The 72089-nt window shown below is 37.9% G+C and overlaps 1 protein-coding gene across 3 annotated transcripts; it reads left to right on the top strand.

The window, feature by feature from the left end:
• The first annotated feature begins 37271 nt into the window (after positions 1-37271).
• AGTR1 (angiotensin II receptor type 1) lies at positions 37272-56762 on the top strand. 3 transcript variants are annotated; one of them, XR_009819526.1, is made up of 3 exons: positions 37272-37379; positions 41491-41606; positions 44730-46444. XR_009819526.1 is itself a non-coding variant. In XM_062005813.1 (3 exons), exon 3 carries the CDS (start codon positions 55152-55154, stop codon positions 56229-56231), a length of 1080 nt encoding a protein of 359 aa, XP_061861797.1. In that variant the 5' UTR covers positions 37272-37379; positions 41491-41606; positions 55099-55151; the 3' UTR covers positions 56232-56762. The 3 variants fall into 3 exon arrangements, 2 of the variants coding, with proteins under 2 accessions (XP_061861797.1, XP_061861798.1); XM_062005813.1 differs by lacking the exon at positions 44730-46444 and adding an exon at positions 55099-56762; XM_062005814.1 differs by lacking the exons at positions 41491-41606; positions 44730-46444 and adding an exon at positions 55099-56762.
• The last annotated feature ends 15327 nt before the right edge of the window (positions 56763-72089 follow it).

Here is a 72089-nt window from a genome sequence, read left to right as displayed (position 1 = left end):
GCCATTATTTCCTCCAGTCCCTATTTCTTTCCCAGTGTTAGACTTGAAATTGCAGAGACCCCAGAGAAAAATATAAAGTATTTAAAAGTTCTCTGTAAATTCTTGTATTGAAACTATTAACTCTCTTGTTCGACCCATGGGAGATAAAGTTTCTCTTTTCCCTCCTGCACAAATAGATGTAGATCCCACTGCAGTGAGAGTTTGAGGGAAAAGAGCAGACATAACTATGGAAACAGAACTTTCAAGAATGTTTAAAATATTCATTAAGTTGAGTAGAAATGCAAAGAGCTCCAGCAGGAAAATTCTACAAGACTGAGTTAATGCAATCCTCCTTGACAAATCTTTATCTAAAACAAAATCAGGTTGTTTTTCAAATTCACCTCTCCTTAAAAATATCTCCTTTAGATGTCAGCATAAGTTCAATTTATAAATTGTTGGTTATATATTGAAACTCTTATCAATATGAAAACCAGAGAGTAATTTTGTATTTCTGTTATTCATTTAACAATTATATTTTTAAAAGCCCAAACATTTCTACAAACATTTACCTTCCATAAAGTAGCAGGCTGCATATTTTTAACGCCAGCTTCCTTCAAAGAATACCACCCCCATCCCCTCAAAAAAAACCCCAATCCAAACTACCCACCAGCTCTCCCTTCAGGTTTACAGTTCCCTCAATAAACTTTATTTCTTAGCTATTTCCTAGCTAATTTTTATTTCTTAGATATTCTAACTCAACCAATTTTTAATTATTATTTTTGAGACTAGTACTTTTTTCCATGAGTTCACCGCTCATTTAGTCATTCATCATGCTTTTGGCAACTTCTCTAATAACCACACTCGACAAGTTTAGAACGCAGTAAGGCTCATCCCAGTCTCCATCTGTATACATGAAAATATTTGCAGTGAGCTTGCAGCATAAAACTAACATGTGGTGGGGTGATAACATTTCCGACGTGCATATGACCATATCAGCCATGTGGAGTGGGAATTCTGGAATGTAGCCCTTAGCCTCTCTCTCCTTTGTTTACAAATATCTCTAGAGCAAATGCTGTATGTATTTGGGAGGCCCCTCTGCAAATCCTGAAATAGATTGTGTGAGGTCTTTCATGTACTTACAGCCTTAAAGACCAAAAGACTGACAAATAAAGGAAGGTTTTGGTAATATATTTTAAATATCTTGTTTTAGCAGTACTAGAAGAAAACCACAGGCTATTCACACAAGTGACCCAGAAAAATCTCAACTCTTCCAGCTATTTCTAAACTTGATGATCAGGAATAATAGCACTTTTGCTGTAATAGTTCCTGATAGAACAGCCTTATTTTCATACACATAGACTGATTTTCAGAAATCCAACCACGAAAAAACCCCTAACATTTGTAAGCACTAGTAGCCTGGTCAGATCTTAGGCTCAATCCATGAGTCTTTGGATCTCTAGGAACAGTTTTCTGAATCAAGCTTAGTCTGTTAACATCCTTATCAGCCATCTGTAACCCAAAATGATGTCTATTGCCAGTCTCCATCAGAGCTACCCCTTCACAAATTCTCACTACAGATGTATCTTCCTTGCTAAAGACTAGTTCTTCATAAGTTACAGTGTAAGTATATCCAAGCAGGTTTACATACAGAAAAAAAAGCTTTGCACAGAATTTCTCAAAGCAATATTGTGAACAAAGACACTAGAGATTACAAACCACTAAAAAGTTCTGGACTGCTGCTCCTACATAACCTTTCCTTGGGAATCCATTCCTGAGAAACAGGTTCATTGTTTGCTCTCTCACATCTTCCTTCGAAAACTACCTTTGCTTTCCCACACTAGGAAATATGATCTCTTCCTACACTAATCAAAGTTGTGATCCCCATCTTCTCTTTCAAAGACTTTCTAAAATATATTTTGTAATATAATTTCTCTTGCTGTTAACAAGTTTCTGTAACTCCTAACATCACTGTTTTGCCATTTTAAAAAATCCTGGCAAGCTGTTACTGAATATCTGTAATCTAACTTTCTAGAATACTGTACACCACAGTAGACTTCCACTAAAAAATTCATTAAAATTTAATGTATGCCTTAAACAATCAAATCCTACCGATTCATGATGAAAATACAGAACAGAGATTCTTAGTCCTTTTGTGTATTTTTACACATGCCACTTATTCTTTATATGTTTCATTTCCTCACCTATAATACTGGAGCAATACTTTACTGCTGCTGTTCTTTGACTGGTCTCTGTAGGCTCAAATCTTCCAGTGTGGTGTATTTGAGGAGTCCCAGAATACATTTTTCCTATTATATGTTTACAGCACCTTGCAGAAATATTTTCAATCTTGGAGAAATTATTTCAGTACTATTTAAATATAAATACTGGTGCAAAAATGTAACACAAAAAGTTCAAGCATTTAATAAATAAGAAACCATTGTAACTCAAAGGATTTCTTGTATAATCTCTAGGATACCAGCCACAAATATCAGAAAAGCAGTTCAAGAAGTGATCCACAGAAATAGAAAGTTGGGAATTAGAGATTAAAAATAACACAGGACAGATGAATACCAACCCATTTAAATTTATGTTTTAAAATAATATGTGTTTATGCTGCAGTATTAACCAAGCCAAATGGCCATTAAAATAAAAATAAGCATCATCAACATGAAAGAGAACATAAACAACAGTGAATTAATTTTCTGTGAAAACTGAAAAAGAAAATTAAAGGTGCAAAAGAACAAAATTCTGTAGGAAAAGGAACTCATGATAGGGTATTACAACAATGTTAAGTGTGATCACTGGTCATCATAATATTTCCATCAATGATCAGCTGGTTAATGGGACCATTAGCTATATTGAAAGTTAAAATTTGGATAAAATAAAAAAAATATTAAAGTGTAACAGAAGAAAAGAAATCAATTACTAATAAATTTTAGCTACAGAGTTACTGTGAAGTAACTCAAATCATAGACTGGCAAGGTTTAGAGATAGATACGGAAAAAGGTAACATTATTGTATAAAATTGGATCTATCATATTAGACTGCAGCTGTAATTCAACACCACAAACATACTGCTTCTGACAGTGATCTCAAACATTTCTCCAGGGGCAGCCACAATCCCCTAAACTGATGATTTCAGATTACTCTGCCCACAGACATTTTTATTTGATGGCTATGTTTTCACCCCCAAGAACATTTTAATCATGCGTCCCAATAATATTTTCAGCACTGGACTCATTTTCCAGCCATATTGATAATACAGAAGGTAAGATAATCATGAGAGGAGGTTTTAGCCCCCTGCTTCATTGTGTGATGTAGGCAGGGGCTGAGGGGTCTTGGGCCACATATGCGTCATTTGTGTATCATCACTGCAGCAACCAAGAAAACAGTTTCCAAGTATCTCAGAAGATCTACTGAGCAAGATAGCACCTTCTCAAGATGGAAGATGTTCAATGACATCTTCCTACTTATGTCTGGATCACACAAGCATTACTACTACTTCCTAGTCACCACCTCACCCTTTAATACAATGATGAAGAGTTCAGTCCATCAAATGTCCTGTCCCCGGAAGTGTTCCAGGCCAGGTTGGATGGGGCTTTGAGCAACCTGGTCAAATGGAAGGTGTTCCTGTCCCTAGCAGGAAGGTTGAACTAGATAACTTTTAAAGGTCCCTTCTTTCCCAAAGCAATCTGACCCTATATATGAATGTCTACAATTTTCATCAGGGACAAAGTAACACTACCTAGAAAGTGATCTAGGTAAATAATATTCAACATCCAATTGCCATGGGCAGGTTCAGATTCAACTTTTTATTCCTCTTCCTCATGGACAGACTGCTTTCCAGGCACCAGAAATTGATCTGATTAAGACCAATCCCAGCAAAAACGGAACACCAGAATACTCCCGCCCATTCAAAGCCTGCACACATCTCTAATGTCTTTCCTTGTAACCAGAAGTGTGGATATTTTGTGGAAAAGAGCTTAATCTCATTTTAAAGAAAGCAGGTAACCAACAGCAAAGTGAGAAAAATTAAGCTGTTAATGCATGTCCAAAGTCAGCACACAATCAGTCAGATTTTCAGCTAATACAAAACAGCATTAACCTCATTAACTTTGGCCCAAAATCATCTTCTAGACTTACGGAACAAACACCACACGTGACTTCCCCCATCAAATTTTTCACAAACTAAACCTCAGCCTCACCCGGCTCCTTGTTACTGACACAGCTGGGCTTCATTATTGCACACTTCCCAACCCTTCAAAAGCACGTCCTGCACAAAGCTAAGTGTTCTGTTTGCCTGTCTCTTCATGCTAGAAAAGCTTGAAAGCACCACCTAATGGCACAAGTAGCATCCTGGATATTAACTTTAACTGTTTCTATAGTACCTAAAAGATATATGGGTTTATATAAATAATTTTAGTGTCTGTTTTCCCTAAAATATAAGGTACAAAAACGGAAACTATCAAGGCCAAGGCATTGCACTTTACAAAGCCATATTTATACAAAAGCATTTCTTTCTATATTGTATGCCAGAGTTCACAGATATTCTCAACTTCCAAAGTGGCTTAAATATGGAGTTCATTAGTGCAGTGACCACAATTCTGCATCTGTATTTAGAAGCAGAGTGAACTGTACTGGAGATAAGTAAACAAGAACATTTCTACTGTTAACTGCATCTGAAACAAACAACCAAAAAAATGTGCTGTACAAGATATTTCTCGAGCTTGGCTGTGGGCTGTCTGATATCATTCTTACTAAAGAGAAATTGGAACAACCGGAAGCTCCCTGGCTTCTTTCTCCATCCAGCGATTACCACTTGGCTGCTATGATGTTCCCAGCTACTTTCAAGAGTACAAATGAAATGAAGAGCTGTGACTTCATACACAACAGTTCAGAGTAGATGTTGGCAGGACACTACAAATCGCTATGGTCAGCTTCTGACTCTGAAGTAAACTGCCTGTTATTTTATTCAATCCTGAGCAGAATGAATAAACACCCTTCTTGCTTCCATTCTCTCCATGGGAAGCTGGAACAGGAGCCAGTGGTCTGTGTATGCCTATTTGCATAGTTTATACTTTAGTATCCAAACATGCAGACAAGTGGCATATCATGACTAACAGAACTTACATTTGTCCAGCACCATTTAATATTTTCATCCTTCTATAAAGAAGTATGCAAGATGAATTGATAATACTCTATCCCTAATAAGAATTCTCGTCCTTTGAAATAAGCTGGTACTGACGCGATTTCCATCTAGTCAAAAACTGCCCCTAGAAATCCTCACTACTAATTACCTACTTTACACTGTCTCTGTACATCTTTACTTGACTTGAAACATTTTTTTTTTTACTAGACAAGCCATGGTTTTCCCATCTGAATATCTGTTTTATGGAAGATTCACTACTCTTTACAGTATCTCAAGGTTTTCACAAAGACCAGATCCAAAGCAGTTTGAAGCTTAACAAGGGCTTTGGAGTTTTTGACTCAGCCAAATTAACTATACGTTGCTATCACATTTGCTCTGTATTTTTTAATTTTCCTGACTGCACAGAGGAAATACTAGCCAAATGAATGGAGAATCAATTTGAGGCACGAATTATCCACAAAGAATCAACATTAATTTGTTAGAGGTTATAACATATTTTTACAATGTCTTTTGACTTTTCTATACAATTGTCCCTTATGATGGGTATATACACTAAACTACAACACTTAGCATCCTAGGAAATGCTTATATATCCTGTATTTACAAGTGCTTGCTGTGTTTATGTTTAAACCAGATAACTCAGATGTTTTCCTCCTCCAGAACTATATAATAAATCTAAATTTGTTTTTACTGTCTGACAAGACTCCTTTGAAATTATCATATATTTCATTTAAAGGATTTTTTTGATTTTTCCCATGTTAAAGGGAATCTCCTGGGAAGGAAAAACACTCAAAATAGCAATTTCAAAACAAAGACATTCCATTAATAGAAAAATATTTTTAAATAGTAATAATAGAGTAGATTCAGAGATTACTATTTTTTGTCTACAAACTGAGCATAAGGGTTTGGGGGGGTGAGTGTTCATGTCTCAAGAGTTTTTTTCTGGATTTTTTTTTTTTAATTAATGCAAGTTGGAGTAGTGGGAGAATTTTTTTTGTTTTGGTTTTATAGTTTCCATTGTAACTGAAGAATGGAGTGCCATGGAATATTATAGCCTGTTCTCACCAGCTCTAACAATTCAACTGATGGTATGACTATCAAGTGGCTTAGCAGTTAGAGACCTGGAAACTGAAAAATCCATGCTCTACTTTTGTTTCTGTCATTGTCTGTTCCTCCACCTCAGTTTCTCTAAAATTCACTGGCATTACACAAGGAACAACATACTACATTTTGTCTGTTCAAATTTCATAATAAAACATAAATATACAAAGCGGAACAAGTTATTCAAAGCATAAGTCAAATTACTAAGACAAAGTCCTCAGCTCCAGTCATATGACGTTTGCCAGTAGGTGTGCTAAAAAAAATACAGCATAATTCTATGCAGATCAGGATTGTTATTTAAATAGAACTAGGATAAACAATCCAAACATAGAAATGTGTAAAAATAAAGAGATATATGGTTGAAACATCACAGAATCATGGAATCATTTTGGTTGGAAAAGACTTTTAAGATTATGGAGTCCAACCATTAACACAGCACTGCCAAGTTCACCACTAAAGCACATCCCTCAGCACCTCATCTATGCATCCTTTAAGTATCCCCAGGGATAGTGACTCCACCACCTCTTTGGGCAACGTGTGTCAGTGTCTAACAGCCCTCTCAGTGCAAAAAGTTCTTCATCTCCAATTAAAATCTCCCCTGGTACAATTTGAGGCCATTTCCTCTTGTCCTGTCACTCATTACTTGAGAGAAGAGATGGATACCTACACCTCACTACAACCTTCTCTCGGGTAGTTGTACATGGTGATCATGTCTCCCCTCAGTCTCCTTTTCTCCAGACTAAACAACCCCAGTTCCCTCAGCCACTCCTCAGACTTATGCTCCAAATCCTTCGCAGCTTTGTTGCCTATCTCTGGACATGCTCTAGCAGCTCAATGTTCCTCTTGGAGTGAGGGGCCCAGAACTGAACACAGTATTCAAGATGCAGTCTCACCAGCACTAAGTACAGGGGGACAATCACTTCCCTGGTCCTGCAGGCTTGTATTTCTGATACAAGCTAGTATGCCATTGGCCTTCTTAAACACCTGGACACACTTCTGGCTTATGTTCAGAGAGCTGTCAGTCAACACTCCCAGGTTCTTTTGCATGCCTGTAGTGTTGCCTGGGGTTGTTGTGACCCAAGAGCAAGACCCAGCACTTGGTCTTGTTAAACCTCATACAATTGCCCCCAGCCTCCTAAAGCTATGCCAGATTCACCATAAGCATGTTTCTGTCACTCTGAAGTTTCTCCCACTTGGAGAGTGAACAGACACCCTGTAATAACTTCACATCTATGTCTTGTTTTTAGAGCTCAAAGAACTCTTCAAAATTTGGAAAATTAAAACCAGGTTCTGTTTACAGATGGGTCAACCAAAGGGTAAAAAAAAAAAAATCATGTTAGTGTAACAAACCAACAGAAGAACTAGATGTTGGGCTTTAGCTATCAGACTACTGAAATTCTCAGTTAAACTGATCCTTTTGCTTGCCCTTCCATGCTCCTTACCTCACTTACACTGTAAATATATTTCTACACAGCAGTTTAACTTAAACATGAACCAATAACCAGAAAGTGAGAAGGCTGCTATAATGAAGACAAGCAGACCAGAAAGTATGTCAAGGCTGCCATGAACACAATCTTGGCAGCTAAAATAAAAAAACACAGCCCTTTGAGCAGTCTTCCAAGGAAGCAATTCTTAGATGGTCACGTCAGTACATGGCAGAACATACTGCCCAACTTCAAATAAATTTTACAGGGGATTGTTGGGCTCAGAAAAGAGGGTCCTACAGCAAATGCTCTGAGGCATCATGCACAGCCCCGTGCTTCCCCTAAAGTCACTTATTTCATGTACAGCAGGTGAGTCATGGCTTTTCACAGACTTTCCAAGCAGTCCAGAGAAGCATTCACATGTGCAGTTCTGGTGCATCCTCCCATCTGCAGGCAGAGGAAAGGTGGTACCATATGTGATAACACAGGGAAAACAAGCTTCAACGGTTTTACTACTCAGAAACTACTCATATACAGAAGGGAATTCACAATAGAAAAAATAACAGACATTGTATACTTTTTTTATTGTTCCCATTGATAAAGGCCAGGATAACTGGTGGTAAACACTTTTTTTTCCTTTAAAGTATTTACTCAATTCATCTGAGCCTTTTAAAACCTTCAAAATAGGTATTACGTTACAAAATGTCCCAAGAATAACTTCATGAAATCTACAATAGAAAAATTAACCACATATACATATATATATATATATGAGGTCAATGTCTACATAAGCATACCTGCCTGCCACTCTTCACATTTCCACGTTGCCAGGAACCCGCAAAACTGCTGGCAATGCTAATATTTTTTTTCAGTATCTCATTTTTCCCCTCATGAATTGATGCTTATCATTTCATTCTAACTAAACTCTAAGGTTGGGGGGAAAGAACCTGGTCTATTAAGTCTATATTACTCTAAACATTTATATAGGAACAAAATATCACTTTTTCCTTTCATGGACTAAAAGTTTTTAATATTCAAAGTGGTATACTTTACTACTAGTCCAGCTACCCTCTCACATCACTGCATCTGATGAAATACATCCCAATCTAAACAAACATGAGTAGTGGAACAGACTAAGATTGGCAAAACATACTCAGAGCTCTGTGGAGCTGAATGAGAGACTGTATATCTTCTGAAAAGAAACAGAAATTACAACTTCTAAAAAAAAAACCCCAAAAACCAGAATTACTCTCCATAATTAGTTTCAAAGAAATTTTCATGTTTGTTAAATGACAAAAGTTGAGAGCACCAGCAAAGACATAATTTTTTTACTCCTAAGTTTACCAAGTAGCCAGCATACACTTTCCTTTACTAGTAAAGATAGTTATGGTTTTCAGCAGAAGAGTCAAAGTTCCATTAAATTTCACTAAAAATTGTTCAAAAAACCCAGCAGCTCTGGAACACTAGAGCATTCTGACTGCATTCAAGTCGGGAACTAAGTGATTAACTCTTTAGATTCCTCCAGTTTCTGAAGTAAAAAAAGGCCTTTGCATTACTTCAAAAGAAGCCAAATTTAACTGTCACAACAGAGTTCAGGTGAAGGCTGGGCACTAAAATCCCCTAATACATACAGAAGAGAGTATTCTTTTGTGTTTATACCAAACCCACTCCACAGAAACCACTTGTGACAGCAAATTACAACACCAAGTAAAACTTCATGGTTTGTGCAAAAAACAACTCAAAAAAACAAACCCACATTTTCATAGGAAGTCAAACCATGAATCTGGTTATAGTTTCACAAATTTTGCCCAATAATAATTTTTTAAAAATATATGACAAAAGAGTTGATTAGCTCATTACCCAACTTTTCACTTCATTAACAAATGGATTTTGATTTGGATATGATGTCTTAGAAGAGAACAATGTCTTTGTAAGTACTCAATCGGTTGATACCACGCAGGTGACAGAGGATTTGCACATCACTCTTATTTTGAGCTCAAGCTTCAAGTTGGGTGTCTCATCGTGCAGTTCAAGATTACTGCCCTGGGATATTCCTGGGTAGGCATGCCTTTTCCATCAAAACAGATCACCTAAATGACAAACTTTTTTTCCCCCTCAAGGAAAAAAATATCTGAAAAAAATACCACTGATCACACAAAGCCACCATTAACTTATTATAAAAAACAAATACTGCCTATATTTATTCAGAGAATAGTTTCCCAAGAATGCCTTTTTCAGACCTCGTTCAAAAGGGAAAACATCTCATTTCAAAGTTGCCCAGCTCAATGGAATATAGGTTTGGAAAGATGTCAACAGTGTAGAAAGAATTATTCTCCAACCAGTTTTCTATTGGTTGTCTTTATGTTTTCATGGGGTTTTTTTTTAATATTTAGGTCACTTTCTTCCTTTCTAAGTGTCTCAACTACATTATAAAAAATAGATGTTGTTTCACAGACAGAGGATCATAGCCAAAATAACTTCAAAAACATCTGGAAGAAGACTTGAAGAGGCTTAAACAATTCAGTGCCAAATCTCCTCCAACTTCCATACTTGGAGGTGCTGTCTGGATACATCAGGATTACAACCCTGCAAGACTACTCAAAGATTCCATCTTGAAGGCTCTTGTAGGATTCAGGTTGTTCTTAAATGGAAGACTGGGGGAACGGGGGTGGAAATCATAAAATTGCCATGTGCCAAATAATTGCTTTTTTGTTAGCTGATGAACTCCTATGACACTTCCATGGATATCTCTTAGATTTTATAGATCTGTCGCTAAAAGCAAAACCTCCACAAACAGGTTTAGGTTGGTAACACAAGACAGTAAAGCACAAAGCCTGAGAGAACCAGATGCCATTTCATCTTTAAAACGTTTTAGCTGGCTTTATGGATTTTAGAATTTACTACTTGATTTTATTGCACAGCAACAAGGACTACATGTGAGAGAAGAACCGTTTTATAAAAGGCTGAATATATACTTTGATACTATTTTCTCCATCGTATTTTGTTTAGAAGAGTTTAGTAAAAAGGCAGATCACTACACAGAGATGTGTATCATAAGTAGTTTTAACGATTCAGTACTGAGAAAATCAGGTATATATGTTCAAGGGCTTTTCCACACATGGTCCATTTAGAGCTTTTCCAGAAACTACCTTAGTACATGCTAACATCTCCTGAAGGGTCACCTAGCCAGGAAATTATGTTATGTTGAGTACAGATACTGTAGGACTGAAGGACAGAGTGCACCCTCTTACACTCTGCATACCAGTCTCATCTTTGCAGGGCTCGTATATAACTTTCACATAACCACTTTGCCTTCCAAGTAAGAGTACAGCTAGGGTTTTCTTTTGGTAACATGGATTTTGGCCAATGTAATGTTTACAGAACCAAGCATTTGAGAGTTTTATTACTGAGTATATTCCCAGAAAGAGGGGAAACTTTAAACTATGTCTTATGCTAGAGCAGAAATGACGCTAAAACACCTAACTGCCTCTCTACTTTCTGACATTTATTAGGCTGGCTTTATAAGACCAGGTCGAAGAACAGATGAAAGTGGTTGGATCCATATTTCAACAACATATTTGTTAGCGACAGCTTTTCAAAAGGATTTTTTTTTTCAGACATTCCATCAACTAAGAAATTTTTTTATCACCAGCTTGCAGAACTATGCATAAGTAGTAGGAAATAATTTCACAGATCACAAAACAGAGAACACAAAATTCACAGAGGTAAGACTTTGAATTTGCAGATCTACACAGAAAACCCTACCACTTGCACTGCCAACTGATACCTGGGATACCCATGGCTTCCCTGCTCTCCTCACTAAGCAACAGACCACACATTCCCTGCCTTTAGACCCAGTACACAAAAGCAAGGTGTCAGACATGAGAAATTAGAAAATGAGAAAGTGCTTTTTCTTTTTTCCGCAAAACAGCATGTGCAAAAAGTGACTGAAGCATTTTTTTCAGGTAGAAAGTTCATGCTCCTGTTCCAAAGCAGAGAGCCTCATATATAAAAATATAAAGTATAACTTAATTTTTAAAAAAATACTATAAAAAAACCAATCTCTCAAAATTCAATACACATTTCTGAAGAATCTTGCAGACTTTTAGTCAATTTCAGATAAATGTTACAAACAAACATCCAGCTCTTGGTCTCTACTGCAAAATAATCAAGAGCAACCTATAGCTCCAGCTCTGCAATAATTCATTTGGTACTCAGTGTCAAGTGGACCGAATTCTTGATCCTATTGAAGTCAGTTCCATAACTCTCAAGTCCCTGCTCTTCAGGTAGCTATCTGGCTCCAGTTTAGCTTGACGATGTTTACTTAAAAAAGCTTTGAATGTTTAGAATATGCCTATTATTATCAGTAGGACATATTTATAGTTCTCTTAAACGCAACATCTGGTATTAATCACATAAACAAGAATCATTTACCCCATATATCCATTCAGGAGCTAAATTGTTTTCCCTGGAAACACCAGCTTTATTGTGTTGTGGGGTAGAGAAGAAAGCCTTAAAATATTAGCTTCTGAATTCAATTTGGACACTTTCTGAAATAAATCTGACCTGCCTTACTGAATTTAGTAATCAAACCAGATTCTTTTCTTGAAAGCTATTTCTCTCCTGCCCCAGACAGAGATAACAAGTTCTGAATCATCCATTCATTTATTCATTTTTCACACAGTAAACTTAAATCTCATAACAGTTTAGCTCTGACGCCAAGGGGAAATGACTGCACAAGTCTGATTGATTATCAATGAAAACACATCACTTTAACTTTACAGCATTTTCTGAGACCAAAGTCTTTCCTTCAAAGGCTTTAATAAAGGTCATAGGTTTCATTTAGAAATAGAAATAGTTTTTAATTTAAGCTGTTAATTAAACAATGACATTGTTTCCACTAAGAAGAAAAGATTCCTATCAGGCTACCATCAGTGTGCAAATTATCATCTCCCTTTCAATGAATCAAAGTTAGATATTGTTTTAGGACCTTTATAGCAAACACAAAAAAAATATCAGAAGAGGTACTCTTTGGAGGGAAAATATTTTTCTTTACTATACAAGCACAATAAATGAGTTCCTCATGTCCAGCCACATTGCAGTTCAGATAAATAGTATTACTGGAAACAAGATTGTAGAATTTGGAGATGACTAACTATTCTGTGATGCTATTAACACATTATATCCAGAAGGGTCCTTCATGCATACACACCAGCTGCATGGCATTGCCAACTGCAGCGTGGATTTCATCACGTTAGATGGGAAGGACTGAAGTATCCCCATTATTATGGACCATTCATAAGGTCTGCAAATTGACTAAACTTCTGCACCTTTCAAAAAAGAAGAGAGATGGCATGCCTAAAGGTTTTCTTTCATCCTTAACATCTTGTGTCTGAATTTTCACTGTTCTGCATGATTACACAGCACAAAGACAGAATTTCACTAAGTGGTTTCCCATACATGGGTAGAAGCTGTACTGTGCTTAGGGTACTGTAGGTACAAGCAATTCAAAGAATTTTAATTTCTTGTCCCGTTCCTAATAATAAATATGCTCCATACTTCTTCAAAGCAGTCTCAGCAGAGAGCTTACATGCCACTGGCCTCATGGCTCTAAATCTTTATCTGCACCACTACTCTCAAACATGTTACTGACATTTAGTACTTATTGGAGAGGGAAAAGCCATGACCTCTTCCATCAGGAAGTTGTTCATCAATGGATTTGATCCAAGGGGAATATTAATGATGATACAGAAACATGGTTTACCATTTTTCATAAATATAAAAGGCATCTCCTGCTAAGGATATGTTTCCGGCCTGCTGTGGGAAATGCACTAGGAGGTGACATATTAACCTTGGTCTGTTTGTATGAACTCTTATCTTCAAATACAGACAAAGCAGCTCAAAAAGTTTCTACCTGACAGCTGAGGGACTGTTCCAATTTATTCACCCAAGACAAAAGTAAGATTTAAACTGGTTACATGGGGAATTGGACCAGGCCCCTGTGCATACGTACTCCACAGAGCAGCACTAAGAAACTATCAGGAAGAACACATAAGCACATTCTCTGCAGTCCCTCTCCCTTGCCCAGTGTCTACAGCTTGCCTTGATTAAGAATGCCAGAGGAGACATCTCTGCCTATTCCCTTCAACATCCTAACAGATACAGGGAGCATCCTCTGCCCCCCTTCAATAATCTTCCTGAGGACGCCCAGCGTTTTGTTGTCTTGACTACCACATACTGATACCATGATTCTGGGGAACTGTAAATTATAGCTCAAAGACCTCTTTCCTTAGTTTTAATTGTCAGCTCTCAGTCCAAGATCATGCAGGCATGACCCCCCGTGATGCATTATCTGCACTGCTTACACTGAAGCTTGCCTTTTGTCCCCTCAGGCAGTTTTGTAGAGTGCCTCTCTATCTGCTCTCAAAGTCAACGAACTCAAGACACTACTGTTATAACATTAAGAAATATCTGATAACTGAATGGTAAAAATGGATAAAGTAAGAGGTTGCTCTGGTTAAGAGTGAGAATTTTGAGTGAGAAAAGGTAATTAAAGTGTTTTTTAATTCAGATTGGTAAACTAGGAATTAAGATAGTCATTCCTTTCATGTAGTAAATGACTAAGACTTGCAGTTGAAGGAAGAAGTTAGGTTTATTATGCTTAGAAGAAACCAGCTTAAAAAAAATCAGTTATTTCTTCCTTTCTATGAAATTTCAGGAGTGACATAGTGGTATTAGTCTGGACAGAGTGAGACAAGTCATCTGTTACATCTATTGTTATTATGATACTCTTTATATGGCTAGCAGGGGGAGAACTGCAGATCCCTTTTGTAAACCTCATGGAGTTGTGTTAAAAATAGAATGCTAGCACTGGCTCCACTGCTGCTTACAGGGTGAATATCTACAGGTAGTGTAATTGCCAAGTCTTGACTTTGGCCACACTTCTGCTGCACCACTTGGACAGCAGCTCATACACAGCACAACTAAGACTAAGCATAGTCAAATAGAAGTCCCAGAAGCAACAAATAAAGCGTGAAGAATGTGACCTATGATGTATTAGATTTGGAAGCATTTTTAGCTCTTTTTTTTTTTAGCTGTGGCACTTAAGCAGTTGGAAAGCTGTTCTGCTAGTGAACGGAATCAGCAGAGCTGCAGAAGGTTTCTTGCTCCCTAAAGAAAGATTCTCGTCATCTGCTGTTCTCTTGAGACAGTAAGTCTACTTTCTCACATCTACTGCACTGAAGCACAACGAAGAGCAAGAAAATACACTCAATATAAACGTTTTTCAAATAATTTTAAAAAGAGAGGCATTTTGATCAATTTTTGAGATCTCTTGATCTCTCTCCAGCACTTTATTTTTGCTACCCAACTCTGATTAATAGGAAGCCACTCTTTGAATTGCTTGTAATAAAATAAACTTTAAAAAATTGACCAAAACACAATCTCTTCCTTTAGCATATTGGAAATGAATTAATATTGCATAACTGCAAAGCAATCAGCAATTTTATGGATGTGAAATGAAGTTAAGTTCTTATTTACCAATGGATCTGTTCACACAGATAAAAACTGATTACAGAATAAAAATGTCCAGAATTATATCCCTAAATAATGTCCAATTATGATTAGGTTTTGCTGTTTGAGATCTATTTTGCAGATATACTTAAAATCTTTCACTTTCTGAAATGTTGCTGGTACAATGTCTCCTGTATTTCAGAATTTAATTATTTAGCAATTCATTAAATAAACCAGACAAATCAGATTGCAGCACAGCATGCAGTAGAATGGACTCCAGTCACTGGTATTTATGATGCTTTGCAATTGAAAGCAAAAAGTCTCTTTAAAATAAAATAAAAAGCTCACAAATATGTTTAGAATTTCATGTAGATAAACAGTAGCTGTTTATACAAAGAGTAGCTATCAGGTTGCATTAGAAGTGAATGTGTATATGTGGGGAAAGTATATATAACAGGAAGGATTTTATATATACTTGTATAAAGTGTGTATATATATGTATATACACAATGCATCTGCACTATTGCATTAGCAGCTTTCTTCAACAGACTATCATGAGGTATGAATCTTCATTAATTTAGGATTTAGTTTGTTACTATAACACAAAGCCAATTTATCAGACTTCCCAAATATACAGTTATTTTATTACTAATGCAAATAATTCACTCTGTGAGTTGTTCTGCAAATCTCCTCTCCCTGCAAATGAAAATGTGATTAGACACAGCACCATGCAGTACTTGGGAGGTGAGAACAAATGTGTGAAGTGCTAACTAAATGTAGCAGAACACGAATCTCACATTCCTAACAGCTGTTTGGCAGTACAATGTGTGTATGTGACAGCAATAACAACATACCGTCCTCAGAAGTAAGGAGACCCATATCTAGACAAGCACAGATGATTTGTCATAGTTCTAGGGAGCCCCAGGATGGATATCTTCCTGCACAAGACACATCACTTTGGGTTACAGGAAACCAGGGAACAGGCATTCTTACAAGCAACAGTGATTTCTCTACCCAGGTAGGGAAGCAGCACTGCTTTGTTGAATTACTACCACAGGGGCATGGTTAATGGTTAGCACTGATGTAATACCTAACAAGAAGAAATAATGTAGTAACAAATCGTAGGTCTAAGGCCCTATTCCTGTCTCCTTGAGACAACAGTATATTTAATTCTATTTCAGTGAGTCAATAAATACAAAATTTAAAAAGAGAAGGTTTTTTCTTTTATTAGCTAGAAGCTGCTGTCATTGCTGACAAGGGAATTCAGCAATGCAACAATGCTGAGGTGACTACATCAGTGAAACCCATGAGAGCTTCTAGTGGAGCATGAGAGAACAAGAATCTATATAAAATCTACTTCCAGAAAGCCCAAAAGACATATCCAGCATAGGAGAGCAAGCATTAAGAAAGCTTTTTCATAGTTTGGATCACCCATTCTCTCTGGTGAGCTCTTTCTGAAAACAAACCAGGTTGTGAAAATCTACAAATGCCAAAAATACCTATTTAACCACAGGGGGAGGAACGGGAATCATTTATCCCTGATGTATGGGAACCAGGCACCTCAGGTGACAGTCAGGCCCAGCTTCCCACTTCATCACACAAGGGCACATGCTAATACACAACAGATGTGCTGCCTTGCACGGCTTGGTTGTGAGCCTTCAACTGGACCTTCTCTCAGCATGCAGCATCACTGCTCAGTGAAGGCGCAGTGTCTCTTCCTCAAAGACACCTTACTCCATGTACCACCAAGCCTCTTCTCTTCTTAGGAAAGAAACAATGTAAAAGGGGCCAGAGATGGAGTGCAAGATGGAAGGCTCACCAAAATGCACCCAATCCACTGAGGAGCTACAGGACTTCTCGAGAGCAGTTGATTACAGCTCTGTATCACCACTTATTCCTTAAGATACTACATATATTGAAAGAAAGCATCAGTAAGAACTGGTTTGGTGTTAAAACCAGAAAATGCTGTTTGTCCTGTGTAACTTAAAGGAGGTTGTCAGCTCACAAAGTATTACTTTGTCGCAAGCACAGAAAACAAAACAAATGCAGATGATGAACATTTATCACCAGATAAATGACCTGGAAGTTTCTGAAGCATTGCTAAAAGATTATTAGCCATATATACATGATGAATTTCTCGCAAAGTCAGTATTTGATTACACATAGACCAGTCTCATAGTCCTCACTCATACCAATAATCAATGAAAAACCAGTCTTATTTGAACGGCAGAAATAAAATGCACTCTTCAATAGTAACTGAACTTATGTTAAATGTGCAGAAAAAACAACGGCTAAATAGCAGAATGGTCTGTTCTCCCTTCTATTTCTTTCCAAGAATAGTTTTTAGGACACAACATGATAGTTGCTGACAACTTATTGGTGTTTTGGTCTGATAAAAGTAAACGTGGGATGCCAAAAGTCTAGATAGTATTCAGTCACTTCTGACTTCTCAAAAAATCAGAAGAGTTGATAAGAATTATGCTTTGAAGATATGGACATCCTATTCTTCTTATAGGAATTTTCTGATTTATTCTTCACTAGCAATTTCTCCAATAGCAAAGAAAAATAATAATCTGCCAGTTCACCATTATATTTCAGGGAGACTAAATGGATTCTTAAGAAAATAACAGATACTAGTGACAGCAGGAGAAGTAAATTCTCTCCAGTACACACTCTGGAGGGTGTGCATAGGAAGAAGGACAGATTCAGAGAAGGATAAAAGGCTAATTGTTTTATGAGGATTTTTTTTAAAAAAACAACTTTTTTAAAGCAGATATAATCTTATAAACAATTTTCCCAGAATACAATCTGATTCACTTTGGAGCCAAGTACCATATTTTAACCATTTATAAAGCTATTTTTATATGCATTAAGTGTCATACTCAGAGCATTTATACTTCAGGGCAACTGTCCTTCAGTCAATGCAGCAAAATGTGCATAGTCTAATAAAATAACCAAAAGATTATTTAGCACACAGATTGGAGCAAGGTTTGGTGAGGTGGTTTTAGCCCTGGCTGGGTGCCAGATGCCCATCAAGTTGTTCTGTCACTGCCCCTCCTAAACTGGACAGGAGAGAGAGAAATATAACCCCTGTTATATTATAAGAGGAAGAAAGGGTCTTTCCCATGGGTCACAGTTCCTCATCAACTGCTCCAACATGGGGCCTCCCATGGGAGCAGCTCCTCACACTCTGCCCCAGCATGGGTCACCCACCGGGAGAACAGACCTTCAGGTGCCAAATACTGCAGCATGAGTCCCTCACAGGATCACAAGTCCTGACAGCAAGCCTACTCTGGCATGGGCTCCTCTCTCCACACAGAAACCCAGGTCCTGCGAAGAACTAGCTCCAGTGTGGGCTTCCCACAGAGTCACAGCCTCCTTCAGACATGCACCCTCTCTGGAGTGGGGTCTTCCATGGGAAGGTGGACCTCCATGGACTGAAGGGAGGCAGCTGCCTCACCATGGTCTTCACCACAGTTCACAGGGAACTCTTTCTTCCAGTGCCTAAGCACCTCCTCCTCCACTGACCTTAGTGTCTGCAGAGATGTTGTTCTTGCTCCCTGTTGCAGCTGCAGTCTAGCAACTGCGCAACAACTTCTTCCCCTTCTCAAATACCTCATTCACAGAAGCTTTACCTCAATCACTAATCAACCTGGCCCTGGTCAGTGGTGAGTCCATCTTAGAATTGACTGGCATTAGCCCTGTCAGCTACATGGGAAGGTTCTGGCAGATCTTTGTTTAAAGAAGCCACGTCTGTAGTCCCTCCGCTACCAAAAACCTGGCCCAGGTAAAACTGCTACATTTGGTCAGACAGGTACTTGTTATTCTGCTAGAATCTCACATAACACATTGAGATTTTCTGAAAGCTAATTCCTAAAAGCAAGTATAACCAAAGGAAAACAAGTGTGTTTCAAATCAGGATCTTCTCCATTTCCAACAGTAAACAACACATATTGCTCACCTACAGATATGATATTTCACCATGCAAATAGAAAGATTAGGAAGTAAATTGAAAGACAGCACCAAAGCATCACAGGAAGAAAAATTGAATGTAGATAAATTCTCTTTATTGTATATTTCTATGATTCCTAGATATATATAAAAAACATTTGTAGATATCAAATAAAACTAACGAAAAGGACAAAGCCAAAGAGATATCTCAAGCAGGAGCAGAGGCCTGCTTCCATTTATGTTACACAGCTCTGTCAGACACAAAGCCTCAACATTTTCCTACACTCATCTCAATGCTAATCTGAATAACAAATTTAACCTTGAACTTCAAGGCATTTAAGGCTGTCTAGACCAAGTTAGTTCAGGCAAAGCCAGGACTCACAAGGGTTGGGTTTTGCTTTATTTATTTTTAAATGAGAAAAGTTAAAAGTCCACTGGCAGGCAAGTGTCCAGGATGAGATTGCATTGCTACTGAAGGAGGAAAACTGGTCAAGTGTGAAGATCTATGTTAATGAGACAACCTAGGACAGATAATTAACCAAGGAAGTCACCCAACATAGATTGCAGATGGAGAGCAGAAGGGAGTCAAGAGAGAGGGAGGGAGATTAAATGAGACACTGAAAGTAACTGTAAGGAGGAAGAACTTGGGTGACCTGTAATGAGGGCTTCACAGTTTACAGTGCAACACATAACTGTTTGCTAACACAACATACTGAGCATTACAGTTTAGAAAAATCTTTAATGTGCAGCAAAAGTTTTATTAAGAAAAAAGATAACTCAGATAAAAATGATCCATCACAGCAGGTACAAAAAGGTCAGAATTAAACAAATACATAGGTATGTATCCAAAGTTAACACCCATGTATGGTAGATTAACATTACCATGTAATAACTTTCATAAATTGACAAGATGTTCTCTGTGTAATGGACTGCAGAGCAACAAATATTGAGCAATTCCATATGGAACAGATTTTCAGCAGAACATTGTGAAAGGTGCATGTTCCAAAAATTTGTTCCATAAGTGAGAAGTACTTTTGCCTACCACTGATTTCACCGTTCCATCAGGACTAAGGATCAGAAAATGTAGCAATAGTCTGTGACACACCACCTTCCACAGAAGTGATTCAGTTTTACAGTACATCCAAAACCACATTCTACACAGGAGACAGAATTCACTGTAAAGAACAACACCCATTCAGTTATTGAGGCTGACTACTAATTTTCTGAGGCTGAAGAACAGAACACAACAAATACTGTTTATACATTTCTAATGTTTATCCAAGCTCTAATTTTTTCAATATTATTCCCTTTGAATTTGCTAGTATTTCTCAAAGTGGAATGAGACCCATTGGATTCTTCATTTGGCCCTTGACTCTTGTTGGCACTGCCACTGACCACCTGGGCAAGCATGTCTCTGACACTGTGGCTATGACTATTGCATATATTAACACAGCGAAAGAATAAAGCAATATATGTTTTGACAAAACAGTTATGAATAAGAGGAATTTGTCACTTATCATGCAATAAGTATCATCATTAAAACCAGATATATGTGTGTTCTTTAGCCATTCTAATTAGCAGAGAAATATTAGCAGGAGGTCAGAAGCAACACAGATACTGACAAGGAATTTTTTTACCACTTACTGTAAAATAATCAGATGTACACTTTGCCACATTCTGGATTTTTTTCTCATCCAAGACATTGCAAGACTGTACTCCAATAAATTAAATAGAAAACCAACTTTGTCACTCCCTCTTCTGCCTGATACATTTACACATGTGCTTTGGAAGGGAGGGACATATGGGCACCTGCAGGTCTGTGTTCAGTTTTTACAGTCCTCACTGATAGAGCAATATTAGATTAAAAGCTGCCCACCCAAAGTCAACTACATGCCTGCAACAGAGAAAGAACTTGAATGTGACAGACAAGCAACGTTCCTCTCAGTGTCATTGAAGAGGTCTTTTTGCATTGTTTAATCTGAAGCTTTAGTTTTGGAATAGTCAAAGTCTGTAACATCAGTCATATAGTTCATTTAAGGTCATTAATAGGAAACTGATTTTACATTAAGCAACGAAAAATAAGTTAACTAACATTTCAACAGCATTTCTCTATTAACATTTAGCAGTGTTGAGAAAAGAGCATAATTTCTCTATGAAGACCCCAAGGTTTGATAAACTTCCAGATGGTTGACTCTTGTCTAGCACTACTAACAAGTAACAATTTAGATAAAAACCTTTACATCTTACCTTAGTAAAGAAAAGAAAAGCAATTGCACTTCATTCAGGGTGCAAGCTCATAACAGTAAGAAAATAATTGCTTCAATTCAAGTCAAAGTTAGCTACTGTCTTTGTAGAATCAACATCACCTATACCATGAGACACCAATGAGCTGAGGTCCTTAAGCAAAATATCAGCATAGGTAAGACCTAAACACCTCCAAAGAGACAGAAGACTTGCCCAAATCTGGCATCAAAGTTAGAAACAACCTTACTCTCATTAAACTCTTCTTTAGTTTTTGTAGCCTTTTTTCCTGAGAGGCAATTAGTAACTATCTGAACTTTTACACACCATCTATTTTGCATGGACTTAGAATTTTGTTGCACTAGGTAAAGGAAACTAGGGTTTTCCAATAACATTGCTTGGAAACAAAATGAAAAGGACAATAAATAAAAATAAGGCTAAAATATCTATGATTGCATACTCAGCTATATAGATTTTATTGAGGAGACGTTTATAATTAAGACAAAACATATACTCTGAGAAAAAGAGATCCCAAGTTCTTTAGCCACTTTCAAACAACTAATTAAGGATGGGATCTCAGCTTCACAGATGAGCTGCATTAAATTATTAAAAAAGAAAAATAAAAACCACAAAGCCTCTTTCCTCACTAATATAAAAATACCCCATACAAACCCTATTTATGGCTCTCTGGCATAAAACACATTTAAGCAGCATATGTATGTCCCCACCATAGTCTCCTTCAAATCCATTTTTAGAAATGGCTACAACAGTATCTTTGATTTTATTTCTGCCTCTCTTGTTTTCCTGCTCCCCAGAGTCAGATAATAGTTTTTCTCTTACCAGCACTAAGTGTGAACTCCCTAAGGCAAGGTTAATCCCAGTGAAATGCTTTGCCTTACTAAGGAAGGTCAAAGCCCTTTCTCTGCAGTTTTAAAGGTCTTGAGACAAGAAGTTGCCATTGATAAATTTCTGGCTTTCATTTATAACCCTCCCTTTTACTAATGAACCAAAAGACACTTAAAAAAATACTATACTAGGGAAAAGAAACCTACCTAACCGGGTTGTATCACCTCTTCCCACTTGAGGCTCCACCTCGTTTGAAGTTTTTCCACAGGTGGGGCAGGCAGCAGCTAACAGCACTCACATCTCCTTAGCCCAGCTAGGCTGTTGTTGTTTCAGAGCTGTTTCCAATATTAAAGTGTTTTTAATCATCTGCTATCCCCACCAATCACAATCCCTGTGAGCACCTTGAAGCCATTTTGAAATTGATGATGTCTTTCCAAGATCAACTTCAAAACCTATGTTAGAGAAAATGTGACAAAGTCAACCAAATGTAACACACTAACCCTGATTTGGAGATAGTTAAGAAGTTGAATATAGAATCATCTGCTAGCCAGCTTGATGCACAATTAATCCAATTCTATATTCCTATATGCTTTAGGGAACTCTTACATTTCTTATTAACTGGGAACATCCATGTGAACCTTGAGTAACACTATATGATCTCTGAAAGGCAGATAGGGCTTCTAAAGATATGAAAAGACTGCTTAGAATAACAAAATATACTTAAGCATCAGTTTCCACCCTTGTGGGCTCTACAATAATACAACCGGCGGAAGCAAGTTACACATCTTAAACTGAAGGCATAAAAATTAATTATTTTACACCAAAGCATGCCTCAAAAGGGACCACTGTAATTAGGATAATAAGCATTAGTGCATGTAGTGAATTTTATGTGTTGGTGGGATTTTTTTAAGTTTATAAATCCCCTTTGTACATAATTGTTCTGTTGTTATTATTTGAAATAAAAACACAAACCAGAAATTTGAAATCTTATTAAAATATACGCAGTTAAACACAGACTAAAGTGTCCATAATCCTCCCACAATTTCAGACTTTATGGACAATATCTATCATTCTAAGTCTTTAAGTATATTAATTGCATGGATTTTAAGTATCATTAACATTCATTCAATATTGTTATTCCAGAAAGCTTCCAGCTAGGATTAGGACCTTTTGGAAACAAAATTTAATTTTCAGGGAAGATAATCATAACATTTTAATCTATCTCAATGTATTAAAAATAAAAGGAAAAAGTCAGCTAATATTGTTTTTGAACACTGGAGACCTGGTCATGGCTACCAGAAATTAAAACCGATCTCTCCATTGATGGCAGACTATAAACCAGGCTATAAGTGAACTGGGACCCCAGTTGGGGTAGTTCACTATGTACTACACATTTATTGCTGCATGGGAGGTGTAAACTAACGCACCTTTTCATACTCCCACCACCTCATCTGAGGCCCCTAAGAGAGGGAACAGATGCTGAGGTGGAAGCACACAGTGCATTGATTGCTTCTTTTAGGATTAGCATTAGAGACTGTGATATATAACATTTAACCTCCACCCTCACAAAACACCTTCTGCTCCTGCCCCTTTCAATCAGGCCCTAGCACACTGCACAATGATTGAAAAGGATTTTTGCCTTAAGGCAACAAAACATTTCTAATCATTTGACTTTGTAGGAACAGCATAGATTAATCTTGCTCCTGCTTTTGAATGTGGTAGCTGTTTGCTTTGAGTGCTACAAGGCAACATTAAGTTGCTGGTGTCAGATACCATATTTATAATTATCTCTGAGCACAATTTATAAAACAATTTGTTAACATACAAAAATTGTTGCTGAGGAAATTTTTTGAAGACTACTTCTGCATATAGTCACTATGCAATTCATGATACTTTCTCTGAATTTTAGGTTTGTTAACCCCAGGATCCAAGCAATTTTTTTCAGATTAATTACTATTCTCCTCTCTAATTTTCTCCAAAATTTTGTCACAATATGTGCAATTTGCTTGCTCTGTTATTTCATAGCATCACAGTTAGTTTTAATACAGCTGTCATTTCCCACTCAGAACTTGCAGGGGTTTAGAAGTGAATTTAAAAAATGTTTTTCTACTTTCAGAGCTGTTGTAAAGCCTGCTTAACATCTGTAAAGTACTCCAAGATCTTGTATACTAAGCAAGAGTAGGAAAACAGTTATTTCTTGTGAATTTCTTCAGGAAGAATGGATGAAGAGGAAATCTTCTACCAGTTTCTTTCCACTCTTCCTTTTCATTAGAAACATTATACGGCATAAAAATTGACAAAAAGAATCATGGTTTTGTTGCTAAGAACTGTGACACATATTCATTGAAACATCCCCTTCAGAAAGAATGCTCATGCTGCAAGCACTGCCTGATCGAAGAAAGGAAAATTCCACTGAGAATTTAATCTGCCACTTAGAGCTGCTGAAATAATTGCTGATAACAGAGATCACAGTAACTAATCACTCTGTTAACATCTCTTTCCACATTAGTTTACACAATTTTTATCTGTGAGCTACTGCTGTATCCATCTTAGTTGTGTGTGTTACAGATAAATCCTCGTGTTTTGAAGGGTGTACAGGATCCAAAGATAACATCACTGGACTTTGGGTAAGATCTCTGAGCCCCAGATAATGATAAAATACACATCTTGGCTGTTTTGAGCCAGTAGCTACAAAATTACAAAGGGAAACATCACAAAGCTAAAGTTTCATGACTAGTATCATAATCGTGTGATCCAGGGATGCAAAACCAACCTCAGCAAGTTTATTTGCAGCAGAACTAGAGTATTTTAATTAACTCACACAAGTTTCAAACTCTTTTTTTTTTTTTTTTGGTAAAGTAAAAAAAAAAAAGAAACAGCAGTCTGGAAGACCTTCAGAAGACCCACTTCAATCCATGCGAGGGAGAAATGGGGAGAGGAAGCAAACAAAGCATTGGTGACTATAGAACTTAATGTGACAGGATACAAGGAAGATAAACTTGATTGTGTAAATTTTAATTAGCAAAACAAGCATGTTTAGATTTGTCCAAAAAGGAGGCGACTGACTGCAGTAATGTGTGGCTTATGGCAAGCCTCACATCGTAAATGCTTTGGATAAAAATCCACTGAGCAAACCCTGACCTGTCCAGGAATCACTGCAGAGCAGACCTGCTTAGAAACATAGTTTCAAGTATTAACTTTGGTCTACTCTACAATCTGTTTGTGGCCTGCATAAGAGATCCAGGCATACCAAAGACTAGCCAAATATTGCAATCCATGCTCTCATGGTGGCCTGAATGTGGAAGGCTACCATTACCACAAGAAGAAAGCAAGCTCCAAAACAGGTGAGAGGCTTAAATGCAAGAGGAGACTGGAACTAACAGGATTGTTGATAATTCATCTACCATCTACCTACTGCATTCTCTGGACTCCTGTCAAGTCACCACTCTTTTCTGCCCTCTCTATAAAATTGTAGCTCCTTGTCATCCATCTGCAGGTCAGCCCATTCAATCCACTCAATATGTAAAGAATTTAACCCTGAAGAGGCCCATCTACTTTTATACAGCTGATAACAGTTATTCTCTCTAATGAATCCTAGTTATGACTGACTTCTACTTCCTCTTATTTTCACTATAAGAATACACCCTCATCGACTTCCTCTCTTCCATTACTTTCCAGCTAGTTTCTCCTAAAGTGAGGTGTGTAGATCCACCTTGTTGAGCTTACTGCAACTCAGCCCCTTCTCACATCTTTCCACAGCTACATCAGCTACTTCGTTAAGGTCCTATCCTTTTCTCCTTCCACAAAATAAAGCCAGTTTGCCCTGCTACATATTAATCATTCAAAAGTCAGTGTTTTGTCACTTTCAAAAGTTCCAGCCATTCTACCAGCTGGAACACCTTGCGCTGTGACAAGTCTCACCATACCTCGTGTATGTTCCAGTCCCTGCTAATAGTGACAGAATTTGATCATTCATCTCCCTCAGAGGAGAGTTTCAGTAGTCAGGTTCAAACATCAGGGAAGATCTACTCATGACTCTTGGCAAAATGTTAGCTTTTATTTCTCTACCTAGTCATGGGGTTGGAAGAGTGAGCCTGTCTTCTCCAGATGTATGATGCTGACTACTTCCAGGTATCATCTTCCAAACCCTTCCTGTAACCTTTTATGCATTTCAAACAGTTTTGTTCCCCAGTTTCCATCCATGTGTTCTCTCATTGTGTTTGAGCAGAATTGGTTTATTCTTCTGGATATGTAAGCAATTTCTCATCTTGTGAAGAGCTTCAGACAATAGCTGCCATGTGAATTGCCTTTTGGATATGACTATCTCAGTTTTCTGTTCACCATTGGGTTACTGTCTAGCTCTACCACGATGTATCTTTAGTTTAAGTAGTTGCCAGAAAATTGTTAGCTGAGGCACTTTAGAAAAAAAACAAACCAAAACCCTCACAAACTACAGGAACCTCCCAGATGCTCCATAAAGTAGCACGTAAAATGGACAAAACCAAACAAAAAACCTGGTGAGCCACAGTCAGTAACCAAAGGCATCTCAGAGACGAGAGAGAATTGCACGAAATACAACAGGTAGCGGTTCCCAACTTTTTTCCATAGAGTCATGCCATAAGGAAAAGGAACATGGAGTATTCATGTTCATTGAAGTTTTTAAAGATATGAGAACTAAACATTGATGGAATCTGGGTGTCAGAACGAGTAGATATTTTTTTCGAGAAATGTTTTTGTTTTCCAGTGAGTTCTTTCTTCTTTTACATTTTATTCTTGACCAATTTCACCACTTTTTTAATAAAATAACATTTTTAATTAAATCCTGTTGTTATTTGTTTCTGCCAATTTTGTTTTACTAAATTCAGTTTTTGCCTGCAGCAGCATTTCAATTCTGACTTACGACTTTGCCTAGTAAAGGAAATTAAATCTCATGATATCACTTTCACTTAAACTAAACAGAATTAAGAGCTTCCCTCAAAGTAGATTCGTTTCTTTTAAGCCATATTTTAGGTAATAGAGGAATGTCAAAAAAAAAAGCCCAAACAAAACCCCCAAAAAAAGTCAACAACAAAAACAAACAACCCTCTCAAAACAAAAAGTAAATTACAGATAATGTAAAATATAAAAATGGTGGAGAGAAAAACACGTTCCTGTTATCAATATCCCGCATTTAGCTGGACTCTTGTTTTTACTATGAGTTCCTCCACTATCAGCAAGCTATAGACACATAACATTCCTTGCAGAATTTTCTACAGTGCTAATGTTCTTTTGAAATAGCTCTTAAAAACAAATAAGCAAGCAAATCCTACGCTTTTACTTTCTTCAGAGCGCACAAGCAGGATAGACACCAAAATAATGTGCAAAGGCAGATAAATCCTTTAAGATCTCCCTCAGTGAAAAAGGGCTTGGAAGTACCAAGGCAGCAAAATCATGAGTAAGAAAAAGCAGACAAACACGAGTTCACAGAAAAGGAGAGGAAAAGGCAACAAAAAAGATGGCACATGATCAGTGCTAAAAGGTGGAATGTGCTTCACATAAGACAAAATAGCAAGCTACTTGCAGAAGGCCTCCTATCAAGATGCATATAGATGAAAACTTGAGGAAGAAAAGCATGGCACAGACAGGTCTTGCTTTCCTGTTGAGCAGTCTGCCCAAGACCAGAGTTGTCCCAATGTCCAGAGGGTGAGCTCCATGACACTCCAGCTTCTGAAATAACTTAAAACCTGCACTGATCATTCTTGTTTTATCGCTGCTTCCGGATACAGCATAAAGAACACAGGAGCAATGGAGCAATCTTCTTTTCCCATATATTAAAATCTCTCCTCAGATGCTACTAGTAGTCTGGTATAGAGAAGTAGCCTCACACCCTAAATTGCAACACAACTGACATGGTCCAGACCAAGACTTTAATAGTTTGAAACTCATTGTACACATACTACTCAGTAAGGCAACAAACGCTCCTCCTCCCATCTATGTGACTTAAATTCTGGATTCTCATAGCTGTCAAAGCTTGTAGTGAAAGTGAGACCTGCCAGATGTGTCAGACAGCTCTTGTCCTGCCAGCTTCTCTACGTGCAGTTCTGGAGAGTTCACTACAGCTTTAACTTCTATGTAAGTAAAAGTCCTTCCTAGTACCAGGTTCTTCCATTTCACATTAGAACTAGCTTTTTGCTTGAACAAGCCTATAAAATTAAACAGGGAAGCTAGAAAACAAAATACAGTTCTCTGAGAGAAAGAAGGGCATGTTTTGGCTCTGAAAAAAATCAGAACAAAGTACACTGTGCCAATTTCACATTGCTCAGATCCAAGGCAAATAACCAAGAATACTGCTGATTCTGTGAACTAATAAAAAGTTATTATATCACATAGCTATACTTTCCTGTATGGATTCTCTTTCTTTGGCTTAATGTGATTAAACCAGAACAGACATTGTTTCCAGTTAACTTGCCTTAATGTTGAGGCAAATCTCTTGTGGTTATAGCTCTGTGCTCAGAGCTAAAAACCCAAATACTGCAACAGAAATAATAGTTCTTGAAAAATATGTGGAATCTTGATATCTATAAAAAGTTTACTGCAATATGAACAAAGACGTGTACCTGGCACTTCCAAAGAAAAGTTTATAGAGTAGTATTCAATCTCTAAGGTTTATATATGCTTATGTTTTAGAGTTACATGCCACAACAGGAAAGTAGTAAGCATGTTTTACACCAATTGTTCGAAGCACTCTACATTCCTTCAGGTAGTACAACATTGTTCCAGCTGGTCTGTGTCAGATCTTTCTTCAAAAAACAGGTATTGAAATCCTTGCAAATTGGTCAGGAAAACAGTCTGGGCTGAACAGAAACTGGGAACAGCAGACACACATCCTGTTTCCCAGACTCTTCCGAAAATTGATCTCTAATGATTAAATGTGTTCATAAATACAGCCTCACTCCCTGATTACCTTTAGGGAGTACATATACTTCATTCAGTACATTTCTAAAAGGGTTTATTTGTCTTTGTGCTAGTATTTTGATTTTAGCAACATTTCAACATGTCGCCATCACCCATTAGATGATTTCAACATCTAATGACTGTTGACTGCATAACTCAGAGTGATCCTGACCCTTTAGGTATATTTCAGGGAAGAAAATTAAGAACATCAGTCATTATGACCAGAATTATCCTCCTAAGCCTTGTAGTCTAAGCTCCTGCTATAAAGTGTGACTACATGAAAAACTCAGATCTGTACTTCGGAAAAAAATTGCAATGATATAACACACAGCATGCTTTTTCACATGTGCTTATCTAAATGTACAGAGAATGTAAGTACATATAGATATGTTTCCATGTCTATACATTTTTATGTTTCTTTTCAGGTAAACTAAGAGAGGCTTTAGGAAACTTGTCATTCACTTTCTGTAATTCTAGATGCTGCTACTCTTTAGTGTTAAAAACTTAACAATATAAACCTATTCAGTAAACACACTTTGAAGAAAAAAAGCCTGATAATCATGCTGTGATCCTCAGGTGGCTTCTTGTTCTCATCCTCATATTTAAACAGTTCATTGTTAATAAGCTAAGCCAGCCCATTGCAATAAACCAAACATCAGAATAAACAAGCTAAAGTCATCTAAATTATTTTTAAATTGTTATTTTTACCATTCATTAAGGTTGCCTAGGAGCTACTTTTACTTTTTTTAAAAACAGTCAATGTCTGGATAAACAACCCAGCCCCCAAAACGTGCAGTGAAAGCAGATAACATCTGAAAGCTATGAAACCAGCGTCAAAGGCACACCCTGGCCTGGCCTGAGATAATGACTTACAAATGGGGATGACAGTGTGTTCTGGCTACCTAATTTAGACTTTTAAATCATAAGTAATCATAGAATCATAGAATGGTAGGGGTTGGAAGCGATCTTTAGAGATCATCTAGTCCAATCCCCCTGCAGAAGCAGAGTGATATGTCCTGATTATTTGGACCACTAGAAACCAAAATTAACACAGATAACCAAATCTTCTAGATATACATTAACTATGAAAGGAAATGGCTCCAAGGGGTTAGTAGCCCCACTGATTACCCTCATCTCTGCCCTTTCTGCCCCCTCAGTGCTCCTCCCTGGCTTTTATGCAGTGCTACATATCTCTCAGCCCCTCATCCTCCCTGACATGCCAGGGCAGAGAGGAAAAGTACAGTTGAAGTGTCCTAAAAAACATAGTGTACCAATATGTATTACATTTATCATGACATGTATAAGATTTTCTCCTATCACCTTTCAAATCAATCCAATTGTTCTAGGACAGCCTTTTCCAAACATCTGCCTTTCCAAGAAAGGACAACTACTTTCTCCCGTTCAGGACAAATGCACGTTTTGAAACGTGGAGAATTCTAGAAAATGGTAGCTCCCATTTTCTAGCCGTTTACACATGTCCACAATAGATATTAATGCCTCAACTTTTGCTCTGTGAATACATTATACTTAGTCCATATAAAAGTGTAAGTAGTAACATTAGGCAATGAAGAGTCAAGCTCTTTGGTTCTGCAGCTCATACACACCTTTTCAGTAGCATACGGGGTACTTCAATTAGATTTTGATTGAAGTGACAGATTTGTGGGGAAGGTTTACTTCTCCAGTAAATCAGCTACCATTCCATACTTGGAAACTTGCACCTATTTTTAACATTATCAAGTTGATGAGAACTGAAATTTAGCTGTTTTTTTATCTTACTTTAGAAAATGTTTTCTCTTATTTATAATAACTTGATTAGAACGTGCTGGTTCTCAGATCATGGCAGTTTGCAGACAGCACTGCTCTGGGCCTGACACAGTAGAGGGGATGAGTTTTCACTCTGCCATAAGCTTCCTAAAGATCTCCAGCAAGTTACTGAGTGATGAAGTGACCTAATTCCCCTATGAGATGACAGTAACAGTACTTCTGCCTGTCTGTTTTTGTCCCATGGGAACTGGGCAGGGTCAGGTTGATGACAAATATATGCCTGGAGCAATTGGATGTTCAGCCACAACTACCAAAATTATCCTCCTCTTCACTGCTCAGATAAGGAGGGGGAAAAAAAGGAGTTTCTACAGAGAAGCAAAAGAAGCTGCTTAATGCCTCTGTGTTGAAACACCCTCTTTTACTCTCCTGTTGGTTACATTTCCTTTTCAGAAACAGAAAACCCCCTTCTAACTAGAAAACAGTGTTTTCTCCAAACAATCTGCACAGACTGGAAAATCAATCTTTTTGTACTGCTGTTTAGCTCAAAGAACATGGTAAAAACTGTTAGGAGGGTCTTACAGTTGTAATTCTTGATAAATTTCAAGAGTTTCAGAAGTAAAAAGTGAATTCTAAGTCTTTCCACAGTTAGGTTGGAGAAGAGAGCTTTTCACATCATAATTATCACTGATAACACTGTATACTCTCCATTAAATTTTAATTACAATGGTTAGGTTCAAGGATTAGTGGCCAGCTCAAACACCAATTTTTGTTTCTCCTCTTGTTCTGAAGTATAAATGTGTTTTTATGAATACATACTGTATTTAAGTTTACCACAATGGAAAGTTGTGTTTGTTGTTTTGAGAAAAAGACATTTTAAAAATTACTAATTACACATTAGTCCAAACCCATTTTTCAGAGATGATTCAGCAATGTGAATATCTTGCTTTACCATAAACACAGCCTTTTCCAGAAACTGGTAATTTTATGATCAGTTAAAAATTAAATGGGATAGTTCTTATGACGTACGAGGGCCTTAAATAATTAATGTGTCAAAGCATGGTGCCCAAATCTACTGCACAACAAAAGAATTCACTTAAACAGAGGATATGTGAAGGGCTACAATGTGTTCCTCCACTAATACTACTCAATTCTGTTCACACGTAGCATCGCATCTTGTGAATAAATCACACAGCCTCTCCAAACATGCTTTACCACCATCAGCACTGCTTCCACTTCTAAGGAATTTAAACATAATTCCTGTTACAGGAATACTTTCTTGGCTTGAATTCTGCCTTTGTATCACCTGAAACATAAATGATGCCACTAGCATGGCATTGTGTGGAGATCAGAGATCAGTCTGGAACAGACAGACAACAGACAGTGATAGAAATGGGTGCCAAGCCTCACAGACTTTTGGATCGTGATCACATGCAGTGTTCACTGTCTTGTGCTGAATTTTGTAAAAATATTCTTTTGAATGGCATGATATGTGTCATATTTTATTTAATGGTGTGTATCATTTTAGAAAACACATTTAATATACAACATTTTGCTGCCAGTTCCCAGAAAGAACACAGCCACGATCACACAGAACGGGCAAAAGTCCCCAGGCCAGCTTCAAATGGCAAAACCAAGCTACATGATACATGTGCCTGCGATGAAACACTATTAAAAAGTAAAGCCTCTAAGTCTGAAGGGGAAAAGGCTGATTTCCAAAAATACAGCAACATGTTTGGTACATAAAGGACCCTAAATACCTGCCTCCTCACAAACGGCATACTTTTACTCCAGTCTGACATTTCTCAAAAAAGAGATTTGTCTGTCATCCATTTCACAGGACAGTGGGAAAATGATACAGTTCTGTCACCTCTCCTTCCTACAGATCCTCTCATGCCCGTGGGAGCCTTAGTGTCTATAGGGGACATAAAATGTTCATGAAGGCAGCTGGTCACTTCCTGTCACAGAAAGAGCTCTGGGAGAAGGGTCAGGGTTCTGCACTAATTTAGTGACCTGATAGTTTCTTCAAGCAGGGATTTGCTCTAGGAATAAACAAGAGCCCAAGTCTTTATCCCTCCTGTGCCCAAGGAACCATCTAATACTACTTCCCCATTTTCAATAGTGGTTGCCCAATGCAGGGCTGGATGCATTGCACTCACTGTATATCCACGGGTCTGGTATGGTCTCACTGCAATTTGGACGCCAAAGCAGACAGCCTGCTCTTGCTGGACACCTGCACAACAACCCCTGCACTCCAAGCCCGTTACATGTGTTACATTATCTGCCACCAAATCCAACAGTCCAAACTCCCAGAGCAGTTGCTGTTTTTAAATTAACGATCTAGCAAAACACAATCTAGTTATAAAAATGAGTACATAATTGCCCTGTATTATAAACTTTAGAAAATTAGGATGAAATATATTTCTAATTCAGTTCAGACTCTTAAGTTTGCAATGTAAATCTCATGTACCAAAGCCAGTCAAACTCTAAAGTGTTGAGAAAATGCCGAGATGTGAAACACTGGCATCCTTAAAGTCTTCATGTTTTCCAGCCTCCTCATTTGCTGTATGCTATGATGATTATAAGGAATACAATTAAGCATACAAACTGAAGAAGACTAGAAGTTAAAGCATATAGCTTCCTAGAAGGGGATTAAATACCCTAATTATTCAAGGACTTCATCAGAAAAAAATACTAACGTAAATTTCCATAGCTCTGGAGAGGCAGACTTGGTGGATATTAGCACCATTGCTGCTCAGAAGTCTGCAAACAACCTCTCTTGTTTGTCCCAAAAGGTGTTTCTCACTCTCTCCTTCTCTCACACACACAAATACTTGTAGAACAGTCTGCTAGTTGTAGCAAAATCTTACGGTCATCAATGGTCTCATTTAGAGAGCGGATGACAAATCCTAAAAGACAAGTTGCTAAGATTGTTCCTACAGCTGAACAAGTTTAAGATCAAGAGGAGAACAGTGAAAATAACAACGTTTAACTTTGTTTCCAAAATTTTGCTAACATTTTCCAGTAACTTTCAGTTGTAGTAGACATGAAGGGAACACTCTGAAAACACAGTTCATTGACAAAAGGATTTGATACATGCATTGGCTTGGGATCGGTTCTTAGTGCCTTGTCTAAGAAAAGGTTTAAATATATAAACATGTTATGACTGAAATATTCAGTGTGGCAGAAGGAGAGTCTTTTGACAAGAAGTCTTCCTTAAAAAGCACTTGCCAAGTTTTCTATCTTTGGATTAATCTTCAGCACAGTCAAATCAGCTTGCTACCAGGACATGTACAGGTTTCCAGTACAGGCACATATAGGAATATATTCATATATTCAAATACATTGTTCTCCATCACTAATTGGCCAGGCCTTGGTCAGCTGTGGGCTCCATCTTAGAATTCATTGGCGTTACCCTGTCAGCTACAGGGGAAGCTTCTGGCAGATCTTGGCTTAAAGAAGCCACCCCTGTAGCTCACTCCGCTACCAAAAACCTGGTCCAGACAAAACCACTACATTTTCTAAGCAAATGCTCAAGAATATCCTATGTGCAAAAGTTTAATCTACCTCCTGAAAGAAGCATCAGTGGCAAAGTTCATCACAAATACAAAAGAATACAACGAATAGAAGCAGCAGGCCAAAAATCTCACAGTCTGTAGTACTTTCCTCAATCCTGGCTCTTGACACCTGAAGGCATGGGGATCTACGTACGGAACATGAGCTTTCAGCAAAGAAAATAATTTTCTACTTCTCAGTCTTGCAGGAAAAAAAAAAAAGAAAATGATAAAAACATCCAACCAAAATGTTCAGAAGTGAATCATTCCAAATGTATTACTTACTAAAAATCAGAGGGATTTAATGGCAATGGGCTTTTGAAGTCGCAGTGAGGATTTGTTTTAAACAACTTATTCTCAACATAGTACTAGAGATTTTAATAAACATTGCTATTAGAAGAGTTATCTATTTGATTTGATAGCAATGAAATTGCCCATTCCAGCCACCTTCTTAATGACAGCTGTTTGCTTTAACACAAGCAGTAGAATGAAATCTGCTCCCTGAAGCCCTTTGTGCATTATAGACACCTCAATCAATTCTGGTGGGATGCAGCCTCTTTATTTACAGCGGTTCAATGAAAACAGAATTCTAGTCATCAAGTCTATTATCCACTGGATGTTCCTGTAAATCACATTTCTATAGCAAGTCCATGTTTCAGTGCTCATTGTGTTACAATTCTGTTACTTGGATTCCAGACACAAAACTCCTGGTAATGAGGAGAATTTCCCAATATTATATGAATTACATCTTCTTGCTTGTGCACATCCACCAGAGATGGATTGAACTCAACAGAGAGATGCAGACCCGAATTCAATTTTACATGCCTCTGTTAAAAAAGAGCCCAATTAAAAAAAAAAGAAGTTGAGTTTTTTCATTTCATTCTGGTTAAAAATACAGTTATCATCCACTTCCCCCATCTATTTCCTAAAGCAAAGGGATGATGGAAGGTAATAAAGGCAAAAACTGATCCCAGACAGTGATTCACACATCCAGAGGCATTTTGTGACTGAAGTAGCCAGTGTCTGATGCTGGCATTAGGATTTAGCTTCTGTTCCTTCAGCTCAGCTCTAGAACTGAAAAACCTCAAGAAGATAAATCCCTTGCATCACCTTATGGAAGTCTCCTCTCCAACAGCTCCATTCAGCAGGTTTTATCATGTGCCAGACTGAGGGAGAATTGATACTTCGTAGAGTTTCTTAATCAGTTACACATGTACAAAGAATTGTTTGGACAGAACAAATGCATCCCGCATGTCAAGAGCCGCATGTAATGCAACCAACAACATATATGGGAATAAAAGAACACACTGCTGTAGCCTGCTTCATGGACTGTAAAAGCCTGGATAGTACTTACTGGCAAGTAGCTTCTAGTCCCTGTCACGACAAATCTGTGAATACATACATAGTTCATCATTAGAAGGTATCTCAGCAAAATCTTTTCAGAGAGGAAGCTAATTACAAACTCCCCAAGTGGCAGGAGGGTAGCACACTGCAAATACACACTGCTTCTATCCTGACTGCTGTTCTGATGAAAATGCAGATGAGTTTTTTTTCTTGACACGACACAAACACTATCAGGTCAAAAGATTATGTCATAGGTGGATTAGTGCCTTCCTGTAACATATTCATGGCCTGGAAGTACATGTACATGTAATGTGCCTCAGTTCTGCATTTCCATCTAATCCTCTGATTTAGCTAACAGACATTCAGAAACAAATTATAGCTAGACAAAATCTTACCGATTATGCATGTGTAGATGCTGAAAAGTAATTATTATTCCAGCTAAAGTTGTTTTTACTGAGAATTCAAATGTGTCCTCTTGATTTGCCTTCTGTCACTATCACTAAGTAAACCCTAATTACTCCTAGTCACAATAAAGCTGCACTGCCAACCCTTGAAAGATATTACCATCCCAGGTCATGATATTTTCACAAGGTGTATATAAAGATTAGGTGATCTGAAATTGCACAGTTCCCATTGGAAGCATTAGCTATCTCCATAACTACGGCCATATAACTATAGTCCTAAAATAAAACAGAACTTCTGAAATCCTGTTCTTCGTGAGCATGACAGTCCCAAAATCCTGCCTGGAAAGTTGCTCCCTGTCCTGTTTATCACATCAAGAAAAGAGAGAAACAAACAAATATCACTCCAAGTCTCTTATTTCTGTCAGACAGCAGTGACATGAAGAGCATACCTCCTAGGACACGTATTCCAAGGAGCTTTAACATACTTGTTTCCTCCTCCTCTCTACTCCCAGAAAATAAAGTTTGACAGATTTATTATGGCAGTTTTACATTTATTGCAGCTTCACTAGTGATGATTTGCATATTTCACTTGTGCTCATAGCCGGCCCGAGAAACACTGGAGATGTCTGTACACCGCTTGTGACCTCTACTTCACAAAGCTGACTGCAAACGTAAAGCGTGGGCACCCCACGACCACCCTCCGCACTACTCAGGCAGCCTGCGCTGGGCTGGCAGTCACTCTTCCCCGAAGTAACAACTCCCTCGCTGGCCCTACAAGGCGATGCTCAGCGCCGGGAGCCACCCGTCCTGCTCTGGGCATCCCCTCGCTGCCGGCGGAGCGACGTGGTCCCGCCGCCTCCCCACCCGCAGCGGGCGGAAGGGCTCCGGCTGCGGGCGTGCCAGCGGACGGGGCGGGCGGGGGTAGGAAAGGTGGGGGATGTGGGACGGGTCAGAGGGGTCTGTCCCGGGAGATGGGTGGGGAGAGACAGCAGGCGAGCTGGGCTGTCCTGCAACGCCCCTCGGTATAAACCGAGGGGCCGCGCGGCAGAGCGGCAGGAGCAGCGCGGCCGGCAAAGGAGAGCGGCCGGTGCCAAGTCCGGCCCGCCGAGCACGGCGCGGCGCGGTGCGAGCGCCGCCGGGGCTGAGCCGCCCGCCCCAGGCCGGCTCTCCGCAGAGCCAGGTAAGGCGCGTCCCTCGTCCCTCCGGTGGCCACGGCTTCCGCGGGCGCGGGGGGCGGCTTCCGCGGGCGCGGGACGGCCCTTGGGCGGGCTCTGCCGCGGGAGGCCGGTCGGCTGCCTGCCTGCCGTCGCACCGCTTCTCCCTTACACCTCGCCGGCAACACGCTGCCCGGTCCCGGGGGACGCAAAGTGTAGTTTCCGATACAGCCTCCTGCTGAATGCTTGCTTGGTTTAGGTGAAGTTGGCAGAGGAAGGCTCGGTTCCGGACAGAAGGCAGGCACGTAAGCGCCGTGTCCCGGCTCGCCCGTCGAGACCCGCTCACTAAGCGCACACACCACATAATGATTTTGGAGACAGTTAAATATCCCACAGACTGACAGCCGAGCCATGCTTGCGAGCTCTCGCGCCTCGTCAGCAGTCTGACGGTAAAGCAAAGGCACCCGTTGGCAGAAGGCACGGCGCTCGCAGCAGTGACACCTCTCCGAGAATGCTTTTCCGCACAGCCTCTGAGACGCAGCCCTTTCATATTGCGGGTCAAGTTCAGATGAGCACTTGAAATCATTATTATTGCGCTGACCACGTGATAGAAATTAATAAAAAATCACTAAAGGCGATGCTGGTGATTTTTTAGGCTTCTACAGATGTTTCTATTTTTCCGTCTAACGGGCAATATAACTTCTGCAAGTTAGAAACTAGTATTGGTTTCATCAAAATTGTGTAGCATACACTGTCCATAGCCAGGCTCACCTGTTTTCTATGGGGAAACAACAAAAAAAAAAAACCAAACAAAACCCTATCTGCATCCCGAGATTAAATTTTGGCTGGTTCAGTTCTTCCAAACAAGTCAGTTGTCGTATCAGTAACTAAGCCAATCGGGTCACAGTGTGTACAAGCAGTAAATTTGCAGGATTCAATTACACCCATTTGTATATTCCTGCAAATCCACTAGATTTAATGAGATGTTGGCAATAAGCAACAGCAAGATTCTCTCTACACTTCACTGTAAATTTCCATCACTTCCCTAAGCAGCAGTACTTGTTTAGATTGCTGTGTGTTGCGTAGCATGAGACAGACTGGTAAATGGGCTAAAAGCCCCCCAAAAGAGATGTAGGGGGGAGGCAGTGGTGTCTTCTCTTTTCATTTGCATGAACCCACACCGCTAACATGATTAGATTTTTGCCTGAATAGAAGGATTGAGTATGGCCTGAAGCAGGTAATTACCATGGTGATGTAGAAGGGCTCTTTTAGCTCTGTTTTAATGTCAGACAAATGTTTCACACTCCTGACTATGGCAGTCTGTTTTGCTTCTTGCCACCATCATCTTTTAAATTACAGCATCTTTCAAAAATATGATGAAGTACCTACAAATTAAGTTTTCAGTCATGTATTAAGGATTTTAACTGTATGCCGTTCCAGCAGGAACATTGTCTGTCTATATACTTTGCCCCTCTATAGCTTGAACTAACTAGCAGAGAAGAATCAGAGCTATGGAGTGCTTCTTAGGTTATACTGCTAAACTGAGAAAGCAAAGCGGTCCTGTGTGGTTAAGAGAAGTCCTGGTTTATCATTACATTTGAATATAGTTGGTTTTATTCTCCACTTACTTTTGTCAAGGAAGCAGATGGAAACAATTCTCATATTGGAAGAGAGCAGAAGTGTGTCTGTTTCCAGTGATGTGAAGTGTCCTGCTTTCCTGCTTGGAAACAGCACCTTTCTTGGGTTGGATAGCATGTGCAAACTGTAAGTGAAGTTACAGGGTGCAAAGGCAGCAAATATCAGCCTGAAATGCCAGCAGCCACAGCTGCCTTTCAGTGTAACATGTCACAACTCCACAACCTGCTTTATACAGTCTGCTTAGAACAAGGTACATGATTTGTATTTGTGCTACCCATTGAATGGGTAATATTATCTTTAATTGTATGAGTTATCTGACAATAATCTCTGTCCCTGCCTTGCTACAGTTTACTACAGGTTTGTCACTACAGCTCCAGTAGTTAATATGGTAACATAAAATTACATAAACTACAAGCTCTTTTTGCACTGTTAAACTATTCTTTATAAAAAAATGTAATACTAGTTGAAAATGTTTTAAGCAGTCACAAATTACTCTAATTTTCTCACTACATCTTTTTTCCTGGACTTTCTTGAGGTTCCAGAAGCTATTAGTGTCACCAGGAGTACTCATAATTTCTCCTGTGGTTATTACTGCCCAAATTTTAGGGCATCTAATCACACTGTGAGAAGCACTCAATTGTTTCTGAGTGGTTGGCATGCATTTATTTGTGTTTCATACAATTCAATTCTCCTTTTCTGCCTTGGTCAAATTCTGTCTTAACCTGCATAGAGAATATTTATTACTTATGTTCATCAAACATTGTCTGACACATTACATGCTTAATCTTGTGCTTTTTTAAGGTGAATTTAATGGTTATCTGCCAGGAGTCACTTCAATAAGAGGAGAAATAGACTAAAGTCTAATTTGACTATGTTCAACCTGAAGCTGAGTTGGGGAAACAGGCTACCATGATTCGTTGGCATACAACTAGATCTGCTTGGGCAGTATATTAGCTATGCCAAAGAAAGCAGCCAAGTGGTTAAGTCAGGGGAAGGAGAGTGGACAGCAAAGCAAAACAAATCCCTCTCTTATTTCTGACAGTAATACTGGCAACCCTGCAACCATCTCTCTCCAGAAACAGACGTGTAATCTCAGAATCCTTTCAGAGTTGCAAGTATGGCTATAGCCTGGCCACTGCAGGCTCATGGTAGTCTACTTGTATTTTAGGCTCTATTGCGTATTTAGCCGAATCTCTGGCCTTTGGGTACTCACTTTCAGTTTTCAAGGCTTACCTAGCTTACTGCTGATGTTTGTGCATCATGCTGTCAGTTGTACAACTCCATCAGAAGTGATGAACCAGAAGTGACATAGATGTTGTGTTCTACCATGTGTCCTCTCAAATAGTTATAACAATTTTGCAGTAATCTTGGATAGTGGTTCTGATTTTTGGACTGTTCAGCCTGAAGGAGACTAGTATTTTTGGGAGTTAGCCTCAGCACTGTTGGGATCAGGTTTGAGAACTGAGGTAGAGTTGCAGGGTGTCACAAAGAGAATTTTTTAGAAATCTCATGAAATTTTGAATACAAAATTGAAAATGTGGATCACTCATGAACAGAGAGGAAACTGGAGGGAAGACTTATTTTGTTCTAGTTTCAGCACTCTAACAAGAATAAGCAACTAACATAATTTACTCTTAGAGCTTCAAGGTATAAACCTCATGCATGAAGCCCAAACGCTGCAGCCTGCAGATGTGAAAGACTCCAGTGGAGCTTTTTTCTCACATGCAACTGCTGTTTCACAGAAAGTTACTAATCACACTGTGATTTTCTGTCTTCTCCTTCTGGTCCTAAAAACCCTGCAGTGAAACCAAGCCAGTAAGCTTTTGCTAACCACAATATTTCCTTTGGTTCCCTTTCCATCAACAAATTTGTCTCTTAAGATCACTTTCACCAACAGTCAGTCATTGTACTCAGAGCACTCATACAGTGTTCTGTACCATTTTCTAAAACTCATGCTTTGCCAGAAAAAATAATTTGACAGATGTACCGTAGAAGAATGTGTCATATTTGATCGTTTTAGGGAATTTAACAAATCTGACAAACAAGGGGAGTTAAAATACTTACACTTGATTTTTATACCTTAGCTGTAACAAACAAGTGAAAAGAGGTTATCTTGACTGTAAGTTCTAACAGCTGGGGTTGTTTGAGACAAAGTATGTATGAAATAGAATGGCTGGTCTAATCATTTATGGCCTTATCTTCAGATAGATGATGGATTATACTAAAATTACTTTGAGCTTTCAAGTGAATTGCAACTAAGGGTAGGAAAATACCATTCTCCAAATGGCATGCTGTTAGTATTCTCTGTTGCACCATCATCTGAGAGAACTACAGATTTTGGGCTGTCAGGTGTCTTTTACAATTTTCATTCCATTCAATTTTTGTTTGATAGCAAAACTATCCAGATATCTGCTATATAACAACACTAGCTAGAATGCTTGGTTGCTATTTGTAGTGTTTATCTCCTTTTATTGTAGTTGAGTAGCATTTCTCTTATAGGCACAGAAAATGGGTAATAACTGAAGATGACCTCACAGCAGGAAAGTGAGATGACATTGGCAATGCATCAGTGAGTGGCATGATTGAAGATGACAAAAAGCAGGCTACAGCAAAAGGTAACTGGCAATAGCTAAAACAATTGGTACTGAATTTGGGCAAGGTCAATATTTAGACAGTATTCCACTCTTTGAGGTGAAAGCTATAATCAGAGTTACAGCCAGAACAAAGAGAGATTTAACCAACTGCCTAATTTCAGCTAATTCACCTACTCCTTACTTTACTTATAGATCATACATGTTTGTCAGTTGCTGATAGATCACTGACTAATAATCAGTATCTAATAATCAGTAGATGAAATATAGGAACAGAAATAGAAAATAAAACAGCATTCCCGAATCTCCTCGGTTTTCTGAAAATTGAGAGGGATACGCTGAATGAGAGTACTATGCCTCAGCATTTCTGTCTGAGAGGCACCCATGCAAAGAGTAAAACATTCCAGAAAAACACTAAACAGCTGTACTTTTATCTTGGGGGGCTTACGCAGGGAAGAAAAATGCACTAGTTTGCTAAAAAATGTTCTGTTGGCAGTTATCCTCCATTTAACCCTGCTTTAGCATCAGCACAGCCTGGCCAGACCCTTTGCTTGAAGCAGGCAGCACATAATATACAAAGATGCAGCCTGAACTTGCTTATTGAGGAACCATGCATGCTCCTCCCAATCCAAGTTTATAGGATGTGTGTCACCTTTTCATCTTTTTCTTTATAAACTCTATTGGTTTTGATCTCTTCTTCTGTCCCCTCTCATTCTTGTTACCCAAGCCTAGAAGTTTATACAATTGTCCTTTTTTTTCCCCCTCCATGAAGTATGTTGAGCCCAAGAGTTGGTCAGTTACTACTGAAGTTGATCAGGATTTCCTCCCTCTTCATGTGCTTTCATTAATTTACAACAATCAGAAATGGAAAGGAGGGGGCAAGAACCAATATGTGTTTTCAAAGTGAGACTCTAGCTCTGCTGATAGATTTCTGACTTTATTGTTTTTCTCTTGGCTTTGTTATTAGTAGCTTACCATGATAAGACAATCAGCTCACATCAGGCTATATTTCAGGTAAAAGATATTTCTTTACCCATGTGCTTCTTGAAAAGCGCTTCTAAGGTATTTTGCCTTTAAATACATTTTAAGGTGCTGTTCCGTGTTCTTAAACATATCACTGAAAAGGCCATGTCAGTATAGGACAGACACACATCCAAGCATTTGCTCACCTCAATTGGTAATTTTCATAGCACTAAAGTAAAGCTCATGTGACATCTTTTGGAGGGCACTGCACTGCTTTTTCCAGGTATCTGTGCAGTTATATTTGCTTGAGAACCAAGACTGCACTTTGTTGAAGAGGCACTGATTCACAGCATCATAGCTTAGCTCACAATCTGGCTGTAATAGCCTTCTTTGTCTTTCTATGTCTGTTGCTGGTCCTCACTACCCACAAGGAACATCTCAGAGCCAGGATAGTAAAGCGAGTTCAGTAATGAATCTTATTTTCAAAATAGAATAATAAATTTTACTTAAAAAAAATAAAACCAAACAGGAAACAAGCTGTACACATGTGGCGGAACATCTATTTTGGAATCATTCCATCAAGTGTGCTGCCTTCCAGACAAAGCACTCAGAATCACAGTGTCTTGTTTTTAACATGGGTGATAATACCTTTCACACTGGCATGGGCTGAAGCGTCTGTATTTGACCTTTCGTTCTCTTTGATTAACCCCTTAGCACCTCACCAGTCCAATTGACTTGTACAAAAATCACAGATATGTTGCTTGTCTTTGTATTTGGCCTCTCAGATTTTCTTCCAGCCTTCATAATGACGTGCCTTTAACAGGAGTTTTGTGCAAGTGAAAGCACAATTGGCCCTCTATGTTTTCTGTGCTATACTTACTAACAGTTACAATGATACTAACTTCTCTTGGCCTTAGCTGCATTACCATTTAAAAGATTTTTTTTGTCTGAATAAACTCTTGTACTTTACCAACTACTCCTACTGTTTTCTTTCCTTTCTGCCTTTCATTCCCTTTTTCTGACCCTAATGAGGTATTCATTAAGAAGCCTCCATGCTGATCCTTTACTTTTAATCTTTTAACTTTTCCCTCCAGGCTCTTCCTAACATTCTCATTTAAGGAAGAAAAGTCTTTTCTGAGGCGTATTGCCGTTGTGTGATATTTTACGACTGTAAGGATATCTAAATTAATTATATAAAAGAAGAGTAATCAAGGGTCTTAATCAGACACAGTGAAACTAATCCTGTTATGTGTTGATGAATTGTGACGCATAGAAGACAAAGCTTCTTCTGAATGAAAGTGTTGAAACCCAACATCTATTTCCTTGCACAGAAATTCACAATGTATTTGGTTTTGCTTCTCCACTAGGACAAACACTGATTTTCAGCATGAAGTCAAAAGGGAAGAAAAACTGTTTGACTAGCAGGAAGTTACATGGCAATCACTATCCATGGTATTGGAAATGGAGTGATAAAATTTCCACATTAGTTGATTTAGTTAACATGCAGATACTTTAGTGATACTGGTATGTGTGTCTGTGTCACATTAGTTGGTTCAGTTAACATGCAGATACTTTAGTGATACTGGTATGTGTGTCTGTGTCACATTAGTTGGTTCAGTTAACATGCAGATACTTTAGTGATACTGGTATGTGTGTCTGTGTCACATTAGTTGGTTCAGTTAACATGCAGATACTTTAGTGATACTGGTATGTCAGTGTCTGGATAGACATGCTGCATCTGTGCAATGAATTTATTAATGAATTTACACAAAATAAAAAGCACATCCTGCAGAAGGGACTACATATTAAGCCTGCAGAACTCTTAGGTGAATCATGGTGATGTAGCTTAGTGGCAGGAAAGCAAACTTTTGAGGATTAATGTGTAGGTAAGGCCTCGTACACATCAGAACGTTTCGATGCATGTCAAAATGTTACTGATTTGCTGCATGACTTGGAGCAAATCTGTATATATAAGCTCTCTTGTAGCACCTTTCTTACTGTTTTACAAGAAAGTACAGAAAGTCATTTCTGTGTACTAGAAAAGCCCAAGAAATGTTATCTTGCAGACCTGATTGCTCAGCATGTTATTACCTCACCTATTATCTCTAACTACAAAAAGTTATTCAGAAGCTTAAGCTGTATACATAATGTTAATTTTTGCCTCTATGTCTTCTGTCTTAGCAGAAGAGTAACATGACTGTGGGAGAGTGGTCTCTAAACTACCAGGACAAAGCAAGGAAGCCTTTATTGGGACTATCTTGAAATTCCACAAAGAAGTCCTGTCACCTCCCATCTTTGTCTATGAAGTTATTAGCTGTGTCTCCTACCCTACTTCTACAAACATCTTTACCTAGAGGAAGCAACAGAAATGTAATTAAATCATCATTTGCCATGGTTTATACTAGCAACACTACTGGTTGAGTTGTGTCTTTCACAGTAAACCTGTAAACCAGAAAAAGGCCAAAGAACTTGCACTTAGAATCAGAAAAATCGCTTTCCACAGAAGTAGGTGATTTGGTCCATCAGGAAACAAGTGTGGCTTTGGTCTTTCCATTCCACTTTCTATTGTGATCTCTGCCAGTGACAGAGAAGTTTATGACAGCGATGGTACATTGCTATGGGCACGTCACTCACGCATTAACCATTTCAGAACCTAATTCAGATGCATGAAATCCCATTTTCTGCTAAATTATCAGCAACCACTAATATAACCAAGAGTTTAAACTTATGTAAAATTTACCCATTTTTACCCAGAGGCTAGTAAGCATATATTTACTGACCTCAGTCAGTACCTGGCCTTCCAGAGTGGATTGTAACACCCTTATAGCCTTTCTTTATCTGGCTTTATAGGTTTTTGTCTGCCTCTGTATTATTATACTTATTTTCCATCCTTTAATGCCACATGTCATTTTGGGTTTTTTAACATTCTTAGAGTAATTTGAGAGACTTTACCTTTATCCTTTACCACCTTTTTTTTTCTGCCTGCTCCTAAAAGCAGAAGAGTCCCAGGTTTCATGACACAATATGTTTAATTTCACACACATGACATTGCAGTACAGCTGCTCATAATGAACTAAAAAGTATGACCACTTACCTTTGTCACTGGCTCATCTCAATTGATAAAAGCTGAGAGTCTTCATTGTATGAGTCAGGGAAGTCTAGAGAGATGTGAACTGCATACTTGTTGCTTCTCACAGGTTGCCCATGGGAATAGCACTCGTCTCTGTAGAATAAAAATCTGTGTTATAGAAATTACTCTCTCCAACAGCCTTGTTAAGTGATGCACAGTTCTAATACTTTGGGCTTCAAATTATGATATGTTGTATTTGAGCTTTATATGTTGCAAAAACTGTGAGGAAGAACCAGTACAAACACTTGTCCTCTCATGTCTTAGAGTCAGTAGCAGAATAACAGTTTGTGAACAAGACAATAATACTCTGGGGCTCAGTTCTGCGAGCCATAAGTAGCTGTTACTCTCCAGGTCCCAAAACATTACTTACACCATAACTCTGATCATCAAATGATAAATGAAAATTAAAAAAAGAATGAAATGAAAAAAAGATCTAGGAACTCTTTCAGTGTTGGATAGACAAAGACATTCACTGCAGCAAGAAATAAGAGACCAAGAGTACTCAAAACAGCATGTAAAATGTTTTGCAACCCCTTATTAAGCTCTGCATGCATGAAATCACAGTGATATAACACAGTGTTTCTCCTACAAGCTGGGAAGGAATAGTTGTTATTGCCATTTTCATACACTTAAGGAGGCACCCACAAGCTTCAGTGAAGACGACCTCATAACCTTAAAAGACAGGTTAATAGGCACACGAAATATCCAGCAAGTAATGATTTTGTATATGATCTGAATGGAGGTAAGATACTTCACACGTACCTGATCTGTTAGCAGAGGGCATAGAAAGGACTGTCAGCAGTGCTTTTTATTTCACTTTTTTTCTCTCTTGTCTCTGCAGATTTTTTTAATATAAGGCTGAAATATGGATCTGTATCAAGCCAGATTAATGTAAATTCCTTTACTCCTTAGGTTGGAGGAGCTCACAGTAGAAGGTTGTGTTTCATTTCATAGGGAACTAATGGTGGCAGTAGAAATTCTAGGTGTGTGGTTAGGTATCTGGAAGCTATGTTTGTTTAGGATATGCACAGCCATGTAATTATAAAAATACTTTAAAACTTCCACATAACTAAGCTATCAGAGTAGAAAATTAAAATTAATCAAATTCATCACTTACACTTAACAAACCTGAATTTGATTTCTGTCTTTCATTAAAAATGATCACATGGGGCACACTATATTTTATATAGGCAATTCCAGCTGCAATAAAGGAAATGTGCTACTCCATTCCTTTACTATCACTCAGAGAAAGTAACCATGCAGCATGTAACCTTTCACAGCTCAAACTAATCTCACTTTTATTCATTCTGGGACTTGATGGCTTAATTCTTGTTAGCTATTGACTCTTTCGGGTACTGCCAAATACTCTAGAGATACTACATAACCAGGCATCAGATACGGATTTATGAATGCGGCAAGCTGCGTGTACATAATAAAATCATACCTTACACTTAGTTGCTCTTCAAAAACCTTTTATATCAATGGTGAGAATTTTCTCTTTCCTGGAACCTAATGTGCAGAGAATGGCATTGTTGGCAGTGTGAGGAGATGACATATCCCTCATAAGCAGACTTTAGGTTAGCCTGCTGACTATTGGTCATTTTTATCTCCTAGGAAGGCAGAAATCTTCCTTTTTGGTAAAGCTAATGGCTAGAAAATAGGGTCAAAAATCCATACCTGATTGGTGATAATAGTTAATGCCTTCATTTCAGAGCCTTAATATGTCTAAATGTCCAGTTCTGGTCTCCTCAGCCAAGAGGAACAGAGAACTTCTGGAGAGAGTCCAGCACAAGGCCACCAAGATGATGGGGGACTGGAACTTCTTTCATATGAGGAGAGGCTGTGGGAACTGGGGCTGTTTAGTCTAGAAAAGAGGAGACTGAGGGGAGATCTTATTAACATTTACAAATATCTAAAGGGTGGGTGTCAGGAGGTTGGGACATCCCTCTTTTCTATAGTAGCTAGCAACAGGACAAGGGGTAATGGGATGAAGCTGGAACACAAAAAGTTCTACTTAAATAAAAGAAAAAACTATTTCACTGTTCAGGTGAGGGAGCCCTGGCACAGGCTGCCCAGGGGGGTTGTGGAGTCTCCTTCCTTGGAGGTCTTCAAGACCTGCCTGGACATATTTCTATGCGACCTGATCTAGGTGAACCTGCTTCTGCAGGGGTGTTGGACTAGATGATCTCTGGAGGTCCCTTCCAACCCCTACCATTCTATGATTCTATGAAATGTCTTCAGCCTCTTTCAGAAGACAACACAGTTCTTCACCCTCTGGTATAAACAAGAAGAGTAACTGCCTTCTGCCATAAGATTTTTTTCATATTTGAAAACTAATTCAGCTGAAGTTTTAATACCTTAGATAAGGAAAGAATGATCTTCATTCCTGAAAAGACAGAGCAATTGAGGTGACTAGGACAAGAAAGATAACAGATAGAGGTTCACCTTTCAGACATTATCTTTTCTAAAGCTTAACATTTTGATAGTTGCAGAATCTGTTAAGCTGTAAATGTATTTACCATGTTTGTTTCAATATCTTTTCAGTTTTAAACTACTGCTGTGTGTATCATTTTATATTCACATTGCTTTAGGATACCTAAGACATATTAAACCAGAGCATTCACAACACATTCACACAGCCTTGGTCAAAGAAATAAAAGAGAGATTGCTCTGATGGATAAACATGAAAAAAAGAAAGAAAAAGACCAGAAAATTACGTGGAAAAATCTGAGATATCTGGGGTATCTATTATACTGTCAAGCTAGAACGAGTAATTTCTAAACCCACCACCTCACTCTTCTTCCCCAACAGATTAGACATGCTGCATGTTAATCCTTCAGTGTTTGGGAGTTCCGTTCTCATTTCTTGAACCCAGTAATGTTTTTCCTCCTCTTAACAGCAGAGAAAACATAATTATGTGTGTATAGAGGAAAAGCTCTCAGAAAGTAAAGTTTACTTTTAAACCTAAACCTAGAGGGAGAATGAAACCTGTAAACTAAAATACAGAAACTTACTGTCAACTGAAAGACTTTTGGCTAAATATAACAAGTGTTCTGTGGATCATTCAGTCAAGAAACTTTTGTATGAAAAAAACCCTTAATCATTGCTGTGCTAGCATTCACTAAACCACTAAGTTCTAGTGAGGCTGAGAAACTCTAGTCAAGTTATGCAATACTTCCTTGGCCCTAACATCTGTGAGTAAAATTTTATAGAAATATGTACATCAGGATTTCCCAACTTCTGGAACAGAAAACATACACAAGGAGGGAACTGGGAAATTTTGGCCAGAGTGCTGAGTAGCATGAAGAAATCTTTCCAGTGGTTCTGGACTCTGTAAGTACAACGAGAGTATATGCAAAAAATAGCCCAAATTTTCACTGCTGCTGAAACTGCTAGAATTATAGCTGACACTATTACATTATAGGCTGTTAGAAAAAGCATGCAGAAAATTTGTCACATATTACACTGTAGTTTTATTAAGCATTTAATATCCTAATAAAGTACTTGGAAGACTTTATTTACCACTCTGCAGCCCCATAAAGTAGTGTTTTAAAGGTGACCTTTCAGTTATGCCAATTTTTTCCACATCCATTGCTAACACAAAAGTCCGGAGTGTACAGATAACAGATTAGGTTCCTTTATTCTGCTTTTTAAATCTAGGTAACTGCTTGCTGGTTTTCTGTATCTAGATATCACTTCTCTCTAAATGCTCCTATTTTTAGAAGCTTCAAGATGTAAACATCATATTGCATGTACCCAAACATCCCTTAAGTGCACAGAGATACACCAGCACTGTGTAACTAGTTTGGCATAAATGTAGAACAAGACACTGATTGTTTGTACTTATCTGGCACAAGACAGTATAGTTAATATCAGTCTTTTGGTTCTGTTTTGCTCACCTACTAGGCTCAATAAAATAAACATCACCATAACAACCTTTCTTCTCTTACCTGGATTGAAAGCTGTTTGCCCTTACTGGCATTAGAGAACTATTTCAGTAAATAAATGATTTGAAAGAGTAACATCACTGTCCAAATGGGTACTGGCAAAGCCTGGTGTGTTAGTAAATGGCAGGAATGGGAGAGGGGCTAAAAATTGTTAAAGATGCTTACATTTTCAAATTGTGAAATTGTTTACAATTCATGCAACATATACAGCACTTGGGGTCTAAAATTCACCATTTGGATAGCAAGAGGTGTGTAGGCTCATGTATCCCTTAAATCACTTAAAAACCCCCAATTTTAAATAGTTCTGAGGTGGCATTTTCAACAGTAACAGTATCTTCCTTCAAAAAAGAAAATACATGTTTTGAGTCAGGCTAACCAAGAATTACCTGGAAAAACTTTGGAGAGTTTAAGCTGCATTTGTCTTCGAAATTAAATATCAGGATATTTTTCCATGGCTTTCCAGTGCAGAATTGAACTGAAGGTTAACAAAACCAGGAATGTACTAAAATAAAGGAAATTAGATATAAGGTAGTACATACTAAAGTAAAGGTAAAATAGTTCACTGTGGTATGCTCTGCCTTACATAAATGTAGAAGTTCCATGATAGATACTTTTTTTGTGTTTGCATCTAAAATAATATTGAAGGAAGGGAATACTTTGCAAAGTGATGGCACTTGAATAGTAGAAAAAACCCAAAATTATCTCGTTTTAAAATGGGAAATACAGACCTCTAGTGGTCAAAATAGATATTATGACTTCAAAGCCATTTAAATGTCGCAGATTAACTGTGTTACTTTTCTTTTCCTTTACATTTTCCTCCCTCTCAATCATTCAAAGTGACACAAACGCATACACAGTTCCAGGGTTCAGTCATTCCAGAAGCATTGATTCTTCTGAGAGGAAAAAGTTCTTTCATCTATCCTTTTGTCACATAAATTTTATACTTGGGAGGTGAAGGGAAAATTAATGAGTAATCTATGAAAATGAACAGAAGAGAGAAATTCATTCTTTTCAGAATAAACTATGAAGCCGTCATACAGAAGGACAGACTCTTTTGAAATGTGCTGAAGGAAATAAATACAGAGAAGTTCTTACAGAGAAGGTCACAGTACATAAACAGTTTGCATTTACAAGGCAGCAATAACTGGTCCTCTACTAGCCCAAAATAAATAATAAGCAATTTAGGGTTTCAATGTTATGAAAGAACCAGATCCTAGAAGGATTACAGGCAGTTTATTTTCCGGCTATTAAGAGCTAGCATAAATGAAGCAGATCAGCTTCAACTCTTGCAAGGGGAAGGCACAAGGAATCCACATGTAGGTTAGAGAATTAAAGAGATCAATACTTTATAATTTAAAAAAGCAACACCCACCAAATAAACAGCCATTTCAACAGGCTGGCAGTTTCATCATGAAAGTCTGACCAGGAGGATGGCTATTAAACAAAACGGAACAGACTGGTACAGAGTTCTCTTTGTTCTCATGTTCTCAGCTCAGACCACCTCCTGATCCAGAATTCCAAAAGCAACAGCTTGACAGTTACTAATACAGAACTTCTGAAGCTTGCTTTAGATTCTTGGTGCTCATAAACCAACTTACAGATAGTGTTCTGGTCTTGTACTGCCTATTGCAGTTCCATTTCAGGCATATTTTGATTTATTGTCATTTACCATGAAGTCAGACACCGACCTCTGTGGTAGATAGTGGCAGTGATGACAGGAGGCATGCGAACACTGCAAGGCCACAATAGTTGGAATTACATGCTTTTACTTTCCCAAGTGTTTGTATTTCTCTCACCCTCCACAATTCACCTGTGAACTCTGACTAAAAATACTTTGGAAAACCATGAGTGGGAAGTACAGACTATTAGAAGGAGCAGCATAAATAAGAGCTAGGAGAGAGGTAAATGTATGGCTTCACAGTGGTACTGTTCAAGGTCTCCAAGAAAGCAGAGAAGACACTGAAGTAGACATATGAAGTAGAAGAAATTATATTCATCAAGGCAATGAGAATAAGAGTGAAGCATGTGGAAAGTGTCATTAGTTTCTCAGCAATTAGAAAAAGACAGTAGAAGACATTCAGAAACAGGTGGACTCTCAAGATAAAGGAAAAAAAGCTTATGCCACCAGAAAGAAAGAAATACATATTGCTCCAAATGTTTTCAGCCTCTCTTCTCCCTGTTCAATAATTTTCATATCCAAATAGAATACATAATCCTTTTAAACTGGAAATATCTTCTCATTTGTAAGAAAAGCAAATAATCCATCTCCCATCAGAATTAAAAAACCCTCTCATTACCTAAGAATAATGTGGCTAAATTGTGGCAGGGTTGGTCAGCCTGAGTTTATTTAGTCTTTGTGAAAGTAAATATCAAAACCACATTTTTGTTTAAAATCTGTCTTGTGACACCTGCTTACATCTTTATAGCCAATGAAGTTCTCACAGAAAGCCACGGTTAGTGCTCTCTTATCTTGCAGCAGGCAAAGTGCTGTTTACCTTGCGTGGGCTCAGCAGTCCTTGTTGTTTCCACAGGGAGTTCACCCAACAGAAGCAATGAATGGAGTGGTAAATAATAGTTGGTAGAGCAGTCTGAAGCATTTCATTATCAGTGACTTATTGTAATCATTGTAATTAAAAAAAAAAAGGTCAAACAGGACAGTAAGATACAACAGGGGTTGCTGCTCACCACATAATTTGCTTTGAGATTGATGTTGCCACACCACTCTCAGTCACATCAATTCAATCCTCTTAGAAAAAACTCCTTGTGTATCAGCCTTAAAATGATCCAATTATCATTATGTTAACTCAGGTCATTTGAGATGCTTTAAATGGAATTATCAATGTGCACAATTTCAATACTGATAGTTAACCGGCCAGTGGTTTAACCTGCTGTGGTGAATTCCAGCACTGTAAAGCTGTACCGGCTGTCTATGTAATGATTTTAACCAATCTGCAGTACTTCCTGTGTGGAAGTATCTGCTTTGCATAAAATATGTATAACCATGATCCCGGGACAAGTAGGTGAACTGTTGCAATTGAGAATAACAGCAAAACTGAGTTCAGTACAAAGAAGAGATCATTGCCTGTAAGGAGTTCACATCACCTCCGCTGCCCTGTCTCATCATTCAGCGCTGCTGTAGGCCCATGTCTTCCAAAACAAGTGACTTTCTTCCCCTGTGTTGAAGCCTTTACTCATGCTCTAAAGTTACAGGTGACCTCAAGGCAGCAGGTTTACCTGTGGCTAGCTCAAATGTTTCTGGGAAATTTAAAAATTCATCTTGGGATTAGCAGTGCCTTCCTCACTGTGCTTGTAAGGCTCTGACGAGGTTATCACAGCAACACTCGAACTGTTTGCAGATCTACATAATGGCAATCCCTATCTGTTTACCCCAAAGCAACCACATTATGCATTTCTGCTTCTTTTTCATTTACTCAAAATAGTGATGGTGTTTTTTATTTAACTGGACTCTGATCTATTTTACTCCAAGTCTAACTTGCATGGGTGAATTCCTTAGTAGAGGCTTCCCTAATTTGTTGCTGCTGAATTCTGGGCTGTCATCTCAGTGGGTCTATAAGAGAGCAGAGGCTGTGATAATGAATAGACCACGCAGCACCAGCATGTAGCTGGGACAGGACAAATATTGCCAGACCTTGATGTTGCAGAACCTATCAGTTATTGTCAAATCTCCTTGGGCACTTTCACAACCAAGGGAGGAGATAAGAGGACTTATCTTGAAATCTTTTTATTGCGGTTCTGCCTGTCCCGTGGATAGCGTGACCTTCCACAGAGCCAAACGCCACGTCGTCTAGATTTGGCACAGCTTGAAAGACAGGAAGTTTAGTTCAGGATGTATTACAGTGCCATATGTGATCAGAATGGTATACATTTCTCAGCATCAGCCTTATTTGTTTGAATTTTTAACTTAAACATGGCAAAAAGAACTGATATAATTTTGAGGCATCTGTACCAATTGAAGCAACACAACTAATTCACAGAATTGATTGGAGAGACTGGGAGGTGTTGCATTGCATATCTTAACAAAGGGCTTATTAGTTGTGTTTAACAAGGTTTTCCAAATTTGATGGAATTGTAAAGAACCTAAATGTTGAAATTACCCTGCTACCTTTATGGAAATGAACCAGGTTATTAATGCAAACATAATAGAACAGGAGCTAAGGTAGAGAAATACTGGCACATTTAAAAGCTAATAAATTGAGAGCCAAAGAGGGACCTTGTTCCCAAGATGCTGCCTGCAACCCATGTTCTGAGTTCAGTTCCTAGCTTCACTTCCAACTTCCTGTGTGGGCTTTGCTTAGACACATCTATGCCTCATTTCCTTATTAAAAAGACAATCCATTTGGAATAAGGTTTGTCTCCCAATAAGTGCATATCAAACACTTAACAGAGTAGCATTCTGCACTTAACAGGAACATCAGTGCTGAACAACGCAAATAATGGGCAACCACCCCTGTAACAACAGAGTCTGTATTTCTATAGTGACAGGCATCTTTTCTTTCTGAATGCATCTGCACTGCCCAGGATCTTAGGGTGTGTATATTTATCTGTATAAAAGTGACTTACATTATCTTAGTTATTGGGTGGGTTTTTTTTCTTTTTTCTTTTCTTCTATTTTAAACCAATATCTTTCACTTAATCTGTGTTTGAGGCAGCATAAGTTGGATTTGGCTGACAGCTGTCAGGATCCTGCAGATAGCAACAAACACTACTCTGAAATAATAACTATCAATTTCTTTACTTTTTAAAAGCATTCACTTCTTTGAGGGAAGGTTTTCCCTCTTTTTGAGGGAAGGATGTCTATTAGTAGGGTCTGGAAAAGATTTACTATCAGTCACAGCATATTACTTGCTTCCTAAAGTCTAAGTCCTTAAGAAGATCGTTCTTGCAGAACACACAACTCCTGGCAAACCAAACAGGTGCTCTGTAAAAGAGATTTCATACTAATAAATGCCTAATCTGAATTCACTTATTTTCTTAATGCATTACACTTTGTATTTAGAGAATGAACTAGTATTCAGAGTGCTTAAGTGTAATTTCAGAGATACCTGAATAACTGTGTTCATTAGATATATCACCTATTTACAGAAAATATCCTATAGACTCCTGAATTTATAGTTATCTGCTGTTTGAGCCTCTATTATTATTTCTGTGACATATGATCACTAACCAGTTTCATTTTAAATCGCGACCTTGTTAGTGGAAGGAATAAGTTTGTTAGATTTCATTCATGTTAAAAAGAATATAACAATGTTCTTCAAATTCCTAATATTCTTACCTCTGTTTTATTTTACAAAGTCTGCATTAAAATAGAAACTAGTTGAGAAAAGACTTGAAGGTGTCTTATTTTTAATTCAAAAACATTGACACATTGTGTTAGACACAAAAACTTGACGTGTAATTGAAACTTTAAAAAAATCCCTGTCTTGAATTGTATTTTCTTCATTTTTTCCCCTCCTAGGTGTGAACTTCCCCTTTTCTTCCTGAAGCTAGGTTACAGTGTTAGAGATCAAGATGATTCCAAATTACTCTACTGAAGAAACTGTGAAAAGAATCCACGTCGACTGTCCTGTTTCAGGAAGGCACAGTTACATCTACATTATGGTTCCAACTGTTTACAGCATCATCTTTGTCATAGGCATATTTGGGAACAGCCTGGTCGTTATTGTCATTTACTGCTACATGAAATTAAAAACAGTAGCCAGCATCTTTCTTCTAAACCTGGCACTGGCTGACTTGTGTTTTTTAATGACTCTGCCACTTTGGGCAGCCTACACGGCCATGGAGTACCAGTGGCCTTTCGGCAACTGTTTATGTAAGCTAGCCTCAGCGGGGATAAGTTTCAACCTGTACGCCAGTGTGTTCCTCCTCACATGCCTTAGCATTGACCGGTACCTGGCCATAGTACATCCAGTGAAGTCCCGGATCCGACGCACCATGTTTGTTGCCAGAATAACTTGCATTGCCATCTGGTTTCTCGCCGGCGTGGCTAGTTTGCCTGTCATCATTCACCGTAACATATTCTTTGCTGAGAACTTGAACATGACTATCTGTGGGTTTCGATATGACAACAACAACACCACACTCCGGGTCGGGTTAGGCTTATCCAAAAATTTGCTGGGCTTTTTAATTCCTTTTCTGGTCATATTAACAAGCTACACCTTAATTTGGAAGACCCTGAAGAAGGCATATCAAATTCAAAAAAATAAGACTAGAAATGATGATATATTTAAGATGATTGTGGCAATAGTATTTTTCTTCTTCTTCTCCTGGATTCCTCATCAAGTCTTCACTTTTCTGGATGTCTTAATTCAATTACATGTCATAACAGACTGCAAAATCACTGACATCGTGGATACGGCTATGCCCTTCACCATTTGCATCGCTTACTTTAACAACTGTTTGAATCCTTTTTTTTATGTTTTTTTTGGAAAAAACTTTAAAAAATACTTCCTTCAGCTAATAAAATACATTCCACCAAATGTCAGCACTCATCCAAGCCTAACAACAAAAATGAGCTCCCTCTCATATCGGCCACCAGAAAACATACGCTTGCACACTAAAAAGACTGCTGGGTCTTTCAACATAGAATGAGGCATTTTGCAATATACTGTTTTTTAACAACCTTGGAACGAAGCAGAAAGAATGACAAAATTCATCTGCAGTCCTGAACATCACAGCTTACTGCTCATTACAGAAACATTAGATCACCTCAAAGAAATCATACTGTAAAGATTCAGCAGTGGCCTTTTATTTTACATTGTGGAGAGGACTGCTTGGTTTTCATTTTATTTTCTTTACTGAAAGCAACATAAATGGTGGACAGGCATGTCAGAGTTTCTGTCAACATCCTGCCATTTCCTCAGAACTACAAAGAAGAGTAGAGAAAACTCCTAACTGAAGTTTGAAGGTCTTTTTAAAGGAAGACATTGTATAAATTACATGAATTATGAAGGACCTGATTTGCACATACATGAGCTATTCCAAATTTTGTTCAAGGAGTTGATGGAGCTACGCTGACTGTTCTGTTGGGGGGTTTTTTAATTGCGTAAATGTCATACCCTCATATTTAATATATGTTTTCAAATATATGCTATATAGAGAGGCCTAATTTTAAACTCAAATGAAAATTTAAGGTCCTTGAAATTGGTCTCATTCTGATTTATGCTACTTTTATTCATTTTTTTAAATGGCAATTTTTTCATAATAATATATGCAATAAAATGCAGATTTATTTATTTATTAAATATAGAAGACATATATTTTTAGATTTATATTCCTGATCACAGATTGCAGACTTTGCTTCATCAACGCACATTTATATCCCAGTAGGTATTTTTATAGTAGTTTCAGTATCTATGTACATACACGGCAATGGAGTTCACCCATTCTTTCCTCATGACATGCCACACTGACTTTGAAGGATGTTACTTAGGGGGGGGTGTGACTAAAAGTAAAATTCTATATTTGAAAAAGTGACTTCTGAGACAGAGATGGCTAGAAAACTTCAAACTATTTTTGTATAACAACCAGTGCACTCAATGAGATAAATTACCAACTAATCAAATTTACTCAACTTTTCAAACTCCTGGATAGTTACTAAACTCACATTCTGATAAGCAAAAGTTTACACCGTAATGCTTTCAGTCACATCACACAACGTCTGAGACCAAGCTTTACTTTTGTCTTTTGCAGAATTTCTCTCCATTTTACAAAACTGACCTTGGAGTATTTGCTCCCTGGAGAATCTTTTTTTGATATGTATGGAACAAATTCCAATTTATACTAGCATGAATCAGAATGCAAGTCTGGCTCAAACTCATACAAATGAGGAGTGTAAGGCAATAAGTACTGTAGGAAGTTTCAACTAGCAGTATCCTCATATGCCATTTTTCCCTCAAAGAATGAACTCCAGAAAATACTTATTCACGACTCAAACTCATTTATTGTCTTTAAAGATAAGTGAGTTCATAAATATTTTGACATAAAGAAAAAATCCAAAACTTTACCTATATCATGTAGACAATTACATGACCCTTGAGGATTAACAATATATATAATCTTTAAAATTACCCATCTAATGTGCTTTGTCTCAGGTAGCAAGTGGTTGGATTGTGTATATCTTCTGATTATCAGTCTCTTGTGTATTTTAAATAATTTTTTACTTTAGGAAATAATTTTAAATCAAAACACAACCAAAATTCATTTCTGTAGCTTAATACTTTTTAAGATAAAAAGGGACTACAATCAAGTCTTGAGAATCTTGTACCTCTTCCTGCTCTGTTCTTCAGGGTGTAAAATGGGAAGAGTCTCTACTGATTTGTGTCACAAGTCACTATGAGGGTTCACTAAAACTTTTAGAGCAGTATGTTAAAAAAAATGCTCTTTCATTAAAGGTTTAGGTTAATTGCAAGGTATCATCTCAAAATTTGAAACCTGAATGTGTCATTTAAAGACACAGTTAAATCATTACATAGAATGCTTGTATTTAGGTTATATCTGCCCTTATATGCAAGATAGCTGTTTGTTGAATATGAAAATAATCCCATGCATTCTAAGTAGTACCACTGCCACAGTTCTCGGTAAGCTGACGATGGACTGCCAGAGCTTGCTATTCATCTGCATGATATTTTGTTGATATACACATGTACACATGCTTAGGCAGCATCGGGAGCTTCCCCTGGTAGAAGCAGCTCTGTCTCAGACACAATTCAGTGTGCTGTGCTTGCCACCTGCTGGATGCAGCCACAAATTTGGTTTTCATCTCAAAAGTTATAGTAAGAGACAGCAGGAAGAGGCAGCAATATTTCCCTGCCTCCTGAAGGGTCTGGAGATCCTTACCTGTGGCAAAACTCCTGGAGAAATGAAGTACAAATTTGTCCATCTGGGAGGCTGTTAACTTCTTTGACAGAGGCTAAGCAAGCATTTCCTCATCAGCTGCTCCTGATCCCTTTGATCACTGAAAACCAGCATCCCCAATGACCACAATAGGTAGTTAATTTGCAAAACATCGATTGCATTACTACAAAACCCATCCCAAAGAGAATATATATATATGCATAAAAATCAAAACATATTTGCACAAGTGATAACTAAGTATGTAGCTGAAAAGACTGATTTATCACCAAGAATAAAAAGAAGTAAAATTAGTAGTGAGAGTGAATGATAAAAATGACTGTATTAAAAAGGAAAACAGAAGAGAAGCTGTTGGTTAGTGACTTTGAACATTTCATGCCAGATCCTACATTTTTGAGAGACCTTGTCTCATCCTAGGCTGCTGGTGCCACCTGTGCCTACCTGTGTCATGGGAAAAAGCACATGCAGCTGGCTTGCTGCAGGAAAGGTAGGAGGGGACTGCAGCTGATGTGCTTTGAAGGCAAGACTGACCTTGAATTTATAGGCAGAGAAAGTGGAGGGCAAAGCTGCTGTTAAATAATGCTCGGAAGTTTGTTTTTCTAAGGGGTAGAAAAATGGTCATTGGCCGCCAGATATAGTGGATCTTAGTTTAGTGTTTCCTTAACAACAGCAAACCCTCAATCAAACAAAAAAGAAGAGGTAAATCAATAGATACTGAAAAGTATCTAGGGATAAAACTCTCCAGCAACTCTAACTGGGCAGCATCAGAGAGCAGACTCTTTTGAAACGCAAGAGTTAATGTGTACAGCCACATTGGGCAGTTTAAAGCATCCCCACAAAGCACCAGACTGACAGCTGCCAGAGGAGTTCCTATTTCCATCAATACACCCACCCCCCCTCCATCATGCATCTACTACAACCAGTGAAGGTGCTGGAAATGTGTTGTTGCTAAGCCTTGCGCTCCCCTGCCCACTTGCTGAAAGTGCTGTGCTGGAGACCTACATATGGGGCATGCACAGCAACAGTGTGATGGAGTGCAGGATCTGGCCTCTGTGGTGGACCCTCGGCTGCATGGTCCCTACAGAGGGGCAGGTAGGAGACAGCCAGAGCATCCTGTAATGCAAGAACCTATTTCTTGGCAACAGAGAAGGAAGCTTCGTATGACTTTGCCATCTTTAGGGAACTTTGGCTTGAAGCCTCTTAATTTATTATTAAAATAAGTACTAACTATATATATTGAAGAACAAACTCCCATTATCTTAAAGAACACAACTTTAATTAAGATCCAATAGTATGCTGTTATTTTTAAAATCCAAAGTGCTTTTCATTCTCACAATGACCAAAGTAAAATACTTGACAAACTCTTAGTCTATCCCTATCCTCTCCTGTTGTGAGGAGCTCAAACCAGTGTTAGCAGGAAGAGCATATAGCCATAAATACAGCCATGACAACTCCTGTCACAATTACTTTCTGCTTATATGAATACTTTCTGCTGTAAGAATAATTACTAAATCATTGACATGTACATGCATAACAGTTATTTTTATTTATTATGTGCTAGTACTTGATAGACTTTATGCTCTACTTTCTGCATGCTTGCCCATTACATGCCTATTCTAAATCATACTATATAACCTGCACTCGATAACCCAAATTCCAACAAAACCATTATAGATACAGTGGGGAATAATTTGACTTCTCAAAAATTTCCTCATGTTTACATTGTTAATCGAGAGGTTGCAAAGTATGAGGCTTGAAGTCCTTTACTTTAGCAGAATTACTATTTGGGTGATGGTTATCATCGTCTACTTGAAACTGTGACAGCAGCACTGAGGATATAGTAGGATTTCCCAGTTTTGGTTTAGTTTTGCTTGAACAGATCACTTCAGCAATGATTTATCTTATTGACCTCCTTTTTATGTATACTGAAGTGCAGTTATTCACAGGGAGAAATTTGTCATGGAAAGGAACAAATACTTGAGAGGAGGTGGAAAAAGGCCTAAAGCAGAGACTTGCTGATTGTGGAAATACCTGCTCTTAAGTGTAAATACTTCATTTTATTTTTTCAACAGTTTTTAAAAAAAAGAAAAAAGAAACTCAGAATAAATCTTTTAGCCATGTAGGACAATCTTCCAGAAAGTCTTGAAAGGCTCTTTTGAAAAGGCCTTTTTAATTTCTTAATAATGTCATACTCAGTTTGGAACATACCAAACCATTCTTACTCTGCTTACAAGGTCAGGGTTTCCAGCTCTCCTATATCACATTACAGGCTTGGCCAGACCATCATCCCATCCACTTGTGCAAAGTGGTGAGGTTATTCTATCAATCATCAAGTCCATTTGAACTGCAACCTCACTACCAAGGCTAAACTAACAAATCCTTAATGTTAATGACAAAGCTGTCAAGCTCATTGTCACTGGTGAGTTCTGCAGATGTTGCTAGACATTCAAGAAATAGGTATAGACCATGTTTGAGAACAGCACTGTGTAACCTTTTAGTGGATAACTACCACAGCCTGCCGTTTTAAAAGTACTCGGTAAATCAAGTATCAACAACTAGGTATTCTTTTATTTGAAATAATTTTGTGCAGTTGTAATTTGTGAAGTGGTGGATGTTAATGTTTTCTATTTCAATAGAGAGAGTTTTATATTGTAGAAGTTTACTAAGAACTTTTATTGTCTGAAGCATTATTAAAAACATACATGCCATCAATAGATGTCTTTGTGAAAGCTATCCCTACTGCTGTATTAATCAACCCAAAGCAAAGAGATACATTTCTGTATTACTGTAAGTACTACACTATTAAAAGTACATATACAGCTATATATATTAGGCAATATTGTCCCTACCAAAGTATTTCTATTTAATGCTGCAATATTTTATACCACCATTCCTTATTCCTTTTAATCTAAAGTCTAGCCCAGCACACCCTAAACTCCTGAGATGAACAGGCTGGGTCTGCAGTTCAAAGAGGAAAGGTTACCTGGCTAGCTCCAAATTCAAATGTAGAATAACAGTTTAGTGATTCACCTCAGTTTCCCAGTACTGGCTAAGCTTAAAGTTTCCTTAGAGTGGAAAATTGCTCACTTTCCTATATACAAGTCAGAGTTTAAAGCAGAATTTAGCCTTAACTTTTTAGAAGCTAAATTAAATTACAGGAACAGATTTGCCCAGACTAATGTGCTGAATACAGGATTATATTATGAATAATGGCCCTGAAAAGACAGACTCAGGCTGCCTGCAGCCAAGTATTGAATGTAAACACATCCAGTTATTTAGAATAAGCCTTGGTGTTTCTTGGCAGTGCCACATTGTACAGTGGCTTGAGTGAACAGTATCAGGTTCCAACATAATAAGAAGGGATTGTTGCCTTTTTGCTTTTTTGCTCTTTTTTCTTTGCCAAAAGAATGGTAAAACAGGTCACATGCTTCCATTTCAAATTTGTATGAAAATAAAATTTCTCTTGCATATCCTTAGTAAACCCCACTTCAGGCTCTGTCTTATAGTGTCCCACACTGGAAAAAAAAAGTGAAAAGCAGTTAAAGGCTGAGCCTGTGAAATTCTTATAGCTTATCTACTGAATAACTTGGTTTCTATGTATTTCAGTTATTCCACAGCATTATATATTGTCAGTGCTGTGAACATGGGCCTTGAGCGATAGGAGATACAGACACATACACAAACATACAGTCCCTTGGAGCTTTACAGCCTAATCAGCAGGTGAAAAATCATTAGAATAGAATAGAAAGACTACTGTTTAGCAAATACAAAACTGAAAAGATATTTCACCTTGCCATTAAATAAAAACTGTTTTAAACCCACACAAAACCCCCACACTCTTTTTTTTCTTTTTTTAAACCAAAACAAGGCAAACAGATTCTCTCACATTGAAAATGAGAAGGCAAAGAATGTTGCAAACACTGAAAGTGAGGAACAGCCCCACACATACACACACACAGACTTGCAAGCATCTCTAACTAATATTCTCAAGCAAATGTAAACCTGGATATTTTTATGAAACTGAAAGGATAACCTGAAGTGTTTTAGTCAATGGATGTGTATCTTAGCAGCCAATTTACCACCATTTACTTTTCTTTCAGACCAAAAAAACCACCAAGTTATACATTAGAAACCCATCAGATAATCATATCCAGGAAAGGAAGACAATGTTCTGCATATAGACCTACAATGAGCTTGCTTACCTAGCCTTAGTTTATCACACAATATCCAAATACACCAGGAAGACTCCACCCCAAACCAGAAATTAAACAAATAAATAAATAATTTTACCAAAATATACTATATAGATGATAGTGGTGCTATGTATATTTAATTTTGCTAACAGTTACAAAATACTAAAAGAACTAAACCAAGTTTGTTTTCACAAGTTTTGATTCATTTCAATTTTGATTAATTTTCAAAAGTTTTTATAACAATTCAGTTTTGCACTGTAGAAAACTTCCAAGCATGATAAAGATTTGCAGACACAAAGCCCTCTTTCTGTATAAAAGCACCCATAAAGTGAGGGAATGTGTATAATTTGCAGGATGCCTTTCAAAGACAAGTCATAAATAAATGTACATGAGATGTAATTTCACCTACTAGAGAACTGTTAACGTTTAACCTGGGCTTTGTGAAAGCAGCATGGAGGCAGGTATACTCTGCATTATATACTAGACTGCACTATGCAGTGTAGTGTATATATGTTAAATCCAGCAGAATTATATTTCTGGTATTCTTCAATTTCTCTGCTTATCTATGATAGCACTCTATTGTCATTTTTTGCATGAGAGTAAACTGTAGATAAGTACCACCCTGTTTGAGAAAAACTTACCATGTTTTAGACAGGTTTCTAACATAACTGGAAAAAAGCAAGCATTCTTCACAGAAACATTACATCAGACTGATTGTACTTTGAAATACTGAAAATATTAAACAATCCAAAATAATTTGAAATAAGTGTTGGTTTAACTTCATCCTCACACCATATGGTCAGAATGTTTCTTCCAAATTTGTTTCTCAAACCAATAAGAACTACATGTTTAGCTTTAACTCCCAATACTGGTAGCAAAACAGAATCTCACTAGAACACTGAATTCTAAGTGAAAATGTACATTATCTTTACAGGTCATCCCTCAGAAATTATCAAGTTGCACACACTTTTGTTTTGATCAATGGGATTCATGACTCACTATCCTGTTAAATACGAAAACTTTAAATATTTGTTGGAAAAAAATCCATTGCACTTATTGCTCAAGTCTAGATAATATTCTATCAAGAGAGATGCTCCTACAATTCTTTTACCTATGGTCTCTTTAAACATCTGAGTTCAGTTTTCTTGTGGGATTCGATGCTAAAGTGCATATAAAATTTGTTTCAAGATCTTGACAGATCAGTGCCAAAAGATAATTTTCACTACTGTGACCCACAAGTACATGTTGGATTTAAATGGGGAACTGAGTCACGATACTGTCAAGACACTAGAAAATTATACACTGCATGTTAAAAAATCTAAAGGCACATTCCAATTTTGACCTCTTACCTCAAGCCCCAAAGAAGACTGCAAACTTTACATGCAAAATTTTCCTTACATTTCACTTGGAGCTTATCTTGGAGCTGTTTAAAGGCTAACTTTTCTGCCAAGTTAATTCAAATATTTTGACAAGGTTATTGTGTGACAGAACATGCCTTTATCTCTCCTGCGATATCATTTGATTGATGATCTATCTGCCTCTGTCACAAGCTGATCGACACAGCAAAGCTCCATAACTTCCAGCTATAAGCAGATCATCACCTCCAATATTCAAACTTGCACAGAATATTCGTGTTCTCACTGCACATGAGTGGAAACCAGTTTCACTTACTGCAAATAAAGTATACTCCTCTGGCCCAGTACAATCATGGAGGCAATAACATCCTGAAAAAAAAACTATCATAGATAGAGACATCCCTAAATTTCACCTACAGTGAAATACCTGCAATGCCTGCAGTGTTGCATTTCATATGCTGATAGTTTATACTGCCATCCAGTACACATCATATACATGCCACTGCTGTACACCAGTGTGCTGCAAATACACACAAAAATACTCTATGGCTTGTTTTTATTTGTCAAAGCCTTGTATTTAATTAATCATGCCTACATTTAACTTCTATTTGTTCTTCTCTACATTCATCTCCTAACTCACAGAGTGTATTTCATGCAGAGCTGTTAAGTAAGCCACAAAAGTGGAGAAAAACACATAGGCAGTACTAAGGGAGATGGTCTATAACTGTATTAATCCCACATTGGTTTTAAATGTGTGTTTTCACAGAAAACAAAGGACTCTAAGGCTTTCTCTATATGCTTTAAATTTGGGAAGCGTTTGATTTCCCAAAAGGACAGTGCAATTGTCTCAGGAGGTCTCTACCAAATTTGAAAACAAACATTCTTATACACAAGTTTTTAATCGTGATTTAAATATTATTTTAAAATGATAACTAGGTTTCTGTTCTACTATTCGTTCTGCTGACTGTGCATTTGATAGGATTTTGCTGGCAGTCATTTCAGTATTTCTCCTTCAGAAGGCCTCTTGACAGAAACGGGGAAAAATTAAAAATACACAGAACAAGAAACACTGCAAGACAGGTCAATGCAGATGTGGTTCCTAGAGCTGCATTACACACTATTATTTTCATTACACTGAAAATTGACAGATTTCAAACTAAGATCCTGTCTAAAATACAGAAGTTGGATGAAGGCTCATTATAATCTCAGCCTGTCTGAAAGGTGTAAATCTTTGGGCATTACAAGAATCAAAGCTGCAAACGTGCATATAAGTATATTTTAAACTCTTTAATATTCTACATTTAGACTTTCAAACTCAACCTTGCAATGGGAAGCATCACCATTGATTTAGGGAAGTCAAAGCCGTTCTGCAAACATTGGCCATAAACCTGCTGAAGTTGTTCCTGTGAGCAAGCACTGCAGTCTAAACACTGTTCCTAAGATTCCTGTAGTGCAGAGCTGAAATCTCTTTTATTTCCATCTAAAATGATGATGCTGTAGAGGCAACATTAGGATTGCTAGCCTGTTAAAGGAGACTTTGCATTTTTAAGACTATAGAAAAAAGAGGAAAACATGCAATCACCTGCAACACACAATGTCAAGGAGCCTTAAGAATATGGGGAGTGGTACTGCAGCATGCGAAAGACATTTATCAAACAAGCAAAAGCACTGTTTGAATCTTGTTCACACTGACATCAGCTGGAATTTTACTATTTGCTTGAACAAAAAGATAATACTCAGCTCTAAAAACTCTCACATGTTATCATTATTTTTAGAAATAGGGCAAAAATAGCATCTGAGCAATCATTTTGTCTTGTATAGGGGTAAAAATATCATGCAAGCACAAGAAAACTATGTGCATCATTATGGTATATACACTGTGCAATCAGCTGGGCGGTTCAACACAGAACAGATCAAGTCAAAGTGATGGAACCAAGCATTTGATCTATAGGCTTGGGAGGGTTGTTTTAAATGTAGGCAAGACAATCTAGAAAATAGAAAAAAAATACTTTCTTCCCTTATGCCATGAGGCATGTCCCTAGCTATCATCTTTGGTTATTTTAGTGCACAGCACTTCTTTGTAGCACATATTAATCAGGAAATTAACCTGATGTTATTCTGCCTCACTATCAGAGAGTTTGAAGTCATTTGCATTAAAACCATGTACAGCGTTGCCTAGTAACAGAGGCAGTGGAATAAAGCCATAAATTCGGAGGAGGAAGATGAGGCAGAAGGAAATCATAGCAGCATAAAAACTTTTATTGGCACTTAAGTGTATTTTTCCCTGATTGAAGCAGAATTCATGAAACAATTATAACCTCATGAAAAAGGCTGGTAACAATTAGTCCTTAAGAACTACTGTTGTTTTCTGGCACTTTGGAAGCTGGTTTTGTTTATTTCAGGAAAGGAAACATCAAATCTCCTTTGGACTATCCAAAACTGAAGACGTAGATTAGCACCAGCTAATTATCCAGTGCCAGCATTTCAGTGAGGTTCCCACAATAGACTAGGAGACTTATGTAATAAATTAGAATTATAATCAATTCTTGTCACCCAGAGTTTTCAAAATAGTAATATGCAATTCAGTATCTAGCACTTACATTATGTTGCACAACAGTGGAAAGTACACAATGCAATTAGAGAGAAGGAATTATTACAGTAAGAATGAGTGGTTAAACAATTTTAATAAATTCAGTCAGAAATACTGACAGAAAGATAAATGTTATAAAAAGAAAATTCAGTATTGCAATAAAGCCAAGTCTACAAGATGTTTCAAGCACTTCAGCAACATTCATACCATGATATAAAGAAAGATACACCTTTCTCACAGTATTTAAAAATTTCTTCTACTCAGTCATGGGATGTAAACTTTTTTGTTTGTTTGTTTGTTTTAAAGGTTGGCATAGAACAGAGAACTTTTACAATTCTTCATAGCAGAGGCCCAAACAAGGCCATCAGTCTCCGTGTTCTTTAGTGTTATTAGAATCTTGGGTTTGGTTTTATCACATTATTCCAGTAAACTTTGAAAAGTCCAATCCTAACCCTATCATTTCAAAAAACTGCTCAAAGCTTTAGACAGACAACAGTTTACTTCAAACTCCACTTCTGAGCCCACCATCACCATAAAGCAAGGTAAAGGCATGGAGTCCCCATCCCAACCAATGGAATGGATACATCTGCCAGGTAAGCACTGCAGGCCGTAAGTACTGCGGGCCACTTTCTCCGTCTAGAAGTGACCACCTTCTTCCTGTGCTTATGCCACCAAATTCTAGAAGCCAGGTTTTCCTGTTCTGCTTTTCCAAGGGAGAGCATAGAGTTGTATGGAGTTGATGGCGAGAGAGTCTCACTAGAGAGCAGAGGCTCTGATTTCTCTGTCCTCTTCCAAATGACGTATACCCTATTTCCCCTGCTTTGTTGTTGGCCTTATTATGTCTAATCTTAAAATGAAATGTTGTGCAGACAAGAGAGACAAGTCCATGCATTTGTTTTGTAAATTCATTTGTATATTTATGCTATGATTCTATGATACTGGATAAACAACAATACAATAAGTTGACATTTACCTAAGAAACTCAGAAATAAAACAGTATCTATTTGAGCCATTGGAAAACTATACATAAAATAAATAAGTTATTACAAGAATATCTGGGTTTACCTTAGAACCTACCAATCATAGCTTGGAAATCATAATGTGAACCTTTGAAGATTTCTCTTTACAAAGACCCTACCAGTTTAAGTATCCTTTTAATAGACAATAATTTTAAAACCTTTTCTACCATCTCAAGAATAGGAAAGACAGAAGGGCTAAAAACCACTCTCTACCAAAACTTTCATATACCACATGAAACATGCATTTGGAAGAAAAGACAGAAAAGTACTGCAGAAATGCAAAGTATTAGAGAAGTACTAAGACTAGACTCAGGCTAATCCTAATTCTGTTTATGTATGTAGTCTGTCATTTGCTAGAATATATTTCCTCTCAGACAGCCATTTTATGACTGAAAAAAACCCATAATATAATCTTTTGACCACAGATTTTAGTTACTTAGTTTACTACATCACAGCTATCACTCCAGTGCATCCACAAAGTCACAACAAATTTCATTTAAAGTTTCATTGACAAATTGTTAACTACTCCCTAGTTTGCCAAATCTTCCAAGAAATACAAATCTTCATTAAAAAAATGCTGCTGTGAATGACAATTCTGTGCAAAGTTACATACACAAATAAAAATAAATCAAACTAAGACATCGCCCCATGTGATTTCCTGAGGGAGAATACCCCATAGGATTTCCCAATCTGGGAACAAAATAATAAGAGACAACCTGTGAAGTAACGCTCAAATCCAAACATAATGACTTTATACATGAGAGGAATCACTTTCATCCCCCACTAAAACTTTTTTTAAAATGTAAGCACTGTTATTTATCAGCTCCCCAGTGAAAAGTATTTGCGGTTTTCTTTTAAAAAATGATGAAGCAAAACAGATGCTACAGTGCAGAGAGCACAGCAAAACAAGGAACAGTTGTTTGCTCACTCTCCAGCGTGCCAGCCACAGTATCTGCAATCATGCAAGACCTCATTAGGCCACGTGCTGATCCAGGATGCAGCCCTACTGCCTTGGGAGCTGCACACGTGCAACTGAGATCAGAATTTGGCCACATACTTTCTTTACTGGCCCAACAAGCATAATCCTCACTATATAAATTCGTACAGATGCACAGACAAAGCTGGCCACAGTGTAACTTCACTGCTGGCAGAGGTCACGTTCCCTGCGTTGGATACAGCTCACACATGGCATGTTTGCCTTCTTCAGGACACTGACCAATAAAACATGAAATAAAATTTCCTGTTCACTTCATTTATTGGGGAGCACAAAGGGCAATGAGATCTTTGTAATTCTGTAATGGCAAAGCCCACCAAACCAACAGCTTATCACATAAAACAGCACTGTCTTCTCGTTGTTGGAGGGTCAGTGGCTGGTGAGGCTGTGGTATTAGTCCTGAGGCTTGACACGAGCCTCCAGCTCAAGAGGAAGGAAGCTACATCAATCTTTCAGTCCTCCCAGCACAAAGAGTTTGCTTTCCATCCAGCACAGGGTTTGCAGAGACCACAGCTTGAGCCGCAGTGCTCAACCACAGAAGGGAGGATTGGCCTGGGTGCTGTGTGCTCCCACACAGCTCCTGACAGGGCCCAGGCTGCAGACTGACTCCTGAGGAAGTGGCCTCAGGGCCCTGAGGGCACTTATGGGCCCTACGAGGGGAAATTTTGGCATCTGTAGCACTGGAAAATGTTACAAAGAGGTAGTTGGGACAGCAATAAGGAATAACGCAGGTTATCCAGCTTTGAGACAAAGAGATGGACTAGGTAACTTGAGAGAAACTTTCTGTAAGTTTAGAGGCTACTTCTGAGGCAGAAGGAAAACTGATGGAATAATTTACATGAACTTCAGATTTCTCAATTCTTGTTGCAGTTAATGGCAGGCAAACTCATGGCTGTTTATTAGAAACTGTTGGCTTTGTGCTAAGGTTGTAGTTCTTGATGCCGAAAACATTAATATATGGCAGCCAAATACAGTCTGTGATAAGCTTGGAACAAATAGAAAGGCCATAGGTGGACCTGCTTGAGCAGGGGGGTTGCACTAGATGGTATTCACAGGTCCCTTCCAACCCCTACCATTTTATGATTCCTCTAATAAGTGTTGTTTCACAGGATCAATACTCTTGAACTACCTTTGACTCAAAACTTGCAGTCTGTCTCACCAAACAGCTTGCAAACTCTGAGAAAGGATATACAATTCAAAGATGGCAGGAGAGACTGTGCTTTATGCTGTTTTTTGTATATTCTGAAAGAGGCATGAGTCATGGTCACTTATATTTATGATGAACCATTTGCATTGTGAACACATGTGCTTTACAATGTTCATCATTTTCCCTGCAGAGCCTGTAAAACCTTGAAAACATTGACAATAGAGACCTGCAAAAAGTATAAAATTCTCCAAACCTTGCAGATTTGCAAAGAAGGACGTTCTTAGATTACAAAAACCATGAGCTATTTGACCCTACATGTAAAATCTATCTCCCTTTTCTTCTTCAGCCTTGGTCTAGCTGGTAAACAAATCAGAAATTACTCCTTTCAAAATCCGTACAAGAATTTAAAAAAAAAAAAAAACTGTGTGAAAGGAGCTATGATCAAAAAGAATAAAAGTAAATTAAAGTTTTCACTTCTCTTCTTTAGAGAACTTCATTTTTTCTTTTTAAACAAATATTTCTTTTCTTCTTAACGCTGGGCTCCTTCATAACAACATGATTACATTTTTTCCTAAAGGGCATAAACCTTACGTAGCTATTTTATTAATGTGCAATTTAGGACAAATGGGTAAAAAAGCAAATAAGTACTTGAAATAGTATTAATGTAACCTTTAAACAAAACCCTATTTGTGACATTATAAAGAGCTCCATATAGTTGTATCCTTACAACTACATGGAATTGTTGTCTAGGTCAGCTCTTTTCAAATGGGGTCCCTAGGAAGCAGACTCTTTCCTCCAAGTTTCCAGATGCTAAACTGCGTTAAAAGAAGCATAACATACATTAAACCCGTTTTCCATGTAAGTAATTGCTGCTGTAACGCTAGAAAATTACGAAAGGAGTGAAGGTCAGCACAATTTCTCAATGGGGAGAAACAGACTATACAAGGCAACCTTTTTTGTAACTATGTGGCTTAGCCCAGAAACAAGCTTAAGAACTCCTGATCAAACCTATTTGAAATGCAGATTTTAAAACTTTTTTAATGCTTTGTGCTTGTCGGGTGGCTTACACACGCTTTTATATTTTGTCTGCATTCTTCTAGTCTCACAGCCCTCTGCCTGACTGCCAACTGGGGCACAGCAAATTATAAAAGAAAAATGGTATAAATCAAAAGTCCTTGTAGATTACACTGTGGTGGGGGAAAAAAAATAAATCTAAAGAAACATAATGATCTTACCACCTAACTCTCAATTACAGAAAAATAACATCAGAGAGAAAATTACTACTTTCATAATTACTCCTCTCAATAACTGTTTGTTGAAATCCCATGAAAAGCTCTCAGAGTGCATTTTAAACTTTTGAAGCAGTGAAGTGTATCAAAATACATGTATGTTTATTCTCTCTTATTAAGGAAGCTGTATGGTATTTGACAGCTACAGGCAATGTGAATTGTATGAAACTTGTAGGATCATAAACTTGAAGCCCTATGTGTCTTGACAAAGTTAAATACAAAATAAGAATGTATGTTGGCAGTTCAATGGATTGTGATGGTTTTTCTTCTTCTTAGGCCAAGCATGTAGTGTTTTAGACCCAAAAAAATAATAATTAAAAAAAAAAAAATGGTGGGGTGGAGCTGTTCAAAAGTCTGAATTGAAGATATAGGAGGCAGGACATGGCTAAATGGATTTGATCACCTCTGGAACACAGAATTTTATAAGAAGCACATGTATTGCTACATACACTATCTCCAAATCTTCAATACACAAATAATTCTATGGATAGGAATAAATCAGGCAGGATTAACAGATGACAGTACCTTCCTTAACATAGGGAGCAATTGCAGAGAGATTAAGAACACCTTTTCTCTGTCTTTCAGTGCCTTGAACAACGAGTCCATTGGCATAAATGCTTTTCATAAGGCATGGCAATATTTGTTAGAGCTGTGTCTGGAAAGAATGTGATCTCTTAGTGTCACTGGCCCAGTCTTTGCAATGAAAACCTCATAAAGAAGAAGAATATCAAGGAAGATGTTTTGCCTGAAAGCACAAGTTCACCCTCTGAAGCAACCTCTACCCTCTGCTTTGTCAATTTTCCAACAACAGCTGCTAGTTATCTGTCATATTAATATGCTTTCAATATACTGTGCTTCAAGCAGCTGGCCCAACTTGAAACCAAATTGAAAAACATGTTTCTAGAGAAAGGCAAAGGAAATGACCTGTAACATTGTAGACACAATATGTTCCACATGAGAGCTTCATCAGTTGAGTTTTTAACAACTCAGTTGTTTTATTACCATTCAA

Source organism: Colius striatus, chromosome 12, assembly GCF_028858725.1.
Source record: "Colius striatus isolate bColStr4 chromosome 12, bColStr4.1.hap1, whole genome shotgun sequence".
Lineage (NCBI taxonomy): Eukaryota > Metazoa > Chordata > Aves > Coliiformes > Coliidae > Colius > Colius striatus.
Note: the sequence above shows the minus strand (reverse complement) of the source record. Positions and strands in the feature narration are given on the sequence as shown.

Bases quoted from the DNA above. Each gene is read 5' to 3' on its own strand.
- AGTR1 (XM_062005814.1), top strand. From the start codon at position 55,152: ATGATTCCAAATTACTCTACTGAAGAAACTGTGAAAAGAATCCACGTC.